At 38.8% G+C, this 60,948-nt stretch overlaps 1 protein-coding gene across 3 annotated transcripts; it reads left to right on the forward strand.

Annotated features, from left to right (window-relative positions):
• Positions 1-15,388: 15,388 nt before the first annotated feature.
• Positions 15,389-60,629, forward strand: ESRP2 (epithelial splicing regulatory protein 2). 3 transcript variants are annotated; one of them, XM_059824937.1, is made up of 15 exons: positions 15,389-15,523; positions 16,451-16,579; positions 35,674-35,787; positions 37,679-37,793; positions 38,601-38,699; positions 38,822-38,876; positions 39,706-39,816; positions 40,636-40,768; positions 40,967-41,009; positions 41,535-41,836; positions 43,929-44,150; positions 45,454-45,652; positions 46,881-47,073; positions 48,111-48,288; positions 60,471-60,629. In XM_059824937.1, the coding sequence occupies exons 1-15, from the start codon at positions 15,389-15,391 to the stop codon at positions 60,627-60,629; spliced, it is 2,187 nt and encodes a 728-aa protein (XP_059680920.1). The 3 variants fall into 3 exon arrangements, with proteins under 3 accessions (XP_059680920.1, XP_059680921.1, XP_059680922.1); XM_059824938.1 differs by lacking the exon at positions 60,471-60,629 and adding an exon at positions 57,379-57,468; XM_059824939.1 differs by lacking the exon at positions 60,471-60,629 and adding an exon at positions 57,379-57,468 and having other exon boundaries at positions 45,454-45,640.
• The last annotated feature ends 319 nt before the right edge of the window (positions 60,630-60,948 follow it).

Below are 60,948 nucleotides of genomic sequence, written 5' to 3' on the forward strand. Positions count from 1 at the left end.
TCAAGCAGAGAATGACGTATTATTCAGCTGTAAGGGTTAATGTAGTAATGATGAAAGCTAAACTGAATGGACATCTACCATACATGATGTATGTTAACAAAACACTGCTACTGCTGAATGTTCCTATGGACTGTAAATTTTCCTCTCAGTTTTTCGGAGCCACAATTCATGACAAAAGACACTTTTTTTTTTTCCCGAACAAGTTGAAATACTCCTTTTCTCCTCCTGCCTTATTGAGACAAACTGTACAGCAGTGCAACTGCAACAACAGTATGTTTGTCCTCTTGCCTTGGGTGTATTGCACATTCACTGCCTAAGAACACTTTCAAAGGTGACCTAATTCTGGGTGGGCTATAAAAAAAAAAGCCTGTTTAAAAAGGGAAAGGGAAAGAATATCCATGGACTCTTCAAGGCTTCTGTCTATCACCTCTATATTATGAAAGTCTCATATCTGATTCCCACATGTCATTATTACATGTCTATAAACATATATATTTTTTATTTAAAATTGGACGTGTCTATTATCCTGTGGTTTTCTTTGTAGTGCATATGAAGTGTGAGACTTATTACTGTTTGAACATGCCTCCTATATTTTTTAGATACATCTACTTGTTTTGATATTCTTCTTCAAGGTAAAAAATTCAAATTGGTTCAGAGAATGCACAAACCTGGGGGAAAAGTCTAATCATTGGGTAGAATTTGACTGTCATCTTCCCAAGACATTAAGGAGAATTATTAGAATTAAGTTGAAGGAAGCGAAGAGAAAGAGAAGGCAAAAGATGTTGTGCAACTGTTGAGCAGAGATTTCTTCTGTAATGCTTTGTAAAACAAACAAAAGCAAGAGTCTTTTCATGTGAAGTTAGTAATTTAAGAGTGACTTTGCAAATCTGAATGGTGTTTGATCAGCACAGTGGTCCAACTATAGAAGCAGTCTAGGTACAGCCTAATGTTACATCCTTCTAGTTCCTGAACAACATACAAAATAGTATGGATTATTATCTGAATGAGTCCATAGGAGAAAACCCATAATGAGATGTTGGTTCTGTTGACAGCACTTACCATTTGATTGGAAGGTAAGACAGTAACTGCAGAGCACTGGTATGAAATACTGTGCCACTACCATCTTCCAAAGCATTTCTTATAAGAGGTTCATAGTTTCATGACAAAATACAAATGCATCATGGTATTATGTTTGCTTAAAGGCTCCCACACTAATTCCAGCTTTTTAGAGCATACTTCACTGCATGCCTAAGCCAGTGTGTGGTCTTGCAGAGCTTAAGTGACAGTTATATTCCATTAATATAATTCTGCCCTTTAGCCATGGGCAAAGGACACAGTTCTGGAATTTTCAAAATGAAAATGAAGGCAAGAATTACAACTAACCTTAAAACCTGCATTCACTGCAGATCTTTCCATGGAGGAATAAAATGCATCCAAATAGTGCAAAGGAGTAGGTACATCAAGCGTGACTCTGGCAATGCATTCTTTATTCACAATGGATCCAGAGTCCAAGAAGTATAATATAACTAATTTATATAAGAAATAATGGCAATAAAGCTTTTCCTTTCTTTAACTTTCAACAGGAGTTCACCCATGTACCATTCAGGACTAGTGAATCTTTGCAAGGCCCACGGGGGTCTTTTATCTGCTGACTTCTATTGACTCTGCTTAGCAGGAAGCAATAGTGGAACTTCAATGCAACAAGTTAACTCAGTGCTGAATGTTGCCTTCACAACTGACATCTGTCATGTCACAGTGAAACTTCTTGAAACTGCACAAATGGTAAGAAATACGAGATCTTTTGCAGGAATGTGTTTTACATCACATTTGGGATCTTTGCACAATCTGGGAAAAGCTCGGTCATGATCCAGCTTTGGACTAAAGCCTGCCATTGGAGTTGACTTGATATACACAGGGTTCTTTTCTACATTCTTAATCAATGGAAGCATATCTTCATCCCCTTCCGAAGGCCCTGTCAGGCAGATGACTTTTGAATTGTGGCTAAAATATAATTTCATGCTATTTCTAAGTAGGAGCAGATATCCTGAGTTTCTGAATCATCACAGAGAATTCTGCCAGTCACACCTTTTGTTATATCAAGGATATCAAATTGAGGCACATGGACTGCAACTGTGGCCATGTGTTTGCATGTATGTACACAGAGGAAGGAGTAATGAGAGCAAAAAAGATAAAGAGATTATACACCCATTCTGTGTAGTACTTGTAGTTCATAATCAACATATGAAAAAAAAATTGCTTTGAGTCAAGCAGTTCAGAAGTAGTCCTTACTGTACTGGCATGAACTTCACTTTATTAGGTTTTTAAGGTGCAGCCTTATGCAGAGTACATGACAACAGCATAATCCAGATGGAGAGCAATTAAGGGCTATACAAGGAGCAACTGTTGCATAGGTATAGTAGCTTCAGACTAAAGCTGCTTAAACATGAAGGCATTGCTGGGAGGGGTGACGGAAAGGTATCATAAAGAAGCATTTATGTGGAAGGAGCATGTCTCTCCTGGGCAGTCGTTCTAAAAAAGGGTCCTATGTACTACTGCTAGAAAAGTGAGAAAGTCACCTTCAAATCAAATGTAAAAATATTAACTGTATAATGGCATTATAGCAGGTGTGAATTTCACCCTATATAAGGCAGGTTTTTTTTTTAAGAGTCACTTCCTTTCATTGGGGGGAAGCGGGAGACAGTAATGACTCTGTCCTGAATGATGCGTTAAATAATATGTATTCAATTTATACTTGTAATACTGTTGTGGGAAACTTGTGATCTCTACAGACATTTGATCATTCTGTGTTGCTATATACTTAGCTAATATTCTGCATTTTCAGATACTCGTGAGAAAGTGTAGAAAAATATAAACTAAAGAAAGATTATAGGAAGCCAGAAATGCTAAAAGATCAAGTGGCTGCCTTTGGCCCAAACTTGAAAACTCTGAGGGAGCACAAAGGTGAGGAATGAAAATGAATATATAACAAAGGATCTATGTATAAGTGCATGTAGATGTACATACATATTTGTCTATAATATGGGATCATGTATTTTGGTGAGCTTGCTATCCAAACATTAATGTTACTCTGGTTGAAATAAGATGTAGTTTGATTGAGGAAATAGATTAGGAAACTGAACTGTTATATTTTGATTCTTTGAAATTTGATGTTGAAGTCATTGGAGTGTTTCAAACAGTATGTAAATTAGCTTTGTATATGTCTTTATCCTCTAAAGGGCTAAAGAAATTAAACTAATAGATCCCCGAACTCTGATTTTTCTTTGTGTATAAACAATGCTCTTGAAATTACTGGATTTTGTCTCACTTAAAGACAGTGGATCAAATAAACTCCTCAGTGTTTCACCCCCATACTAATCTTTCTTGATACATGCTGAAGTTTTTGTTTCACATTAAAAATGAAGGCAGCAACTAAGGCTTTAAGCTTGAGAGCATTCCAATACACATTCTTAGCCTCAGTATTCCTCATCCGTTGCGCAAACCATCATGCCCAATGCCAAGCCAAGTTCCCTGTTGAAATGTGACAAATTTTTTTTGTCATCTAGCCTTGATTGCATTGTGGAAAGACAAACGAATACTGAAGAGCAAATTTTATATTCATTGTCAAGTGCTGCTGGTTAATATTTGTGGCCCAAGAACCAGGAACTGTGGGCCTGATTTGCAGAACTGTTGGCTTAATCAACCCTTTTCCTGAAACAGACTTAACCCTTTTTGTCAGTGATCACATAATTTTTTTTTTTTTGGCTGAGACTGTATAATCCTGCCTGCTTAACCCATGTATTACCAGTCCCTTGGGATTCTTCTAAAAAAGGGATATTTTCTTTTCTACATGAAAGGAAAAAAAGTATCTTTTGGAGCATATTGTCCATACAACAATGAAGTTGTTACTCTATGACTCTGAGTGTGAGTATATAGTGGTTTTGTAAATCCCTTTGAGCCCAGTCTTGAGAAAGGCAAGTAATCCCAGTAAAAGGGTATTGCTTCATATGAAATCTTTGCAGAGCTGTGGAATGCATTCCTCCACCCCAGTTGCCCAGGCTGTTTGCATACTATAGATAAACTGCGCAAATAAATGAAACTAGCTGTTATTTTACACTGACTAGTTTTGTTTTATTATGTACATGCTCACAACCTCCTTCTCCCCTCCTGCCCAATAGTATATTGCGACTACCTATTATGGAGACTGCTGTTCCTTTGAAGCGATGAAGATGCATCCTCAAATGCATTGTCTGTCTCCTCTACTGCTTTTAGGCCTGTGCCAACCAAGTTGTAATTCTTAAAGCATGAATTCTTTCCCATTGCCTCTGAGCCTACATCATCCTAATGTGTACTGCAGGTTTCATTGTCAGAAGAGCAAAAATAACAATAAAGCAACTGATTCCCAATTTTTAATTTTCTGTAGTTATCTGCCTGTAAATATTTTCCTCTTTAATGAAATACTGAAGGAAACTTGCATTAAAATGCTGTTGATTCTTCTGTCTTTTCATTGTTGTGATTAAAAAATACTTTCATGCCCATGAGCTGGAGGATTCTGATTAATTTCCCACAGAATACAATTACTCACACCTACTCCACCTTACTGCTGTGCTAGTAACTGTGTCTTATTAATCATCATTACTATCCAGCCAAGCCTTAAAAGCTACTATAATTTGTAACATGTCACAAAAACTGTAAGAAATACCTAGTGGTAGCCTGAAGTCCTGGTCTTCTATATTACATTAACTTTTCTTTGCTGTTGCACAAACTCTACTACTAGCCCATTTGCAGTATGCAGTGGCAATAAAACAAAAGATGGTTTTATATCCTGAGTCAGAGGGAAAGGTAAAGGGGAAAATCTGTGAAACTTCGGTAATGATTCATCAGTAAGAAGGTTTCTAATATGAATGTTCCATGTGCTTTAGACATTTTTAGGCAGCTTAAGTTTCAGCAGTGAGTTCTGTGCTTTGATTTTTTTATAGTAATGAATGAGTGTGTTTTAAAATTGTTGAAGTATACTATGTTTAAACAAACAAACAACAAACACAACTTCCTGAGATTCATATAAATACTGAGCATGGACAGGACTGACAAATATTTTTATATAATAATTTAAATTACAGGTGAACCAGAAAAAGGAGGATGCAAGTGATCTAGTGATTATGCCATGATGCTGCCTCGGAGCACTGAGAGGGTACTTTACATATAATGAACCCTTATCCTGTCTGCTGGAACTGCCAGTCAGCCTACCATTACTCTAACACAGTGTATATATCAGCCCAGAGGGATTTGAGAGGAACCCACAAATTCATTTTCTTCTAGGCACAAAGCAGCCACCAAGGGAAGAGCTGGATTCAAACTGATGAAAGGGTAGAAAACATATTATCAGTATCCTAAGCATCGAATACTTTTGTAAAATACATCTCATGGTAAACGCTTCCCCAAAACCTTGTGTGAACTATTTAACAAGAGCACAAAGACAGGTGACATGCACTGGCTTTGCCAGCCAGCCAAGATCTTAAGATCTAGCTGTTTATGTTTTTACCTCCAATTATCTCTCTGGCATATAGGAGACTGCTCTTAAGGCTGCGCTGTGGAGGACGTGCTAAGTATGTTCATAAAGGTGTGGCTTAGCTCCCTAGCAATTCCATGGTAACAGGGGCGTAGTAAACTTGCCTTAAGTAAAACAAACAGGCTTTGTGGAAATCAAAAGTTGAGAATGCACGCTGTTCACATCTCTTTGATTAAAGCAGCTAATCTGTGATTGAGGGTGGTGGGCTCCACTTTGTTCCCCTACACCCAAGAGGTTCACAAGGGTTGTGCTTTCAATACCAATGCAAAGGAATGGGTTTTAGTCGTTTTTGCAATATGTGTCGTCAGAAAGAGAGATTAACTTTGCATGTTACTTTGTCACAAACATAATGTTAAATAAGGGGAAAAGCCCTGTATCATCTATTAAAATTCCCATCACCCTGTACAGAATGCCTCCTTTTACACTGAGAGGTACAGAGCAGAGCCCATAATACTGGAAAAAGTCTCCACCCTTTGTTACTGAGTCCTTTTGCCTTGTCTTCCCCAAGGGAAATGATGTGTTCTTACCAGGAGTTGACCAGCACAGGTTCAACTCTTACACAAGGCAAAACAGATTGCTGGTACTTTCATCTGGCCAGTGAGAATTGAATTTATACACAGTGTTCCCTTCTCCAGGAAGCTACATGGCAAAAGCACACTTTTTTCCTACTGTAGGTACCCCCTCAGACAGGGATTCCTGCATAGATAGAAAGTAATCCAGAGATGTGAAGAGACAAGAAGACCTGATCTTTACAGTCTTACAACTTACACAAAGTAGGTGTAAAATGCTACCCAAGATGACTCATCTGTAACAGTGATAGCCAACGTGGCTGCCTTTGGTGACAGCTGCAGGTGTTTAGTGGTAGCTGGCCATAGAAAAGCGTGATGTGCCCTGAAGCCATGGATTCTTGATACTATAAGGCAGCAGTACCCCTCTTGTTTTCCTGTTCCCATGAGTCACTGTCTTGTTTTTGCCAGGATAACTGTTTGCGCCACCAACCTCTGAACCAAATGAGGGAATGGATCCATCTTAAGGAATGCTCTACCACAATGAGGTGATGCGGTGTTCTGTTTGGTTTTAACTGAATCAGATCCAGCTTTCTGAAACTGGATTCGTATTTCAAAGCTGATTCACAGTGTAGCCCCACAAATAGTAGTGCTGAAGAATCAGAGGGGACAATAAGCCAAGGGTGGGATGAGAATGAATAGCTGAGGCTGGATGAACAAGGTATGCCTGAAATTTATGTTTATGTCAAACATATTTTATTATGAAACCTGCAGCTTAAGAGCACAGTTTGTCATATGTGGCAGGCCCAACCAACTCCTAACTATTCCCATTTCTTCAGTGGGGGTATGTTTGTTTATAGTGCATACTAGGATTTAATCTATCTGAAAAATAATGAAGGAGTAGATTGGACTTCTCTGCATCCCTGCTCACGCAAAGCAAAGCGCTAGAGAATGGAAAGGAGTGGTTGAAAGATGGTAAGTTAAAGTTATGTCCTAAAGATCTACTTCACCCAGAGCGTTATAGGTACATTCACTCTACTCACTGTGTAGCCACTCCCAGGATGTGCCAGGCAACTTTCTCTTAGGTATGCCCCAGGGCTCTTTTCCTTTTCCTCATCACCATATGTTTCAGTGTAGAAAAGGCAAAATCTTAACGTACGTTAACTGTGTCACGCTATGATTGAAATAGTTGAGAAAACCAAGGAATGACTGAACACAAGGTGACATTTCCCGTCAAACAAGGGTGTGCCACATTAGCAGAGGGCTGTGGAAAGGAGGTGTGGTAGTACTGGCACTTATAAAACGGCTCTGTCACGGTACGTTATCACAACTCCAACTTATTGGGAAGGGAAAGGGCAGAACTCATTGCACCTGCTTGCCATGTGCTCAGTTATTATCTGTGTTTATAAAGCAATTCTGTGGCTATTAAGTGATAAAATGCACTGAATTGCATCATATGGCATCTTAAATTTAAAATTTCTGCAGTATGCCAAAGGGAAGAACCTGGGTAGAGCTGTCCTCTTTTTTTCTACTTTTTTTTACTTGAATACATTTACTGACTGTACAATGTGTTTCTTTGAGGATGTTTCTTCTCAGGTATTCATATCACTCTCCAGTATCAGCCAGATATATCAGTAAGGACACTACTTCTATCTTAATTCCACTGTATTCCACAGCATATAAAATCCACCATCAGGCCAAAGGAAAAAGGATATTTGCTCGACCATGATCAGAGGTTAAAGTGAAGAGAGGGTTTGTTGAATAGAAACAATGGAATTTATTTGAGTGAGAACCTGATGATTCTACTGACATAACTGTAACTATATAATACGGTTCAGTGTAAACTAGAGTCTGCCATGCAAGCAATTGCATCTAGAGGTGCTGTAGAAACAATGAGATATCTTTGCAAAAACTGTAGTTGTCTTATCAAGTTGCAAATGGCAGAGTAGAAAATAAACTCATCTAATCATCCTAAAATTGGAATGTTAGTTCTGCTAGAGTCTGGTAGCAACAAGTCAGACAAGACTTAAATTTTAAAGACCATGTACTTTCAAGACAAAGACAGTAAAAATAAAAATACAGACGTTGTATCAGAGGCCTGATTCTCTGAGGAAATTGTTCCATCATTGTAATAGGATAGAATAGGATATAGAGCATGTTTGAAATCCCCCTGTCAGATCCTAAGTATGTAATAATTGGTGGTGGAACGGAAGTGGAGCAAAATAAACATAATAAAGATGAAAGAAGAAGAAACCATTGAATGATAGGTCTCCTATCATGTCTATTTTGGATGCACATAATTGCCTTCATCAGTTTATTATACAAAATACTTCGATGAAGTGTTTTTAAAACCTAAGTACTTTGACAGGTGGTTAAGTTTTGCTTAAGTTTTGCATTTATATTTTACTTCTGTTTATACTGTGGTGAGAAAAAGATGTGTATTAGCATATCTGTATGTGGAATAAGTTTAATTAAATTATAATGAAGAAACAGGTTAAATATCAGAGCAGCTAAATCAAATGGGAATGAAATATTATAGGAACACACCCTCATTTTTTATCAGGTTTTTTAAGTCAGCTAAGAGCTTGTGGTACAATCTGAATGAAAAACCAGAGCTTAGCAATCTCTGCCAAGATACTCTCATGAGGCCAGTATCAGCCAGTTGTCAGTAAAGCTTGAGAAAATGTTACTTGCATAAATTCATCATTAATTGTGTAATTCGTACAGTTGTTTTTTATTGAGCAATTTGGACTTCCAGTATACAGTCTTTTGTATTAACTTGGTGATCAGTTCTTTCATTGCTGCAATATTGCAGAATTGATTATCAACTCTCAGTAAGTGAGAGTAGCGTATAGCATGCAGATCTTTTGATGTAGATAGCAGCATTTACATTTTTTACGTTGTCTAATTGGTTTTTACGTTTGCATGCAAGGTGACTGGAGTTGGATATCCAAAGTTCCAGATGGCTTTGGCTGTCTCACTTTGAAATATCAGTGATTTTTTGTTTCAACGAACTTCTGAGGACTTTCTAGATCTAAAGTGTGAATGCATTTATGTGTGGGAATACAGTGGGCTAAATATCATCAATTCATTGCAGGAGTGAATGCAAAAATTGTTTTGTAAATGTTAAAGGACTACTGGATTTCCTCTCTTGCTATTCCTATGACTTGAAGTCTCTGAGTTGGTCTGTTAAATATAAAGTATAAAATGGCCCAAACTAAATGCTTCATGTAGACGTCAGGTCATTCTCATTTTCTGTTATGAGGAGTTAACCACTTGATCTTTTCACAGGAGGATATAAAGTTTGTCTTGTTGAATTTTAAACATGCGAAGTAATTTTAAATTTTGTTGTTTATAAATTAGTACAATTATTCTATTTAATTGCATTTAAATAGTAGTGAATGAAAGCCAGCATTTTGGCTTTTAGCTATTGCAGTGAATTGTGTTATCAATTTATGTATTTACTCTTTTCACTAAAGTGTGGTAGTCATGGTAGCAAGGATGGTGGTAGTGGGTTTTTTTCTTTTAAAGGTGATGTAAGAAACAAGTCATTATATTAAACCTCATCATTAAAAAGCAGGTTTTTTGCTGTTGGGTATGCAGTCACACTGACAGACTTGTAAACTGCTATATACTTTCAATGGACAAAGAGAGGATGGGTTAGTAATAGAAGTGTTTTAATCTAAGGCTGAACATCAATTTGCTTAAAAACTTGCCACAGAAATATTTTACATTGAATTTCCCTTTTCATATTATACCTGAGACTAGTAACAAAGTGACCAATTGCAATGAATATTTATTTAGGCAGATTCCAGGGGCAATAAAGCTTCACACAAAGTGAATTTTCAATCACAGGTATGGTAGATTGGAAGGTTCAGGAAGTACTTGCGTATTCATCTCATTAGGTAACAGAAATCGTATCACATGGCTTGTCTAACTTACCGCAGCTTAAAGATCCTGTCTCAACTAGTTGCAGTGAATTATTTAAAAATTTAGCTGTGAGATCAGATTGGCCAGTCGGAAAAAGTTTCTCATCAGCAGTGTAGTGCAGCATTGGAACAGGTCATCCTTGGGGGTTTGGAATCTCTGCCCTTGGAGGTTGTCGAGACGCAGCTAGACAAAGCATTGGCTAGTTCAATCTAGTGTTGGCAGTAGTCCAGCTGTGGGAACAATGTTGGACAAGAGGACTTCCAGAGGTCCCCGCCAGCGAACATTTCAATTATTCTAATTCCAGAAAACTTTGGTAAACTAGTTGAAGGAAAGCATTATTTCCGATGAGAGAAAAATCTAAAGTCACTGTGTATTTGTTGTAAACTGTTCACTCTAATGTAAATCTATAATAATATTAATGAAAGACACTACCATGCATGCATGTTTGATCTGTCCATAAATTTGATAGAAAAGTAAATGCTTAGATCTTCAAAAGCCTGATACCTGTAATCTGGAGAAATTTGGCTAAACAGCATACACCTATACTCCAGTGGGAGCTGAGCATGTCTAAAACCTTTGTAGGATTAAGAGACTGGATTGATTATCATCCCATAAAGGAGAGAAGCTACGTAAAATAATAGGGAAAGTAATTTCATTTTTATTTATCTAGCCTAGTCACCAATTTTATGTTTTAATTTACCTTCGAGTCAATAGAAATTAAATTCCAACTTATACAGGATTCTAAGTGAATGCTTTCAGTATGGCTTGATGGGTCTAGTATCTGTAGGGTAACAATCCATTGGAAACCACCTTTCTGAAGCACTTTTGCATATTGTCGAGCTTTTGTGATTATCCCAATGGAAATTATTTCAAGGCTTCTACCTTGCATTGTAATCATGACAGACCTACCTGGCAGACCAAAAAATCAGATCTCTCCAAACATCTGGACAGCAATCAAAGAACACTGTTAAGAAGTTGTTCCCATGCCCTTTCCCACCCATTTGCTCTTAAAGAAAGGATGCCAGAAAATTCTTTACATATGGGTTTATGTTTCAGGAGTTACCATAAGCTCCTCCTTCAGAATATACAGTTGCTTATAATCCCATCCAGGAGCCAAGGACTGAATGAGTATGGAATCTAAATGTCTTTTCACATTTACCTATAGATCACTTGCAGATCTTTTACTTCCTGTGCCAGTTCAATTTGGAGATGCAGAGGCACACAGAGAATTTACTACTATCCCTGTTGTGCAGATAAACGCCAAGGCTCCATACTTATTTAATTTAGCATTTCTGTTTCACAGAACCACAGAGTAATTTTGTCTAGAAGAGACTCTGGAGCTCATTTGGTCCAATCTGCCTGCCCCACCAGCATGGCCGATTTTGAAGTTAGACCCAACTTCAAAGTTAGTTCACTTTTCTCAGGGCATTTCAAACCGTTTTACAAGGTTAAACATCATCATCATTGTCTTCCTTTTAACTGATAAGTAAAGTATTCATAAGGAAGACAAATAACTTTTCAATATCATACAAGTTTGGAATGGAAGATTGACTTTTAGCTTCCCTGAAAGGTAACTGAAGTATTGCTGTAGATTTGACTGTGGCCAGGATATTACTCCAGATCTCATGTTGCCAAGTTTCATACTCCTTTTATTAGGCTATAACAAAAGAACTTCAGTGATCAGGACGTTCAGTCCACAGGGTTTTTTAATAATAATATAGTAAAGGTAAAAGGGGGGGGTGGTGTTTTCTTTTCTTTTTTTTTTTTGTCTTTGTTTTCTTGATTCATGAAACTGGATAGTGTGTTCAGTAAGAATGAAATTGTCACTACAGATTTGTCCATTGCAAGCACAATGCATTTAATGAGCTGCTTCAGTGTTCTCACGTGATCTAACTGTAAAACCGTTCTATTTTCCAGTTTTGTTTGTTTGATTAAAAAAAGAAACAAACAAAATTAACACAATACTGAACTTGCATAACAATGAATGTCCATCTTTAAAACTTTTGTTCTTCTCCCAGTTACATTTATGAGACATTATCCTTGTATGGAGCCTACAAACAAGAACCTCTATAAATATGCCTGCCAGGATTAAAGCTAAAGGTGAGCAATAACTCTTTATTTCAGCAAGTTCTTGGTTACAAATTAACTTTGCTAATGCTCAGTGTACAAGGGCTTGTCCCACATGTTGTTTCAGGAAGTGGATCCTGTTGCTGTTCTGTGGAAACATGCAGTGTCATTCCTTTAAATTTTTTAGATCAATAACATTGCAGAGACTGATATAATTAAGGATTGCATGCAGTGAGATGGAGGGTTGTGGATAGAAGGTGAATGGGAAAACAGTTGCATAATCTGATATTTGAAAATGTCTGAAATCCCAGGAAGGCCGGTGTTTATTTAAATTTTTCTTTTAAACATTTTAGAATATGTCTGAAGTCAATTTAGCTAGAATAGTTTAGATACGTTAGTAACAGTAGGAGTATCTGAGTCAAGATAGTCTAACAGTAGAAACCAGATGGGTTTTCTAGGAAGAGATATGACATTATATTGGATGAGCTAATATAATTGCGAAAAGCAGACAAGCTTTTGGGCTCACTAGCCTTTGATACCATGCATAGATTTCAAAGAAGTTTTCAAAGGTCTTTGCACTGGTATGAGTAGGACTTCTTTAATTTGACATGTTGCTGTAGGTGAATTACGATACCTTTTTCTTTCACGTTAGATCCTAAAAGACAATTACATAGGTATTAGCATTCTCTGTGCCAATTCACTGAAGCCTGTGAGCGTATATGTCAAGCCGGCCAAGAATATATCATATGTATGATCTTCTATAGAAATCTGCTAATTATAATCCCATTTTGTATGAAATAGTTACATATTAGGCCTATGAAATGGCACCCTCACGAAGGCAGCTAAATTGTAGCAGACCGGTACTTTTTTTCTCTGCAGGTAGCTACAGGTAAAATCCGTGTTTACATTTATGTGTACAGACACTGCCTCCCCCTAAACACCCCGATGATATATGTGTGTTTGGGAGGGGAGGAATTGGTTGGGATAAGAGAAACAGTTCTCACACTTCATGTATTTTTATGGCTCTTATTACAGACTTAAGGGATAAGAATCATCCCATACACAATGAACAGGCTGTTATGCTGCTTCGTTACCACTATATCCAAAGGATATAACTAATCAAAAGGAATATGAATGGAATTTTATTCTACCAAGGACTTCTAGACATGTATTGACAGAGGAAAATATATCTGTTGCATAAATTCAGCAATGCCAGAAAATATAGTCCTGAAAACATTTTGAATATGTAAATATATATAAGTTACAGACTGAAGTTTTCATCCCTGAGTGTTTGGGAATTTGCCCTTTCTCTAACGATGATCTATCTTCAGGACTGTTTTTCAGGCAGCTGCAGGTGTGAGCAGCAGGGGCAGCAGCTGAGAGGCATTTAACAACTGTCTTGTGATGTTCAGTGAGATACACCTGTGCACCGCGAAGTTCTCTGCACGGCCTCTGCGGGGTAAGCACTTGCAGTACGTGAATTCTAAGATAATTCACGTGAGACAGCATCCTTGAAGGGTAGTTCGCTTTCATTGAAATAAATGGAAATAGTCTTGGTAACGGTGTTAGCGACTGAATCGGTGTTTGCCGAAGGAGGTCCATAATAACTGCTATAATTAACCAATTATAAAATTAGCATGTTAAAAGAAAAGAAAATGTGATGTTAATATTTAAACCCATCAGATAATCACAGTTAAATGTCCAGCTCTGCATTTTCCTGTGATAAACATCAGTAGCTAAATAGCAGCACTGTTTTTCATTCAGTGAAAACTGTATTTCAACACACTAATGTTGAAGTACAAACTGAATACTTAATTAAACAAAAGAAAAATTATGACTAGTCTAACCTGCAGCATTTGGCCTTTAAAAATCATTAGTAACTCATTGGTGGTGGCAATAGGAAAAATAGTAACATAGTCAAAACAGTTTAAAGGCTTTTTGATTTTCATTTTTGCTTTAAAATAAGTTTGAGTTTGACAATGTCTCCAAAAATTGTCTCAGTCCCCGATGTTACAAATATTACTACTGCTCCCATCGAGCAGAAATGCTTAAAGGAGTATTTTCATAGTAGCTAAAGTAGGTGATGTTTTCCCATTGTAGAGTCCTACCTGTGAAACAGAAAAGAGGTATAGAGAAAAACTGCCCCTCTTGGACTGCGGTTAATGCCCAGGAGACAGTTCTTTACTGAGCAGTTAGAGGGTAGAAAATACAGGCCTTGACGTTTCTATTTTGCAAAACACCCTAGATACGCCAAATTACTTTACTAGGACCCACCTTTGCAGACCATATGCAGAATAGGGCCTAAAATGCAAAGTACTTTCTGCCTGTAATATCCCTTAAAAATTCCCGTGTAATACTACACTTTTATTATACATTAACATTGGCATCGGTAGCTCAATCCATACGCAGCAACGCGCTCAAAAGGCAATTAATTAGAAGCAGGTGAAGACTTTTGTTTTGTGCCTTTCCGAGCTAAGTCACAGATCGTGTTTTAGCAACCGTACGTGTGTATTCTTCAGATTTCCAAAAAAACCCGGGACCCGGTCTGAGTGCGCAGACCCCCAAATCCCCCCATACGCCGGGCGAGGGGCCGCGGGCGGCCGCGCCTCTCCGCGGGTGCGCAGCCGGAGCGCGCACCGCCCGCGCCCAGCGCCGGACGGGATCCCGCAAAACTGAAAGCAGGTAGAGGCACTTCCTGCAGGCAGAATTAAAGGGAGAGAAAGGGAGTTTTCCTCTGATCTCCCTCAAAAACCAATCAGGCCAGATCAGCCGGGCGTTGATTCTCCCTCCGTCCCTCCTACACCTTTCCCAAAGGCCCAATGGCTTTGGCCCTCTGGGAGATTGACTAGAGTCACATGAGCTGCACCAAGGGCAGGTAACTCAGGAGAGGGGAAGGGGAAGGGGGAAGGAAAAGGAAAAAAAAAAAAAGAAAGAGAAAAAAAAAAAGCCCAAGCCCAGGCTGGGCTTCTGCCATGATGTCAGAGGGAAAGAAACCCACAGCTTGCTAATTTCACCTCCCAATCAGCCCCGGGAAGAAGGAGATCACCGGGAACAGGTAGAGATGCAAGCTTTCTCCATTTTTTTTTTTGTCTCAAACACCCTCACCTCCTAAAGAGCTCTTTCTCTCCTCTTGATATTGTGACTCCTCGTTCGCTCCTTTCCCCTTTGATCACTTGGAGGTAGGGGGTGAGCCTTGTGGGATTTTTTTTTTTTTTGTTCTTTTTTTTGTTTGTTTGTGTGTCTTTCTTTTTTTTTCCCTTTTTTTTTTCTCTCTTTTTTTGACCTCTGCTTTTGATTGTAGTTGTTTCCCCCTGTGGTCATGACGGCTTCGCACAGTGACTCTTTGGTGGTGTTGTTTGGGGCAACAGCTGGTGCATATGGGGCTAAACTGGGTTCGGATGAGAGGGAACTAATTCTCTTGGTGTGGCAAGTTGTGGATCTACCCAGCAAGAAGGTATGGCTTCGACACCCGGTCCGAGGGCGCGTTGCCCGGGCGCAGGGCGAGCAGGCTCGCCCGGCCGCTCGCCGCCTCCCCGGAGCCGTTTGTTCATTTCACAAATGCACCGAGGGGAGGGGAGGGGAGGGAGCGGGGCCCCGCGCCCGGGGTCAGTCACTCCCCGGGTTAGGCACTCAAGGAGGTCCTTTTTGTGCCGTTTGGAGGGAAGAAGTCACTTTCTTTAGAAAGTTTGGCCGCTTCCACCCCCCTGCCCCGGCCCCCTTAAAACCTCTGTAGCTTCAAATTCGAAGATGTCTACGGACTTTTGAAGCTTTCGAACAAAAAGCTGCCCTTGGTAGGCTCCAAACGTGCATGCTTTCATGGGAGCTGTCTCAGGGAAACGTTGGACCCTTTGCGGCCTGCTGCGGGAGGCTTTTTTTTTTTTTTAACCAAAGTTTGGGTAACCTTTAAGAGAATATTGACTTCCTTTTAATTTTTAGGCTAATCTGAAAATATGCTCTGATTTTTTTTTTTTTTTTCTAAAAGCCCTATCATAAACAAGAACCCCCTAGAGATGAAGGGCTTTGATAAAACAAACATGACGATCAATTTCATGAATAGCTTCAGGAAACTGCCTTAACATTATGTGATCTTCCCTTTGCAATTAACAACTCCTGCAAAAATGGGTGCTAACTGCAAAAGGCGTCCCATGAAAACCGGCTCCGATTCACCGAAGCAGGGAGCGTGGCTCTCCTGGGTGGGAGGGAAAGAAACCGAGGCAAAAGGTTTCGATTTGTGAAATCGACAAATGCTTTTTCTCATTGCGGTTGTTACCGGGAACGTGATACTGCACCTTTCTGATTTTGCTGCGGTCTGAACGCCTCGTTAAAAAGAGCTAATTCGATTGTTCCTCACTTCTGCCCCTCATTTCTTAACTGTTTTTAGGTAGGGACACTACACAAATCCCTGGTGAAAGCAGACAATTTGGACTTAAGTGACCAGTGTCGTGAAGCGAGTGGCTTAACGCCAGAGGGATTGGGCAAAGCTGAGCCACTGGACCGGGTTCTTCAACAGGTGAGGTGCTGCTCTCGGGAGCAGGGGCTCCTCAGGGTGAAGCCTGGGGACAAGATTCAATTGATTTGGTAAAAGAAATAGACTTTAATTTTGCCTTTCACTTTGAAATCGCTAGCAAGTTTTTGTGCTTATTTTAAAGCTAGCCCAAAAGAGACCTGAGCCATTTGACATGGGAACCCTGTAATTCTGAAACAGTTATGTACGATACTAGCGTATTGGAACTGATGCTCTAGTCCTTGCAAGATCTGGCTTATGATTATTTTGATGGGTCTACTTTTATTCCAAATCTCTCAAGCCTTGAAAGAGTAGGCTGCTAAGAGCACTTCTTCATTTAGCAGTGCTAATTAAACTTTCAAAATTTAGGTGGTACCTTTTAATCTACAGGTTCACTGCTATAATGTGTGTTAAAAAATTTGACCTTTTCTCACTTGTTGTTCTTAAAGTTTGTTAAAATCTTCAAAACTATACTTTCATAAAACATCAGCTGTGCTTGTTTATCATTCTTTTCCAGATGAGCCTAATTAGTTTAGTGGATTATGAAGTGATTGGGTTTTTTCTACGATTTCTGTATTTTGCTCTTTGGCTCACTTAGTATCACACTAAGACAGTAAATCTGTAAATTTGTATGATACTTGCTGTTTAAGAGGCCCTAAGTTACCTAAAAAATTTTAATGCAAGTACTGTACACATACGTGGTTCCTGAAAGTTTACTTGATTTCATTGTCTTTTCTACATACGAAATGTGCTTGAATGGAAAAATACAATAGTGCATTTTTGTGTAACATATAAAACTGGCTTTCCACACCTTGTCTGAATCATTCGTGGGTGTGTTTCAGCAAGAAACTTGCTTAGGCAGTAGAACAGGTTCATGTTGCTGTAACTTCTGGTGACACAAATAACTTGGCAGACAAGGTCCTAACCCTCTTTGATACTGCGTGGTTAACACTTCACTCTGGAGTGAGTATCTTTGAAAATAGAAATGTGTAACTTTTATGTGTCTTAAGATCTGTCAACATTAGCTGCAGATGGCATTTATTCTATTTGCACTGGTTTTGCCAGAATCCAAGACCATGAGGTGATATATTTTTTTATTTTTTTTTTAAGCTTCAAAATAACCCCTGAGAAAATGTGCAGCTGCAGGTTTGATCTTGTCCCAGATCTTGCACTAAAGACATCTGGAACAGCTTAGCCTAGTACACTCTGTTTACCTTTATAACAGACACACTTTAATTATACTCAATACTTTATGAGAGATTGTATCTTATTGCCGTAAATTGCACTGTAGGTGGGTCTGCTTTAGCAAATAAAAGGAAATACTACCTTTGTGTGTAGGTGGGTAGAGACTCTTGAAAAACAACAATTTTTTTCCTTTTTGTTTGGCGTATCTGTGCAACTAAATAATGATTTTGCTGTGAATTGTTGAATGCCAGTTATGATGTGGCCAGTTCTGTCATAGGGCTTCTGGAACACACTTTACCTAAGCTCACCTCCCTTCCCCTCCCCTCCATGTGTCCTGACTCAATGGGAGTTAGGAGAGAATTAATTCATCCTCCCACTTGCAATGGTGGCGAAAAGCAAAATTCCATATTCTTTAATAGTAGATCCTTTTCGGCATTTTTTTAAGATAAGTCCATTAAATATTTTAATTGCATCTCGTATTTTAAGGATGGGTCAGGTATTTGTCAACACATACAGATTTTTTTTTTTCTCAGTTAAGTGTTTTGATTAGCAAAAGCATAGGTGGGTGAAACGGTTATTTGAAAAGGAGGAGGAAAAGGAAGTAGACTTGTACCTTGATTTGAGATAATGTTATAGAGTACGTGAAATTAGCTTTCCACACCCTGCTTGGATTGTGGTAGAAAATTTGATGATGCAGCTGGAAAGTGCTCACTTTAGCACACATCTCAATCATGTAAATGAATGTTTCAGTGCCTGCTTCTGGCTTTTGCCTTGGGTTCCCAGTCTCTACATGTAGAGGGAAGTGAGAATCACTAAGCACAAATCCATTGTAACTTTTACCTGTGCTTCAGAGGTTTCTCCCAACCTCAACCGTTCCGTGATTCTGATTCTGTGATTCATAACTGGTAAACAGTAGATCAGCTACTGTGGGTCTGGAGTTTTTCCACTGCCCACAGAAGACCTCCTTCTATTACTGTTTAGTTCACTTTTCAGCAATGATAGGGTCTACCAAAAGCCTGTAATCTGTGGTTAAGTCTTTGCTTGTAACAAAGCACTTCAACAAATAATGCATCATTTCAGTCTTACTTCGTATTCTTACAGTGTTACATCTCACATGACTTACAACTTGGGTTTGTCTTAAGAAATATTCTAAAATAGGCTTCCCCCGATACGTTTTTGCTGTGTGATTTTACAAAGTGAGGTTCTGAAGCACAGTGCCCCCAAATAACCGAGCTGCTTGCTGCAGTGTGTTCTGTACGTTTTGCTGAAAGTTTTTAAATACTGTGCTTGTCCAGGGTAACAAGCATTTGATTCCACAGATGCTAGTGTGTTTGTGGGATCCAACTATATTTTCTGATAGGTGATGTGCAATGTTTTGATAGCTGTGTTTTGAGTGGGGAAGGGAGATCCTGGTAATGTACAAGTATTAGGGAAGTAGTTACCTGAAGTCATAAAACGTGTGCCCTTTGGAAGCAGTCTGCCTCATGTATTTAGTTCAAAATGGCAGTAATAACTTAACTCTGTTGTTGGACCAATAATGGTGAACTTACAGCTGCTGACGGAGACGTGGTGTTGTAGTTGCAGAATGCTACTAAGTAGAAAAACGTGAGGACTTTTTTTAACAAAGTAAGTAGGAGATCTCTAGTTCAAGTGTGTGTTTAGAACTGCCTTGAGCCTGTGATGTAAGCCTCTAAACAGGCATTACCTGCACTACTTAGTAAAGGGAAGAGCATCCTACATTTCTTCCTGCATTGCTAGGGCATTCTTGCTAGGTTTCATTGTTCAGATCCTCAAATCACAGGACTGGCTTAATTAGCATGTTATTTCTATTTAGAAAAATAACTGCTGGAGCTTTATGGTTTCCCAGTTTCTAGGCTTTTAAGGGAGAAAATTGTTTTCTGGTTGCTCTCTGAAACCTTGTAGGAATGGAAGCTTTTTAAAGAGCAAAACCAAAATGAACTTTGCCTTTCTCTCAGCCCCATTAGTCTGTCATCAAAAGGCTGACATCTTCATGTGCTTCTCTGATTCTAGCCATGGGGGTTCTAAGTTAAAGATCGAACACCGAGTTGAAAGTGTTGCGGATTTCTTAATCCTTCCCATACAGAAAACCTGGCTGAATCAGTATGACTTGCCTTAAGACATGTTACTTTCCTTTTGCAAGGCAATATTTGCATGTCTCCCTGACAAAGGATAAGTCTAAGAAGAGCTAATAATTTTGGAGAGCTGTCTGCAGTATTTAGCTGTAATTACCATCTTACTTTGAACGATATACATAAAAAGGGAGAGGTTCTCATGAGAGCTGGGTCTGCTTTTGGACCTATTGAAAGCATCCAAATTTCATCTACGGATTGACATTTAAGTGTTAAGGAGTTGTTTGAAAGACTGTCCTAGTCTTGCTGATCTTTCATCGCATTGTACATCGAATCCAATACATCAATGATAGATTCAATTCATGTTCTTAAGCAGAAAGACAAAGCTGGGCCTTATTTCGCCCACTCTCCTAAACTATGCACAAATTGAAAATACTGAGGGGTTGCCGCTTCATCAGGTGGTAGCAAATTACCAGTTCTGTAAAGCGTGTTTGGATGCCTATTGATTCCAGCTGAGCTGCAGGTGCAATTTATTTTCTCACATATCAACAAATTCACCAAGAAACAAGCTGGTTAGATGAGCATTTGGAAACAAATGGGATGGGGGGAGAGGCGGAAGAACCAGTGAATTCCTCTAACCTGATAAACCGGTTACAACTTTTTTTTTTAAGAGAAACTTGTTCTGCAGCCTCCTCTTCACAAAGTGCTAGCAGAAAGTTTTCTTGGCTTGCTTGCCAGCTGTCACACCTTCATTTTGGATAAATGATTTTGTTTTATACACCTTTGAGCCTTCAGACTGCAGAAAAAAGCCTGAAAATGCAGGGTGAATTTTTTTTTTTTTTTGGAGCCTCATGGTTGGTCTTCCAACTTCACATTATTTGGTGACTGCATCACCTCAATCAAACTCCTAACAGAGTCTGTATTTTGGAATATTTGCTGGGTCTGAGTTCTGAAGTTTTGGAGCAGGTGTTTGGCAAACCTTTGGCAAGTGTTACTAAGCAGGCTGTTCTCTCCACAGCAAATACTTAGGGCGTAGTTTCACAAGATTTGGCTTCAGCAGTGAAGCCAGCTTCTTTCTTGCCCCTGCACCATGCTTTGCCATCTTTTTGTTGTGTCAGTAAAACTCTTTGTGAAGCTGTGCTGTAAACAGGATCACTGAAATGAGCAGGTAGGGTGGGAACTTCTAAGCTGCTTTGCTGTCCAAGCTCACGTCCCGTGAAACTACACCCTTTGGTTGTATTTTCATGATCCAACATGTTTGATGGCGATACCGGCTTCAGATATTTCTGCCCCCACGTCATGTTCTCAAGCTGCAGCTGTACAAAAACTTTTTAGTTGCACTTTTCACTTAGGTAGGTGCTGCTACTTGGACCTCTCTCACCTGCGTTCTGTCAATACAAAAGTTTTTGGGGCTGCGTATTAAATTGGAGCAGAGCGCTGTTCTGTGTTAAAAACAGTTGTGGTTTGGAGCGGTTCTGTCTGGTGTACAGTGTGGCAGGTGAGGTAGTTCTTCTGAGGGCAGCCATAGCACCGAGGTGTGGGCAAGCAGTGTGGGTGAAAGGAGAGAAACGTTTTAAGACAGGTTGGCCACCAAGCAGTTTGTGTTGTGAAACTGTGGCCTTGGTTTGGTATCAGCAGTGAGTGACGAGGATTTCCTGACAGACACACAAGGCGGCCTTCAGGTTGTCAGGGCAGCTAAGCGATAAACTCCTGCTCTTACAGGAGGGCTGAGTGTACTGTGTGCATGTAGCCTTATGCGGGATTCTTACTATATATTAGCATCTAATAGCTCCCTGATTCCATTGATAAACTTAGATGAGCATTGGTTAAATTATGTTTGGTACCTAATATTGGAATATTGTCAGTCTTTATTGTGGGGAAGTGAGGGTGTGCTAATGCTCCCTGTAGCTGCAGGCTGTTACAGCGTGGAATTTTTTTTCTTTAGCGATAAAAATGGATGGCTAACTCTTATTTCAGAACAGTAGTTGTAATTCTGTTGTTGATGGTACAGGTAAACTATTTTTCCTTTTACAAATCCTCTGTGCTACCCAGCTCCCACTACGTTATTATTGAAACACTCAAATCTGTTCTCTCAAAAACAGAAGTGTTAATAGCAGGAACAGTTACTCTGTTACATATATAATATATATACACGTATGCATGAATATACATATGTAGGTCATGTGAATGCATATGTTATTGGCAGCATTTATATTCTGTTAGGTTTTGTGGAAAAGCAATAACCTTAGCTTCTCTGAAGGCTGCAATACTTTGCTCTGAATTCCTTGAGTATTCTCTTAAGCCTTGCTTTGTTCCTATATTTAGGTGCATTTCACTTCAGACTGAGCAGAGAATTAGATAAAGGAATTTGTCTAAAGCTGCATGTTCATTTCCTTGCAAGCATAAAAATGTGGTAGTCTTGGCTAGCTGCACTATCTTCTTCTAATGAATATTGGCACTTCTAATTTTAGAAGTGAATGATTTGGCCCAGTGGTTTGAGGACGAGTAGACTTTTTATGATAGCGGATGCTGCTGCTTGTTCTGGTGAAGTTAAACAGTAACATAAATCTCTCACCAAGTCTGGGTGGATTAGCATATATAGAAAAACAAACTTTACTATGACCTGTCCAGAATAGCTTGAATTGCCTGTCTTCACACAGTGGGATATTGTGCAGTGTTTGAAAACTCTGTCACTAGCTGCGAGTACATCCAAGTGTGCTATAATATTGTAACTGAATACTTGAATTTCTCTTGAAATTGTACTTGCAGCTTTTTTTCAAGTCATTGGAAGACAGTAAAATACAGGGTAGAAGCCTTTTAATACAAAGATTACTGGATTACGTGATCCTCAAAGGCTTTGAACTTATTTCCTCTAACTTGCTGTAAGTAGCTACTCAAAAAGTCACTGGAAATGTGTTAATGAACTATTGTCAGGGTTTTCAAAAGTGGCTGAGGAAAAAAAAATGTGGAATAAAGGATTTGTATTCTACCATTTTGACAATAAGTGTACATGCGGTGCTTCTACCAGTTCTTAAATGTTAACATGGAAGCAGCTTAGAAAACTTTGTGTGGATACTCTGGATTGTCTGCAAACCCCCACTGTTTTCCTCTGGTAGCATTTTATCTGGTTCTTGTCGCAGGTTTTGAAAGGATTGCACAGTTCTTGCATCTGTGTATTGGTTTACTTGGAATTTTTTTTTCCTTTCTAAAAACAACACCACCCTTAAGTTACATGCAGAAGGTCTTGGGTAGTTAAGTGCTGCCAAATGAGGGCAACATCTCTGTCAACATGTTGCAGCACTTCTTTGCTGAACAGTTCGGTTTAAGAGTGACGCATAGATGCTGAAATTGATACTGCTAGCAAAGCAGTGTTGTGGCCAAAACTAAAAATGCTGATTGGAGATTATTTTTTTTTCTAGCAACATAATATCAGCCCTGTTTTATTTTATAATTTCTATGGTTAAAATTGGAACTTTTTATTAGAAACATAAACAGTAATTCTCCCTCTTCCTCACATTCATGTCTTTGCCATCTCCTGTCTGCTCTGGAAAAGCCTTTTTTTCTTGATAGTAGTTGCTGCTTTGCCTAAAAACTGCAGAGATACCATGTTGTTGTTTTCTTTCGTGATCAATTTCTGTTAGCTACAACCTTATTTCAAGAAAGGAGGAAAATATTGATACTCTGAAAGGCAACTTCACGTGTGTGTCCTAAGAAGGTACTGAACCAGAACTCATGTTTGCTCTACAAACCATTTTTTTGTGCTTTTCTCTGGTAAATCAGTGTTGATGTTCTTTAAACTGTTCAGAACGTACTCCGGTATACTTCTATACAATAGTGTCTGTTCTTGCTTTGTTTATAAACAGCTGCTTTACTAATCTGTCCCTCATTCATTAAATCCACATGCTGTGAAGGTAGGTGTGAGTTATGAGATGAATATTATGCAAAAGGTATTGGGAATTGAAATTTAAATGGTCACCACTTGCGACTGGTGACAACACAAAAAAACCCCTAAAACAACCCTGCCACTTCTCCCAAACTTCCATTTAAAAATATCTTAATTTTTCTACACACCGCCCCCCCCACCCACCCCCCTTTCTTTGTAGAGCTGCAGTGGGCAGAGAGGGGCAAAAAGCATTGAGAAATGGATATTGTGTTAGCACTAAAATATTGGAAAGAAGCTGAATTTTAAGATTAAGAAACAGTTGTATTCTCTTTTGCAAAAGCTTGGCTCCTGTGATGATTTCGGATACCTGTTAGTTTAAAAGATTCTATTACTAGAGTTCTAGGGCAGTCTCTGAATTGTGATTTCAATTCAGTAAGAGTGATAACAAAACATAATTAGTGGTGTTTCCATTCTCTGGCTCTAATTCTACAGAAATTTAAGCATGTGCTTTAACATTATAATGGATTGTGTAGACGTTGGCAGTGTGTGAAATTGAATGTCTTTACAGAAATTATGGCAGAATTACTTTCCTGATAAGTAATTCTGTTGCAGTGAATTACACTAAGAGTAAAGTAGAGCTATAGTATGCAACTTTGAAAATAAAAGTGCAAACACCAAAGGTTTTGCTTTGTAAGTAAATCTTAATTGTAGCTGTGTACCTGAAAGCTAATTTAGGAGTCCTTTGCAGCTGAAGAGAGACACAAAGCAGTGTATAACACGTCAAACCTCTTGAAACCAGTAACTGTTGGTTTGTTGGGGGGGATGCATGAGATTGAGAAAATACATAGCAGTCATAAGAATATGACTATGACAGAGTTTTGGGGTTTGCTTGATTGATTACTCGACTGTATTAGCCAATGTTATTTCTTACAGCAGAACTAAACTGTTACAGGATGAATTTTTGCTTATTGTAAAGCAAGTGAAATGGCACCATGTAAATACGAAGTGCAGGAGAAGAAAGCTGCTGCTTTTATGGTATGCTTAAAGAAACAAAAGAACATAGAAATCAACCCCCTCTTCCTCTAAGCTTCAGACACTGAGAATTAATCACAAGAAGCTGTGTGACTTGCTTTGTATTCCAGACAACTCATATCAAGTCTTTTCAGTCATAATGAACTCACTTTGGAAACAAGAAGCTACCTGAAAGAGAGGATGTAGTTCTAGAAGAGGAAGCAACATCTAAGTAATGTCACCATTATAATGTCACCATTATTGCCCTTGTTCTGTATTGGGCAAGTCTGAATCCCTTGGAATGCAAGTGTAAATTCTGGTCTTATTCAGTTATGAACTGCTGAAATCTTAGAGGTAATGATTTCTTACTCTTATTTTTCCTTCTATCAAACGTAATCAATCTCTGATGCGTGGGATTGCTACCCTAATCTGTGACTTTAAAATTTCAGGCATTAAAGGCAAGCTGACTTAGGGATCTACTTCCAGTTCTCCTTTACGTTTTTGTGAAAGCATGTTGAACAAGAAAGGGAAAACTCCACGTTTCTGAAGCAGAGTAGAGCCAGTTTATAAAAGTTGGACTTTTTTGGTGATATTTGTAAGGGTTTGAGCAAGAATCACTTGAATTAATGTAAGCAAAGATACTTTATGGATCTCAAGGCTGTTATTCAGGAAAGTCCATGCCTATGATATTCTTGCAGTATAAGTTTAACAGAGAGGCAGGAGTATGAGAGAATCTTGAAGGAAACTGAATTGTGGATAATAGGTATGTCTTCTTTATTTTTATGTCTCATCTTCTTTTTACTTTCCCTGGATATTACTACAAAAACAACCTGAAAAATGACCCAATAGAAAAAAATGCTTTAATTTTGCACGTATTGGCTTTTCTCCTACAACTGGTTAAGCTTGCACTACAAACAATGAGGTAGTGTTGAGTAAATAGAGCAGTACCATGCATTACAGTCAATAGAGCCAGTGCTAAAGATCACATTGCTAATGAAAGTTTGTCCTTGAAACAGAGGTAAGTGGGAGTGGGGGAGGTATAGAACACTGTGAGAGACAGCTTGTGCTTAAGTCAAGACTTTAGGAAATATCGCAGTCACGGCATTAATTAAAACGTAGAGTTTGGAAAGTATGTTCAACCTTGTCTTTCAGGCTGTAATGGCTCGCTCTGAGTTGAGCTGATAGCAAGCACCCTGTGAGGAGTGTGAGGCACCATTGTAATCCTGCTTGAAATGTAGGTAAAAGGTTGACAGACTATGGATTTTTTTACATTACTGATATTCAGAGTTTCCTTTTGCTTAAAGACAGACTCGGGAATAATCTATGCGAACAAATGCTAAGGTGTTCTGCAAGATATACATCTTTTTTGCATTATTTTGTTGTTTTTGATAGCTAGTGGCCTCTTTCATACAGGTTAATTTAAAGGTGAAAACTTATTTTATGTCAGTAAGTGTTTCCTTATTTAGCAGTTTCCTCAGACATAATATAGTAGTAAAGTAAGTCCAGAAACTGTGAAATTCTTATGTTGCTGGACTGGGGTGCTTTATCTTGCACAAGACTAACTTCACGTAGCTTATTTGTGGAGTACTCTGCCTATTTCAACACTCTCTTATTAAAGCAGATTGTGCTTTTGAAGATAAAAGCTGTGACCTGACTGCTGTGACATTTAGATGGCCTGAACCATGGTCTTGCCTTTTATGCTTAATGCATTACCTGAATTAGATGCTGTAGATACCATAGCTGGAAAGCATGCAAATAATCTGGTGTTGCAAACTTCCATCTAAGAAATAATTAAGCAAAAATGGTCATAAAATGCTCAAATGGCATGGCTTGGACAGATCTTTGTCTTGGCAGAGGGTTAGATTTTTGCATTCTTTCCTAAGGAGAATTAAAACTTTTAGTTAGCTGTTGTTTACTTTGTCGCACAAAGACCTAGGACCAATTAAAATGAGCCAAAGAAAGAAATAATGTGGAAGTTTCACCCTTAAGACAGTTTATCACAGTCCTGAGTCACAATGGTCTGTTTTCTGTGCTCTACAAACCTGTCACTGCACAGACAAAGCATGACAACTCTTGCTCTGTTTCTGTATTTCGTATTCTACCTGTTGCTGAACTGTGCTAAACAAACCTATTTTTATGCAGAAAATTAGCTATAGGCTACCCTCACCTAAGCTTAGAGTTTCCAGTCTCTCTATGTAATTCTGAAGGAGTATGATGAATTTTAAAGTACTTTTTGATGTTTTCTTGAATGGGAGGATGTGATAAACTTGAAGAATACCTTCCATTTTTCTCCCTTGAACTCTTGCAGTCATTATAAGAGGTATATATAGGCTGTGTGCCTTCCTGACTTGAGAACTCTGACCTATGTGATGACAATGAGGAGGAGGACAGGAACTTCAGCTTCCCAACAAAGTAAAAGATAAAAGTGGGTATCTTAAATAGCTTTAAAAATATAATTCTGTATTTTTTAACTACTTCTTCTTCTGAAGATTTGTGACTAGAATTTTATGGCAGAACCCCAAGCATAGGACAGTTGAGACCTTAACCCTGTTACCTTTGTTAGCTCATGCCTTGGGTGGAAAAGAATTAGTTTCTTTCCGTGAGAAAGGCAAAAATATGCGTTTATGTCTATACAGACACCCAGTGTAGATGAAACTGTTTTGGAACAGCAGCAGAAGCGGCAGGATGTGTGGTACCTGGTTTGCTGTTGTTGGACCGCTATTCAGGAAAGAATACAAAATGACAACAAGATTAGTAGGTAGTAAGAAGCAACATCATAGACTTGAGGAGAAGACAGTCTGCAGTGCTTGAAGCTCAGTGCTGCATCCTGCATCTCCTTGAGACTGAGGAGAGAGCAAACCTGCTCTTAAACTTGCAAATTCCAAAGGTGGATGAAAACTCTGACTGGTTTTGGGTAATACGTACATTTCTCTCTCTCTCTCTGTCTTGTACATTTATGGTGGCCATTGTGACTGATTACTCATTCAGTTATTTAATACAATTTATAGTGCCTCAAGAGGCATAAGGTGATACGTAACTTGACTGGTCATATTGAGCGCAGTTATATTGTCTGTGGCATGCTGGAAATGAAAACCATGCTTTTTTCCAGGCTAGTCTTCAGTCACTAAATAATGTTGGGCATTAGTGTTCAGTAGAGCAAAAAATTGCTTTCCTCTTAATAGGAGAAATCAAACTGGCAAAATTGGTTTTGAACATTTCTAGTGAGTGGACCTGGGCTGCCTCTGTCATTTTCTGCAAGTTTCCCCTGCAAAAAAAACAACTAAGGGGCAATTTCTTTTTCATGTTTGTGTCTGAATAATACCTAAATACAGTAATTTTTCCTATCTTGCTCCAAGGGAAAAAAAGTTAGCTGCAGCTTGTGGTTGCACTGTGGCTTACACTTCTTTTTTTCCTTTTTTTCCATATAGCAATTTCAGTACAAGGTCACCACGTATCCATTATCAACCATGTGGAATAGCAGTTAACAGATGAACAAAGGCAAGGGCTTACTATAGGATTCTCTGTTTAAAAAGTTACCTAGCACAATAAAGGGTTATCATACTTGTAAATACTGCTGAAATGCAGTCTGTGCACCTCCCAGTATATTGGCATGCTTTAAATTCCTCCATTGCATGGATAAGGCTGACATTATCACCAGGGTTTGAAGAGTGAAGGAGCAGAAGACTGCCCATGGAGAGTATTGTAAATACATGTGAAACCCTCACAGGAGTAGGGTCTGAGGCACAAAGTCCAAGTGAAAATGCCTCTCAACATTGACATGTCATGGTGGGGGGGGGTGTGGGGTGTGTGTGTGTTTGTGTTTGTTTTCAAGCTTTGTATACCAAACCCATGGTTTGTTACCCTGGAGATTTCTCACGCTTTATTAGAGCCTTTAAGTCTTAAGGGAGACTTCAGGGCTGCTGGATGTTTGTTTTTCGGTGGTGCTCCAATCTTCTTATGTTTTGGTGGCAGAAAAGTTCTGTTAATCGAATTTGGCTGCATCTCACCTCTTGATTTCCTCCCCTTCCCTACCACCCCAGACAACACATCCTTCCCCAAACACACCCACCCACTCATACACTCCATGGTGGCATTGAAGTAATGATCTTTAGTGCAACTGCAGAGTAGGCAAAACAGAGAGGCTCCAAAGAGATCAGAGAATCTCACAATAGCTGTGGTTGGAAGGGGACCTGTAGATGTCATCTAGTCCCACCCCTGAAAGCAGGGTCAGCTAGAGCAGGCTGCCAAGGACAATGTTCGGTTGGGTCTTGAATATCTCCAAGGATAGAGACTTTGTAACTTCTCTGGGCAGCCTGTTTCAGTGTTCAGCCACTGGAGATGTCCTTTCAGGAACTGCACCTGCAACTACATAATTGTTTTTGGGTGTTCTCTGGCCGTAAGTTGTAGAGGACTTCCTGTAAAATCAGGGTTTGAGGCGAGAACTGCGATATCTTTGCCTATTGAAGCAGAACTTGGAGTAGAGAATCTTCAGAGACACCTTTTTGAAGATTGTCATTTGTTTTCCATGCTGCTCTTATCTGAAAGATGTCAGATCATTGTTGTATGCTATAAGCAAAGAACGACCCACACCAAAGGCCTAAAAGACAGTCTAAAACTCTAATGTAGTGACTTACAGTAATGTCTAATAAGCAATGATTTTTTTTTTAACACAAGTAAGACTGAATATCATACATGGTTATAAACAGTATGGCTTTAGTCAAAGCATGTGATGTTCGTTTCAAAGTGGTAGTATATATGATGTTAATATGTGAAGTATGTGGTCTCATTGCTAGGAGAGCTGCAGTTAGAGAAGTTTAGCATCTCTTTTTCAGTTGACAATTCACATATGGCAAAGTGTGAGGCTATGCATGAGAGTGAACTCTGATATTTCTGGATTGAAAAAGTGCTTTATGTGGTTGCTACTTAAGTTGTTTCTACAACATAAAACACTGCTATATATAAATCACTGCTATATATGTGCGAGTCTATATAGATCTTGTAGTATTACTGATTTGTTTTGGTAAATTCTATTTGATAATCTGACTGATAGATTATGAGCTGTAGTTCTTAAACTTCATTATGCTAATAAAATGTAACAAATTTCAGGACTTAAAGAAAATGTTCAGAAATACAGTGAATTGAAATTTAGAAATAATTTTATAAATTTTAAAAGTCTGAATTGTTAGACGTGCAAACAGGAAAGTTCAGCTGATCTGATGAGACTTTTAATATTATAATTTGTGTCACTGTATTTATAATTCTATACATAAACATATGCATGTGTACACAGAGCTACATATATCTGTATATTAGAGGTGCCTGCCTGTAACGGTTTCTGTGCCGCCCTCCACCTTTTTTTTCTAATAATTTATTACTGGAGGAAGTCTCTGATGTAGGTAAAATAATTTGCGAAAGAGATCTAAAATAGATCTCTAGCTTCTGCTTCGCATGGTCAGAGTGGAAATTTATTCTTGATTTGTTAAAATGAATATGGAAAAAACCCCACACATAGCTCATTTTTCAGGTTAGAGCAAAAGAGGTGTAAGCAGTTCATGTTTATGTGCCTCAGATAAAAATTTTTTTTGCCTCAAACAGTGTCTTTTACAGGTCTGTGGAATATATTTTCACTTTCTCTAGGGCAGTTGCATATTAGTAATGTGAGTTCTTTAAGCTCAAGGGAATATATCGGAATATATGAACCTAGGTGAGCCAAAATAACTTTTCTTCTAAGTTATTCCTGAAAGTTTTCCTTTTAATAATGACCAAAAGATGTCACTCCTGAATAAGTTTTTTTTGCAAAAGACTGATCTGGAATGCTAAGCCTGTTCAAATTATTTTGACAGGCTTTATCCCGAATCAAGTATCATCTGTGTGTCTTAATTTTTGGCTGGACCAGGTGTGATTTGTCCTCCCACCTAAGCCTGAAGATGTCATAGAAGTCCAAATGAGCACTATGCTAACTTGGCACAAACTTGATCATGTGTAATCACCAAATTGTTACGTCTGGGCAATTTAGTAACATGCCTGTTGATACTGCTGATTTGAAACTAGGTCCCCACACTGTGAGGACCATCCTTTGTGCAAATACTTGGGAATAGATGCATGTCTACCTTAAGTGTGGACTACAAACTAAGCTTCTTTCTGGGTTTTTATGTTATGCTTTAGCATAACATTCCAGTCCTGGTTAAATTGCAAGGATGCATTTAATTCTGAAGCTTTGTGAATAATTTTGTGTCTTGTCTGGTGCTGCTAGCTGTGATGGGTCAGTAGGGCTAAAAGAAGCAAAACTTTGTGCATTGCTAAAGGAAAGGATCCTGTTTTGAAGATACAGTAGGAGCTGCTGGAGGTCTGCAGAGTAAGAAGCAGCCAAATTTTCTGTTATTGCTCAGAGTTGAATTAAAGAGAGCATCTTGGTGTTTTAGAAATGGTTCAGTTGACAGCATGGATGCATTCTGCAACTGAATTATCTCAGTATTTCATTACCATGCCGGGCACAGATACAGCACAGATGCAGTGGCCTTTCTCAAGGATGAGAGCTATTTTTAGTTAGGGAAATGGGAATATCCAAATAGCCAGAGGTTTATTTTAGTGCTTTGTGCATCATAACTATAGAAAGAGCTTAATGAGGAATCTTCTTGTTTCTCTAAGATCCGCAGCTTTGTTCAGTTATAGTTAAGGCAACATGAAGGGGGCTGTGTCGTTTCAGCCACTTGGGATTCATTTGCAGAAAACACAGCAGCTTGTGCTGGCTTTCATCCAGCTTTGCTGCTGGCGGAACATGGCTCTTCCCTCTCTTTGTACTCTCAGCTACATGACCAAAATCCTGTTTAGCCAGTTTTTCAAACTGGTGCTCAAACGCTGTCCTTCCTTCTCACCGCCTTTTCTCTAAGAACTGTTTTAGGTTTCGTGGAGGTAAATGTACAGGGCAGCTTGTTTGATTCTTCCTCTTCTCTCTGTTCAGTTTTTAATCTAAGTATTGAATTATTGAACATGTTCCTTTAAATATGGAGTGATTCATCAGAGGTCTACTAGAGAGATAGATTTGGTGGAATAAGCAATAAAGGGTGGAGGGTGATACCAATGCGCTGCGGCTCTTGCAGTCGAAATGAGGGCTGGTTGCAAGATGCAAACAGTGGTAATTAACACTCTGTGTAACTCTTGCTATGAAATGAGTAGACTAACAGGGGAGACACAGGGTGTGTGAGCTTGGTGGAGGAAGTCTTAAGGTGGGGCAGCTTTGCATGGTAAAGTGGGGGAGTGCTATGGAGGGCAGCATGTAGATGAGTGACAGCAGGTAAATAGCTGAGATGGTTTTTATTAGTGGAGTGAAGGAGATGTGGATGGAATTTACGAAATGACAGACTTGTGGACAGGTTGTTCAACATGTGAGACAGAAAAATGTAATGTAAATCTGGCACTGGCCTTAACTTGTCCTTAGCTTGCTACATTTGGGTGTATGCCGGTTTGAGGTGGTTTTTTGAGATGCTGCCTGAAATCCGTAGTGCAAAAAAAGAGGCTGAAGATGGCTTTTCCGCAGGAACTCTGAATTGTTTAACTTAGGTTTCAATGTGGCTTTATAAACACATCTGCACTGGTTGCTTTAACTCCTCCTGATACACATGATAGACTGTATCTACTGCCTGAAAGACTTTAGGGTCCAGTATAATCTGTAGTAAAGAAAGCTGATCCACAGCTATACTTTTCATACTTAACCTTTCCAGAATTTGAATACATCTCATGTAGATGAAAGAAGCCAGTTCAGGCTAATCTCAAATATCTGTCGTTCCTCTGTGGCGGTGTTAGGCTTGCTATTTTGTGCCGTGCTTTTCTCCTACGTGAATCTTCCCATTCGCACTCTGCTACCCCATACCTCTCCCCAGTTAACCCGTGCTTTAGCTGGGCTGTTTTGGATAGGAAGGATTGCTTATGTCTCCTGACTATTCTTCCCACACTCCTTTTGCCCTCTTCTGGAGCAGTACACCCCAAGGTTTGAAAAAGGCTGTTTTTAAAATAGAAGTTTCTAAATAAGCACTCAGCAAGGCCTGCCAACCTCGTGGCATTTTATCTAAGGCACTTTAAGCTGCTAGCCTCTAGTAAGAAAAGTAGAGAATTGTTTTGACATGTCGATTATCCCATTGGAAAGGAGTTTGCAATGTTGAATGTTATCACTGACATTTAATAAATATGCAGTGCAAATACTTAGGCTCAGTTAAAAATAAAAACAAATGTTGCCTCTTATGCCTTCTTTAAACCTTAGTACACTTGGAGTATTGGGCTTATCGGTGTCCTTATGCAATATTTCACTCTTGATGTCTTCGCACCAGGTGCTTCTGAAAATAGTTGTGTTGTCTATCTGTCTTTTCAGCTGTATATTGTGTGGGAAACACCATCTGAAAAAAAAGTGAATATTTCAGTGCAACAGTCTTGATTTTTACCAACTTGACTTGTACCATTCCTGAGCATTTCCTCCCTTGTGCAAACATTTTTCTCCTTTTGTTTTCCAACTTGGTGAAGACTTTTTGAACTACAGTTCTTACGTTTTATTTGTAAAGCAGGAGGCTGCATACATTTGCTGCTTCCCTTAAATTGTGTGTGTTGGATTTCTTCTTGTACCTGATCAAAATAGCTCCTTAATTGCACTCTTTATATGGGCTCTTGAGCATCTTCAGAAGCACAGGGTACAAAGTTGAAGGTTTGGGGAGTGTTTTATTACTGTTCATCAGTAAGACTCTGCTTCCTTTTGGCGAGAATCCCCGTACACCTTCTGGAGGCTAATTCCTATCACCATTTCCAATCCCTTTTTACAAATATTTGCTCTTTACTGTGCCCAGAAGTTAAAACAGAAAGTAATAAGGTGCTGCATTTAGTAAGAAGGCAATTCTCCTCATATCTGTTATTGTGGTGAGAAGATTTGTTGCTGGCCTGTGACTGTCGCAGTCCCCAGAACTGCATTTCTGAAGTGGTTCCTTTTGAGTACTCTGGAATTTTCTTCTTTTTCTGGTGTTTACACATCAGCTGAGGTATTTTGAGCACTCTCAGATCTCAGTTTTCTGACTTTAAATCATCCTTAAACAATGATTTGCTTTATAGCCTCAGGTTCTTCAAGACTTCAACTTGTGGTAGGAATACAACCTGAACTAGCAATCAGGAGGAAACTGGCTTTCTGAATTGGCAAGAGTTTGGGATGTTTGTTTGATTCTTTTCTTTTTTTTTTTTCTTTTCTTTTCGGGGGGGATGTGTGGTTTTTGTTTTTGTGTGTTTTGGTAGTGTGCAAAGAACTGCATTGCAAAGGGGGTTTTTTTGGGGGGGTGATATTTCACCCTCAAAGTTTCAAATAGCTTCTGTTTGATATTAAATAACTTCATTTTATAGATATATTTATATCTATATCTGTATATATATCTGCAAATTAAGCAACTTACGCAAGATGCTGATGTAAGTGCCTCTCCTTACCCAGCTCTGCCCCTCAGTTCTCTGTCTTGGTATGTAGTAGCCACTACTACAGCATTTCTGAACTCAAACTGGTAGTGGAAGACTGGTCAGTTAGCTGTCCAAGCCTAGAAAAGGGCCTGAACTGGATTTGAGCAATTATTTTGAAATAAAGCCTGGGTAACCACATCTCTGCTCCTACTAAATCTTGTTCAATACATGATTTCTCCCTTGTGGAGCCTTACCTTTGAGTCGCAGATGCTGCAACATTTATTCACATAGTGAATACCGTGTAGCTGTGGGATCAGATCATTAGGACATGGTCTTTCCTGAGCAGAGACTGTAACTATGTAAAGTGTCACCTGTGTTGGTGATAAAACAAACCAACACTCTTTTCCTTCCATACACAGGTTAAAAGACAGCATAAAGATATTGTCTGAGTTTCAAGTCAACTTGTAATTTGCTTTTGGGGGTGGTTGTTTTGGAGTTGTAAGCTATTGCTGAGAGCAGTGGGTGGCTACCGCATCATGATGTTAATTATTGCTTTGTTTGTGATGTGATGCTTTCCTGGGAGGGAGTAGCATCAAGAGGAAAGCTTAGAATAATTATAGTTGTCCCCTTGAAAGTTAGCTGACAAGCTATTATTTACTGATCTGATACATGTAGGTGCTATAGTACCTACATATGCAACTAATATGCATTAGTTGACTACTACGAGCAAGGAATTTAACACTGGTATGGAGTAATAAAAGGCTAGAAACTGTTGTATAAGGATGGAAAATAACATTGAACAAGACACAGATGGAGCCCTTTCCTCCTGAGAGTTAACCTATTGGGGGTTATCCATCCTACAGGTAGGGAATAATTTTGTTTTATTTAGTGTTTGTAACACTGTACCTCTACCAAGCACTTTCATTGGCTTGGATCCGACTTGATTGTAATTTCACTTTTGAAGGTATTAGACCACAATTTGTTGGCTTTTCTTAGCATATAACTTTCGAAACATTAGTAAATCCTGGTGAGCAACTTTTTTCTTTTTGAAGTTCAAATAAAAAAGGAATTATTAAGGACATAACTGAAGTCAAAAGTACCATAGATGAAGAAAGACTATTGCAAAGTCAGTATTGTGATTGGTCTTGAAAGGGTTTTTTTCTTTCAAATATTTCACAGCTTTTATTATAATTACTTCAGATTTTGAATGTTACAATTATAATACCATGACCTTTCATATGAATTCATAATTCTGCCATACTGTCCTAATTGTTCTTTTCACAATACTGCTGGTGTTCTTATTTTCTATTCTGAAAATGCATACAGTTTCTTTGCCTACCTTTATCAGGAGCCCACATCTGTTCTCCATCACGTTTTTTCAAAAGCTGTTACAAAGTGCTGAATTATTTTACCTTCTTTAAAAAAAAAAGTGTTTTAATAATGGTAACTGCTTGGTTTATGGATTTATCTATATCAGTCAGTACAATGAAATTTATCACTTTGATTTTCAGTTTAGTCAGCTGGTATCCAGTGATTTGAAAGGACTTGGAAGGAGCTCTTACACACTCTGCAGTGATGGCCAGTTACTCATTCGACAAGTCCTCCACCCAGAAACATCTAAGAAGGTATGAGATCAGAACTGATGCAGAAGGGCAGTACTGTGTTTTAAGGACATCAAAGAAAATAGTTCATGTGAGTTTGAGATGAGGAACATAATTCAACCTTGGGAACTATAGCGTTCCAAGAATATTTAAGATGATCCCATCCCTGTCTCAACCCTGTGTAGCAGAGAAGTAGTTCTTGGCACTTGCTCTTGGAAGTCAGCTACAGTACTTGAGGACTCCCAGATGAGCGTAATGAAGAGGAAAACTAGGAAGGGCAGGACAGAGACAGGAACAATGCAAGTACTTTGAATTCTGTGTCTTAAGAAATGGAAGCAAAGGTACGGGTCTAACCTCAGCAGAGGTGATGGAGAACTACTGCTTTGTTTAGGCTTGAGTTAAACCACAGGTTCTGTGCGGAGCCATGGGTTTCTACCAAGATCTGAAATTGGCAGGAGCCATGTGTCAATGTCCTGTCGAGAGTAAACACACAGGTAGTGACTTGCCCTGGAGAATGGCAGTGGTTCCCCATCTGCATTTATTCAGTGGGAAGTAGTGCTACACCTTACTTGTTATCCCACACAAACCAGCAGTTTCCACCCCAAGTTCCTGCAAGGGCTTAGAGCAGGCTGTCTTGCACAGGGAGAAGAATCTTGCCTTTGTGCAGGGTGGTGGCTCTTGAGTTAGCCTGCTTGGCAGGGTCTGCAGGAACCCCACAGGAATGGGAGCTGCTGACATGGAAGGAGTTGACTGATCAGTTGTATTTTTTTTCTCTATATAAGGGTATTGGCTCATGCTGGCTTTCTACAAATATTCGTTTGGCATTTGTGTTATATTAAAACATAACACTGTGACTTTTTATGAAAAGCGTGTGTTTGTGTAGGGATGAAGCAAGTAAGGAAATGATATTTAACGTTCAAACATGATAGTGCTCTTTTTTTTTAAACTTCATGCCATCCTGCAGTATGGATTGTGGGTAATTCTTTCTACTTCCCGCTTGAAACAAATGGACTAAAACAAACCAGACACTGTAATGTTGTGGCAGAAATAATTGTCCATACGAGATCAAGGAATGGATCTGATCAAGTTTTGAGTCTGTTAATACTGCATTTCTTCCTCTTTTTTCTTTTTTTTCTCCTTTAATACTTTTTTTCATTTGCGAAAGTTTATTTCTCCCTGCACATAAAATGTTAGTAAGCCTTAGACCTTAGCTCTTACTATTCCTACCATTCTAAGAAGCATTACCTTGGGACTTTTCTTAGTTCTTTATTTACAAAGGTGGGTGCTGTTTGGTAAGACCCAAGCCAAACTTTTATATAGTGAAACAGTTGGAGGGTATGAGAGAGAAAATAGTGAATTAGACTAGAACTATTTGGTTTATTCCTTGAAAAAATAAGCTAATGTCTGAGTGAAGGGCTGCTTAAACATTTGTTTAATAATGTTATATAACTGAAATTCTTATCCAATAGACAACAGTAATGAATAAATGTCTTTTAAGTTGATGAAAGGTATTTTGTACACTGTAACAATATTTATTTAAACTTTGTTACCATGTTTTGGTATAATATTGCTTTTCAGTGTAGCCACAAAAGAGAAAATACACTATCCTAAATGGGAGTATTTATGAAACAGCAAAACCTAGATTTTTTTTTTTTTTTCCTTCCCCAGCTGTCTTCTCTAGCTGTTTTGCACAGGTCTGCCTCTCAGAAGCTATTTGGGTTTGCTCATCTAGAGATCTAATTCTGTAAGGCTATGGAATTTGAACTGTGTTACAAAGGAATTAAAGTGGTCTATCCTAGACAAGCTGATGACGAGCAACTATGTGATTTCTCAGACTGCCTCATTCAGTCCAAAAATATTAATCGGAATTTAAAGGAGTGGTGTGTACAAAACAAACTTTTTGCCTTCCTTGTAGAACTTCCTGCTGTCAGACTGCTTCTATTCCTTTTATGATCTGCGCAAAGAATTTCACACTTGCTATCCTAGTTCAGCCGCCGTGAAAGATCAGACTATCAAGACCATGGCAGAATGTATCCTTTTGCTGCAGCTTTTACACCAGAAACAATTATGCTTCTTTAGGTTTTATCTCTGTGATTGTTACAGGTTTTATTCTTCTAAACTAAGATGTGGGTTTTAAAAACTCGCAGGTAAAATAGAAGGAATGTTTGCTTAAGTGTGTGTTGGGGGGCGGCTCTGCTTGTAACAATTCCTCCCACCCCCCCCCACCACCACCACCCCCCCCCCAGTTTGAGTCTAACAATGAGTTCTAAACCATATTTAGTAAATCCACTGAAGAAAAACAGCACTTGCACTGATACTTGGTCTTAAAGGAAAGGCTTAGCTATCAGTAGGCCTTTTCAGCAGCAGCTGGCCTGCAAGCTTCTACTGTTTGCAGATAGTAATAGTTCCCTTGTATGATCCTGACTGAACTGAGTTTAAAAATTATTTAAAAACTAATTAAAAAAACCCAAACAACAACAAAAAAACCCCAAAAATAACCCAACCAACATCCTACATCTACATTTTAGGAGGACTTTTGTGGCCCAGCTGAATGTGGTTAAAGTTCAGTTACGTTTGAAGTGATAGGAGCTTATTCCACTTTTCTTTTTTAACCTGTTAACACTGAAATGATGTAAGCTATCAATAGTTTTCAGACTGTTGACCGTTAAAGTGAATATTAACCAGTTTAGGAGCAGAGTAACAAATGTCTGATGGTCATGTGTCTCCACCAAGACCGGTAAATTTGATTACCAGTTCTGTGTTAATATCGGGAAAGCCTTATGACTTGTTTACAAATGATTGTGCAAGTCTGTTATTTTCTATAATCGTCTGTTTAGATCTAGGTTTAGGGACAGATGAAACAGAGGAGGACTTTGGCGTGTGGCAAGTGAAAACCATGGTGGCTATCATTTTCAGCATGCTCTCTGAAAGTTGTAGTAAGTGACCTATTTATACAGAATGCTGAAATCTTTCTTTTTCTGTAAGAATTGGCAGTGGTACTGTCATTCTTAAGTAATCTCTGACCCTGGTTATATTTAAACTTCCTGTTTTGTTGCAGGTCACATATTTACTGAGCCTGAAACTGTGAAATACAAGTATGAAACAGGTCCTTGGTAAGTGCCCTTGTCACAGTTGTTTACAACCGAATATGAATCTTGTCTAGAGCAAGGAAAGCTTGTGAATATTTCCCCAGAGTCACTGTTGAAAGTAGATTCGTTCCTGGGAACAGTAACAGTGTATTCAGTAGTCTAGTGCAGACGGACTATAGCTGGTATGCTGAATGCTGTACTTTAGTCCGTCTCTTTAAAGTCACTGCAGGTTAAACGCTCTTTGTTCTCTAGCTTCTGTTTTGCATGGCAGCGAGGCTGACTTATCTTACCCAGTGGTGAAGAAATATTTGTGAACTTTCCCTAAGTCAACAGGGATAATGCCTAGTGCACCCTATATGCAGCTGAACTACATGATGCTTCTGAAGAGTGGTCTAATATGCTGTATTGCATATCAGGTTTAGGGAGAGAAGAAACAGAACAGTTCTTTGTTTGCAAATACATTGCAGTAACTGGAGAGTGAAACATCTTAAGCATAAGTAATACGTATTTATATTTAGGACTGCCTTGTAACCATTTATGTTGGACTGTTAGATCTTTCAAATAAAATCAATTCGGTTCCTTATTAGTTTACTTTGAGACAATCTTTTTTTTTTTTTTAAGGAACTGCAATGTAGTGACAACATAGTGCATCTTAGGCATTATATAGATAAAAGAATTATCCCAGTTATCTTTCCTTTCTTTATTGAAATGAGTAATGGAATTAGAAGGGTCTCAACAGCAAATATACTCCTGATTTACAAGTTAAATCAGTTGCAAACTGAAATTTGGTAAGATAGTGGAAAAAATAGATTAAAGCTTACTTTTGCTTCTTTTTTTTCCCCTTTCTGTGCAGTAGTAAATCTGAAACAGTGGACAGTGAGACAGTAATACGTGCCAGAGGTTTGCCATGGCAGTCTTCAGACCAAGATATTGCTCGATTTTTCAAAGGACTCAACATTGCCAAGTAAGATAATAAGAATTTGTCTTGCTTTATCACTTTGTCTTTAATAGCAAGTTCTTTTTAATATTTGTTTAACACACATCTCCCACCCCACCCCAAGTCCTCACTTCCGTCTTTCTCCACTCAGGCCCCTTCCCACCCCATGGTCACAATAACTGAACAGGTTTACCAGCCTTAGGTGTGTAAGAAAGAGTTTTGAAATGTGGGAAGAAGAAAAGAGACTTATCAATTGAAAACCAACATATGTTCATTTGTTGCTAGTACCTAAAGGGAGAAACTCCTACTGCATTAATCAAGGCAGAGTCCAAGATACAATAGAAGCTTTCATTTTGTGCCAACTCTTCAGTATTCTGCTATACCTCCTAAACAGAAACCTCCAAGTGCTGTTTGGAAGAAATTTTCATATGACTGATGTGTGTACACCTCTGCATATATATGTGTATTATATAGAGTGTGAGTTAAATTTAGCATACCTGTCACTTAATATTCCAGATTCTCAACACTGAGACAGTATTTTTTTTTATTTAGAGGTATGAGGAAATTCAAATTGGTGTCTCTGAGATGATAGGAAGGGCTTGCAAATTTACGTCTGCATGGAAGTTGAGAAAGTGGTGAACAACATGAGATCCAAGATCTCGCTGAAGTGGATTCTGCAGTATAACTGTGTTACATGAAAAATGAAATTAAGTTGTGGATAGTAGCAATTTCTTTTTCAGTCTGTGAACTCTGTGATAAACCCTGATTTCTCTACTATTCTTACACAATTGTTTATTAAATGTAAATTAATAAACTAAGTTTATTTTTCTTGGGTTTACCTTCCAGAGGAGGTGTGGCTCTTTGTCTGAATGCTCAAGGAAGAAGAAATGGGGAGGCATTAGTTCGGTTTGTCAATTCTGAACAGAGAGATCTTGCACTGGAAAGACATAAGCATCACATGGGTAGCAGATACATTGAGGTAAAAAGTAGTGACTTGAAACAAATCTTTGGAGAGCAACCTGAATATTTTAGACTACAGTTTTAAATGAGAACAAACTGCAGTTCTGTTTTGCTCAAAGTAGCAAAATACGATTCTCTCGCATGTGGAAGAGCGCATGTGTTTTAGAGTTGAATATTGTAATTTTCAAGTGTGGCTTTTCTTCTTTTTCTCTTTAAGGTTTACAAAGCAACTGGGGAAGAATTCTTAAAAATTGCAGGAGGTAAGCGATGCTGGAGTTCAATGTAATTTCTGAAGTTCATAGGAGTGTTGTTCTAGTTCTGATTTTCCCCCCCACCACCACCCCTTGGCTGAGGACACAAATGGATAATGAAGTAGCTTTTCCTGTTTTGCCTTCCAAGAATACTTGACCCTGTCAAGTTCTGGTTTCATGTGATTTAATTTGAGCTGTGAGCATTTGGGCTGTGATGTTCACAGACAGGTCTTGCTGTCTGGGAGGAAGATGAGCCTTTGCAGTGGAAGCATCTGTGTACCTTGTATAAGTTCACACTAATCTCATCTTTGTTCCAATTTCATTAGAATATGAAACACTTTCAGAGTAAAGGAGTTTCACTTCAAAATAGATTACCGGGAGTTAGTAGTGTCTCGGGTCTTCTGTGGGTTTGTTGCTAGCTACTTACCTCCTATATTGCCCCTTAATGCTTTGCCGCTCCTGCCTCCTATGGAATTGACTGACCAGCACGACCATACGTTGTTGGCTGATCATGTGTTGTTATCTTTCTACCAGGCACCTCCAATGAAGTGGCCCAGTTCTTATCTAAGGAGAATCAAGTTATCATCCGGATGAGAGGCCTTCCATTCACTGCTACTCAGGAGGACGTCTTGGGGTTCCTGGGGCCAGAGTGCCCAGTCACAGGAGGGAAAGAGGGACTTCTCTTTGTCAAGTACCCAGATGGCAGGCCCACAGGAGATGCATTTGTGTTATTTTCCTGTGAAGAATATGCACAGAATGCACTTAAAAAGCACAAAGAAATACTTGGGAAACGTTACATTGAACTCTTCAGGAGCACAGCAGCAGAAGTCCAACAGGTTGTAACTATTGCCTGTGAGACTTAAAGCTCAACAGTTGAAACATTTCTTCTAACACTTGCATGCAAACACATTGTAGACAACCATGAAAGTCTATTATATTAAAGATGGCAAGTTCTGGGAAGGGCAATATGTGCTTCCTGATTGGCATGGAAAATTGCGCAGCATTCATTTTTGGTTTTTACTGCAGCTATTTTTTTTTTAACATCCCTCAGATTGTAAAGTAAAAATCACTGGATAATTTTCCTCCACTTAAAGGTTGCCTGAAATCGCAAAAATAATTTTAAAAATATACTAGACTGATAGTATTGTAGTAATGTGTCTTGAAAATCTGCAGTATTGTGTTTAAATTATGGTCTCCATGTGCAGAATTTCTAACATAAAATCCAAATCTGGATGCATTAAAACAGTTTTTCTTGCAACTGCTTTGTTGGAAACTAAGAATTACCAGGATGTATCTGATTTTTGGTGGAATGAAGTGAAATACTTGTTTTCCTAAGATAATATATTTCACTTTGTTTCCCTATCCTTCACCAGTTCCTATTATCACCTTCTTAAACTGGTAAACCATTTTATTTTGGCATCAGCAACTCAAACCCGTGAAAAACATCGCATATTGCATTTTTCTGCCTGACACAAAATATTTCTGGACTGATGATGCCAAAGGGAACCGTTAGAAGATTTAACCTGGTCTTTGCATAACCACTGACTATAAAAACTTAATACAGTTACTGTTTCAACCTCTGTGATGTGAGAAGTCTTTTCCATAGAAGTGATGGGGCACGGGAAGGAATATCCACACTTGTAGACCTGCCATTTACCCTTAGTACTGTGATACGGAGATTAGAACAGCCAAGGCTCTGATCACGTGTGTTGTGAAGCTAAGTGAAATGGCATGGTGGGATATTTTTTTTTTTTTGTCTTTTTCCCCTTCTTCCTCAGTTCTACTCCTTAGAGAGAATGAAGCTAAGTCCTCTAAGGAACAAAACCACTCTGTCACAGTGACCAAGTCTTTGCTCTCATTTTTGTTAGGGAGACCCGGATAAAATTTGTATAACTTATATTCCATCAGTATGTTGTTACTTCTTCCTCTGTGACAGCTGTCTAGGGTGACACACTAATTTTTTTGCTGCTTGAGCATGAGATGATTTTTTTTTTTAGGGAATTACAGGCTCCTTGTTTGAGTAATTACAAGAGGTAAAGCCAGCTCTCATCTACTTAGTGTTGAGACAAAGTAATTGCAATATCCTATACACAACTGAGGGAGAAGGTTTCTGACCTGCAGGGTGCTACAAGTAGATTCTTGAAGAAAGGCTTCTGTTGAGACAGACTCCCTAGGCTGAATCATTATTGACATAACTAAAGCTTTGTAACCTCTTTTTTGGTACCTCTTTTAGTGGAATGTGTTTCTTTATTTAGCAATGATTATCAGAAATATGTTTTTCAGCAGTAGACCCCAACAGCAAGTTATGTTCCCTTTGTCATTTCAGAATGAGTCAAGAGAAAATAAAACACTGAGGTCAAGGTCTCCTATAGTTCTTAACCTTTTTCCTTTTTTCTTTTTTTTTTCTTCCAGAAATCCTGTACTTTGAGATGAGCACTCAGATTAAAAACCAAACACCCTCACTTAACCGATCAGATTTTATGAAGGAATTAGAGCTAGTGTTTTCACTTATTAGTTATTTCAGGTCTCAGTTCTTTTAAAATGACTGTCATTAATTTACCCCAATTTAAGTAAGAACTGTATGTGACAATACTGGTTTATTAGCACAAATGTGGTTTTCAGATGATCCTTTTTGGGATATTCTAAAATGAATTGTAATCTGCTTTTGACTTTTTTTTGAGATGAGAAAGGTCTGTTATTAGGGTCTAGCAAATTAAATTTGTAAGACTTCCTCTCTCCCCTTCTGAGTTTGAAACTTTCAAATGCCCAACAGGAATCTATCTGCAATAATTTGGTTTAAGAAGGTTTTTTTCTCTGGTGTTGGAATTGGATTTATTTAAATGTGCAAATAGTATTGTGAGGATTGATCTGTGCTCAACCCGATGATGTGTAAATATCTCTCAATGTGCTTTTTTTTTTTGCCAACAGGTACTTAACCGATATATGTCAACACCTCTTATTCCCACTCTCCCAACTCCCATCATTCCCGTCATACCCCCACCATATACCATTGCCACGGGTAGTATACGTGACTGTGTCCGGCTCAGAGGCCTTCCTTACACTGCTGGCATTGATGACATCCTGGAATTTATGGGAGACGCCACAGCTGATATCAAGCCCCATGGAGTTCACATGGTCCTTAATCAACAGGTAACAGTGTTTTGCATGGGAGGGCTAAATTTCCAGTTATTGAACAGGGTTAGAAGTCAGGGTAGCTTACCTGCTCTTGGCTGTGCTTTAGGTCTTCCATAACCTTGAGAAAATACTGTGTTCTGTTTGCCTGTCTTTCCTTCCTTCTCCTCATTTCTCCTCCCCTCTTACACACACATTTGCTTTTCCTTCTATATGTGTATGCATACGACGGGGGAGGATGAAGCTTGTTCTTTTAATGATAGCTTTATCCTGGAGGCTGTCTTAAATAGTCCCTTGTGTTTCAGTCAAGTGCTGGAAATACACAAGACGGAAATGTTTCATGTTAGATGGCATAGGGTTTCAGGGTTTCTGCTCAATGGAAGCTGCGTTGTTTGAGTCGTATTTGTGGAAAAAAAATTAGGTTTTCCTAACTTCTAACCTGATTAGAGACTGCTCAGGCTTTGAAGGAAATTGATAATTAAGAATTGTGTTTTGGATATATCTTAATGACGTAATCATAGGGATATCTTTTCCTTGTTGTCTTGTGTTTAAAAATAAACTCTATTAGCCACAGAAATATTGAGGTATTAAAGGAAACAAATGAGAGAGATTCTGCTATGTTTGTTCTGCTTTTTTGTTAAGAAAGTTTTTAGAATTTTATACATACAGCAATGTCTGTCAGGTTGCAGAAAATCAGACCTGGAAATTAATTTCTAATGTAGCTCTGGACTTTACTAAAGCATGTCTGGAGCTTTATGGTGTTGTATTACTACCTAAAAAGTAGTTATGGGGAAGGCAAAGCCAGACTCTTCCTAGAGCTTCCCAGCAAAAGAATAAGAGACAATGTTGTTAAACTGCATAAAGGAAAATTTCCAACTGGGTGGAAAAAAAAAAAAAAAAAATCACAGTAAGAAATCAGTTAAACACCCAGACAGGTTCCCAGAGGTGCTGTGGAATCTCCACCCCTGGAGATGCTCGGAATTCAGGTGGAGAAGGCCATGAATGGCCTTACGTAACTTGCAAGTTAGCCCTGCTTTGAACAGTGTTTGGATTAGAGGCCTCCAAACTTGGTTTCCATGCTAAATTATTCTCTATTGTCTTTCTGCAGAAGATGGTAGTGGTGTTGTGTTAACAGGGCGCTGGCTACGAGTCTTACCTTTCTGCTCCTAAAAATAATTGTTGAGTTATTAGTCATTGGTACCAGATGCGGAAGAACAACAGAGACTTTCAGTAGACGTGTGATCTCAGTGCTTTCTACATTTCTTGTGCTCTGGGTGTTTTAATAACAGATTGACTTATGATTGTTTCCCCCCTCCCCCAGGGACGACCATCAGGTGATGCTTTTATCCAAATGAAATCTGCTGACAAAGCCTTTATGGTGGCTCAAAAATGTCATAAAAAAATGATGAAGGACCGTTATGTGGAAGTATTCCAGTGTTCAGGAGAGGAGATGAACTTTGTTTTAATGGGTGGCACTTTAAATCGTAGTGGCTTATCCCCACCGCCATGTAAGTTACCATGTAAGTCTGCAATTCTTCTGCTCTCTGCTGCTAAAGGCTGATATGTGGTAGGTGCTGAAGCTTTGTGGCCTTTCACCTTTTGACTTGGGTTTTGCCATGATCAATAATCATCCATCTGTATACATGCCGAGATTGGAATTGTTCCCTTTGGGCAATAATGGGACTGATCGGAGGCATTTTTATTGTATTTTCGGTGATGAGTAGAGGGCAGCAAGGCCTTGCCAGTGAAATTTTTGCACACTTTGCTTTTTATGGGTGTACTGTTCTTCCGAGCTCTGCAGTAGACTTGCCTGTAGTGAAACCTACTTGGAATTAGAGGGATTTTTAAAAGGGGGAGAAATTCTATATTCCAGCTGCCGATGAGTGCTCTTTGCTATCTTGCCTTTGAGCATTGAGAAGGTACTCTTTGGGCTTATTTTTGAAGGAGAACACCCACTGGGATGATATGCTAACAGACCATAGAGTGGTGAAGTTGGATGGATTTTTATAATTTTATTTTATTTAAGATTACAGTGAACCTTATTGTGGAACTATAATGGAACTTTACTGTATCATTCTAATCAGTCTTACTACCAAATCACTAAGCAGATACTGATGTGTATTTGCAAAATAGTAAAAAGCTGCCAAATATAGTGTTTAAAAACAGTTTGACTGCACACCAAGCCAAGCTTTCTGTTCCTATACAAATCAGATGTTTGTTCATCAAAATGCATCTGACTAGTGACCTAGTGAGGTTTTCTTCTTTTCACTTGCTATATCCTAAAAATATTTTTTTGAAGTTGCAGGAGGCTTATACATGAAGACTTGTTGTCAGTAGTTGTGGATGCCCATGTGTAGCTAATATTATGGTACTTTTGTCCCACAGAGTACAACTTCTGTTAGAAAGAACAGGGGGTGTGTTGGTGTGCACGCCTGCTTTCTCTATGCACATGGCTTTATGCTTTCTTTGAATAACTCTGAAGTTCCCTACTTTCCATTTGCATATGGACAAGGCTGCTCAGCTCTAGGAGTTGTGAACTCTTAGGACTTGCTCAATTCGAACGCCCCAGTTGTCATTCATGGTGATGTAGCAGGGGTCTCCAGGGGACAAGCTAGAGAGCAGTCTTTGCACAAGTGTTCGTTAATCACTCCCGGGGGTATTAATCACATTGGGATAAATAATTCCTCTCCTATAGCAGAGATCTCCATTCTGATGGGGTTTTGTTGCTGTGTCCTGGTTTGTTTTTAGGTCTTTCTCCACCAGCTTATGCTGCTTTCCAGACAGCAGCTGTGATCCCAGCAGAGGCAGCGCTTTACCAGCCACAAGCCCTCTTGCCAACCACCAGGACTCCCCAGGCCTCCGCGGCTGCTCCTCCAACTGTTACCTACTACCCAGCTCAGGCTGCTCAGCTTTATATGAATTACACAGCTTACTATCCCAGGTAACACCTAGACTTAGCTGCTTCTCTTGATGTGTCATCTCAGTGGAGCAGGCAACTGTGTGGTCACCTGTGAACAGCTCTTAAATTTGTACTTCTGGTGTAGATAATCCTGGGAACTTGATGTTCATCAGCAGAGGCAATAGCCATTTTAACTGATTCTCGGTGGCCTTGTAATGAAGTTTGGCTTTTCTGTGGGTTCTGTTTGAATCTCATGACAATGTTGGTCTAATATTTAACAGTGTTTTTGGCACTGGGGCAATGTTATCAAGGCAGTTCTATTTCTTGGCCAAACAAGAAGCTGTGTCAATACATATGCCTCTACCTTCATCACTTAGTTTGTTCTTGTACTTACGATACTGTTTCTGTACTGAAAGACCCATCCTAGGTGTGTACTAGGTTTGATTTCTTGTATCAGTGAGACCAAAGAACACTTTACATGCGTAAGCAAAGCAGATGATCTCCACCTTTTCCCTTCCTACAGGTGGTATCAACATGGCTCACTGAAGTCTGCTACTTGGGGCCGTGGGGAAATAGCTTGTTCATTGATAGCTCCTAGGCTTGTGACACTTACTAGCCTGAGTAAATTGCTAGACAGGCCCTGGCCAGAGATGCTACTTTACTCACTGTTTTGTGGCTCAGAAGTACCAGATTTGGGCCCTTGCCTGCTTCTCATACTATGATTCCCCCCACCGCCTCCCCGGCCCTCTTTTTCTTTATGGTTTTATTAACAATCTTAGAACAAGTCGTCTGCAGCTGCTATTTTTCTCGTCCCCTGTGAAATAACAAGTGCCACTCTTTATGTCTTCAACTACAAACATTAGCTATTTTCCTTTTCCCTCCCTTCTCTAAAAATAAATTATTAGATGCTGAAGAGAAATGAAAGAAGTCCACAAAGCAGTCCACATCAGGGCTGCTTGTTTTTCTGTGCTTTTTGGGCTTATTCTCAAATGTAAATTTTCAGTTTCATCTTTGCCTATTCCGAGTATTAAAACCAGTTATTGGTTTTCATAACAATTTTGTCCCTCTTTCTCTTTCAGTCCTCCAGTTTCCCCTACCACAGTGGGGTATATTGCAGCTCCTCCAGGAGCTGTAGCCGCTGCTGCCACTGCCACCCACACTCCGATTCTGCCCCAGCCTGGAGCATTAGTCCGTATGCAGGGCTTGCCATATAACACAGGAATGAAGGAGATACTCAGTTTCTTCCAGGGGTATCAGGTTAGTATGCAGTCCCTCTCCTTGATACTATATTTGGACCTCTGAGTAATGATCAGTGGGGATCAAACTGAGCGAGTCAGTGCTTTCGGAAATTGCTGAACAAGTGTGCAAGCTCGAGGTTGTATATTTAACTGGCAGACTGAAGAGTAATATACAATTTGCCTTATTTCTTATATAATAAACATATCCTAATTTGAAAGCAATGATTTCGTGTCTAAGCTTAGGGTTTGAGTCTGGAGAGGGAGAAAGTGCAGAGCCCCAGTGTGAGTGGGGCTGCGAAGGTGCTGCCAGAGGAAGGTGAGGGCTGCCAAAAGATTTCAGTTATGGCCACTTTTTGGTGGGAGCCCTAGGGAGTGTCAGTGTTTGACCTTCAAGGCTTAAGTGTTAAAGTCTGCTGAGAGCAAATTTCTAGTATAAAAGGCTGTGAACTAGACGTGGTGACTTGCGTGCAAAAGGAGCGACACAGACACCTCTGTCAGACACTCTTTCAAGGGCTCATTATTTTTGTTACAGGCAGGAACATTTTTCTATTAAAACTGCATTAGATTGCAACCTAAAGGAAAACTGTATTCTCTAAACCCTTTTGTACTAATAGCAAATATTCTACGTGCTATAGGTAACTTCAGTCAGCAGGTACTGATTCAATGCTCTATCAGTGAGCAAACACACAGAAACTTATCTTCTTGAGGAACACTAGAAAAAAGCACCATGTACAAATGTTTTTTTCCAGCAGCACTTATTTGAATTCATGCAATGGGTCTTTCCATGTCTTCTGCCTTTCATCTCAGAGGATATTGTGTCTATATCCATGTTTTATCACTACGTTTGCTAAAAGGAAAGGTAATTGAATATGGTATATTCTGGTGAGTATTTAACTTCTGTGGACAACAGCACTTGCACAAATAGCAAATCTGCCCTTTTGGTACTACTCAGAAGCCCTGGCTTAAAATCCTCTTGGTGGGTCCCAAACCAGTGTTCGAGTGATATGTGTGAAAAGACAATTTTTGCATGAAAACCCTGTAAGTTGGATAACAATGATATTGCTAAAGGGTAAGATGCAGATGGATTCTTTCCAATGCAGAGCAGCAGTTAATACGAAACATTCAGGCATGATATGGTTTTTTGTTGGTTTTTTTTTCTTTAAGATTCTTAAAAGACAATGGGCTTTAATTTGTAGAGCTGGATGTCTGCTATGTAAATGAATGTAGACTGAGAACAGATGCTTAAATGTATATGTTCCATGTTTTGAGTATTTGGAAGATACAGTGCTCTACCTGTTGTAGCTTCTTTTCAAGTCTTACATTTATGTTTGAAAATAGTTTCGCATACTTGGTGTTTCAGTGGAAAAATCTGAAGGTTAGCTTATAAAAAGTGTGATGAATTTTGACAAACATTAAAAAGAAACTAAATGTCACTGTATTTTAGGGCTTTTTTTTTCAACAGATATTTCCAGAGTTCAAACCAAATCCAATTACTTGTGGCTTTCATGATTTCCAGATTTCCAGTAGTAATCATTTATCTGTTGCTTAGCCATTGATATTTTACCTTTGGTTTTTTCAACTGACTGGGGCTTTTGGTGGATGGATGGTGAGTGTATTAAGACCGTAAGTGGGGAAGCCTATTTTCTAAATTGAAATTCAGCTAGAAGTGTAAGTGCACCATTGAAAAATGTGGTCTGAACCTGTCTCTGCATGGAACAGGTCAGTGACAATGTCTAATAGCTCTGTCTTCCACTAAATCTTCAGTTTAGTGAATCTGGACTTTGGGTCTGGTGCTGAATTTGCCCTTTTCCTTGTTTCTGCATTTGAAGAGCAGTTCATAGTGTTTGTATTACACAATTAAATGTTTCAAATGAACGGAAATTTTGCCACAAGGTGAAAACTATATTCTTCTGCTGCAACCTCCTGTCATCATCAGTTACTGTTATTACATTGGTCACCTCTTTGATTTCTTTAGAAGATGTTGTCCAAATGAGATCGGGTTCAATATCTTATAAAGGAGCCAAGGAATTATTTTGAATTGTTCTTGGAATCCCGCATGTGGTAATGCTAGTTTTATACTTGCTCATTCCTTTAGGGGAAAAAAGAGGTGGTGACTTACTGTATTGGGACAATATTATGTCTCTGGAGCAATAACTAATCTTTTTCTTTTTCCCTCCCTTTTCCTCTCTCCTTATGTTATTTTTTTCATTTTTCTGCTGCTGCCCAAGGATTTATTGCACGATGCTTCTGCTCGTTCATAAAGTGAGCCCCTAATAATCATCAGTGGTTCGGGCATGGTTTTAATCTCTGTATAACTAATTGATGTTGGTATTCTGGGAACCAAATTGGAGATGCTGAGATTGAAGGGTGATTTTTGTCTTTGTATGTCCTTGTCTGAAAGGAACAGGTTTTACATTTTAGTTCTTGCTTTATTCTCTTCTGTTTTCTTCCTTCAGTCTTCATGGGCTCTGTATATTGCATGTATGCACATGTTGCTACTTAAGTGAAAGCACTTTTCATACCAGACCTGCCTCTTAAGAGATAGACTTTGCTTATCATGGGCTTCAACAAGCTGGTCTCAACATCAGTACATGCTTCTAATAACAAATAGTGTAAAAATCTGCAGATCAGCATTTTAGTTTTCAATTATCGGCACTAGCTTCTTGTTTAGTGGTTCAGCAGCTTGGTTTCTTCATGTAGTTCTGCTTTTTTGCTTTTATTGTTGAAAATTCCTTCCAGCTTGCATGAGTTTAATGTATCTTGTATTAAGCAATCTTGAAAAATCTGCGAAGAATTTTAATAGTAAGTCTTGGAGATGGTAATTTTCCCCATCACCTTTCGGTATAACATGGTTGTGTAATGTAATCTTCAAAAGAGCTAATATTACTACTTTGATGCAGTAAGCAATTAATGTTTAACTGCTTTTTAGTTCTACTGCAATGCAACAGGGCTATTGATTTGACTCCAATCATATACTGGCTATATAGCTAAAGGATAATTAAAAAACCAAAACAACCAAAACCACAACAACAAAAAACCCCACCATACAATTCAGGTAGGACAGTGGGATGACAGTAGGTGCTCTGACAGGCGCTAAAACACCAGCTGCTCTGCGGATGCTGGTCTTTGGGCATTATGTTCACGTAAGGGATCTATGGATGTTTACAGGAAACTTCCCTTATAATTTGAAAAATATGTGAATGTGAAGAGACCCTTCTAGAATTAAGAAAAATATTTCGTATTTCAGATCCTATAAGGAAAAATTTGAGGAAGAAGTGGTGCAAAAATAGTAACTGCATGCAACAGACTTTTCAGTGTTACTTTAGGCTATCACTGTGCAGTTGTAGAAGCAGTGAGAGAAATAAAGTAAATAAGGAAGGAACAGATGTAGTAGTTGGGTGATGGATTTACGTGGAGTTGTTTGTGCATATCAGAACAAAATTTTTCACTAAAAAGTATTTTTCTTTATTTACTGGCTAAATCCTCAATGGATTTCACTCTCTAGCCACTAAATGAATCAGTGAGAAGTATTTCTAGTCTCCAAATAATAACCTAATTTTTTTTTTTTTGCTTCTTAGGAGAATGCAGGTTTATTGCTAACATTGACAGAGCTGCTATTCTGACAAGAACTGTTAGGTTAATGTACAAGTAGATGCAATTTAACTGTGCCCATGATCTTAGCTAACCAAAAGCTAGTTCACAACTGTTGTCTTAGCTAGGATTCAGCATGCATTTAGTAGTAGTTCCCCAGATTCTTGGAGGTCGGTATGAATGTAAAGTGAACTCATATCTGCCTGAAAAAGACTGTGTGGCTTAGTTCTTAGAAAGCAGACTTGTTATTTAGGTAAGTTGTGTATAAGTCTAGTAGTATGTTTCATTCAGAACGAGTAAAAAAATAAACTGGGAGAAGACTAAGATTTAGGGGCCACAGTCACCATCTGAGCTTTATTTAAAGCCCACTGAATTTGCTGAAAAAGGCTAGGATGGAAATGTAGGGACTTCTTTGTGTACATGTTTTTATGTAGGAGAAGCTTAAAATAAGTACTGTTCTTTAAACCTGTACTGGGCTTAGGTGCTTTTTATCTGCAGCTAAAAAGAGCTTTTGCAGTATATTAATCCTCCAAGTCTTCAGAGACCCAGAATTCAAGGCTCATTGTTGGGGGGGGGGGGGAGGGTGGCTTGTGCTTAAAACAGCAGTAAGGAAATGAAGGGAAGTGGATGGATGGCTAAATTCCAAGGGCATTAATACCATTTCTCTCTTGTATCAGGACAGCGGGCTTCATTGTTACTGACTTTTTAGGGATTAGGTTTTTTCTCTGAAATGCATTCTTGAACAAAGAAGTATTCTCTATTTCCTATGGGTTCCTTTTGAAATCTGATGCTTTGTATCCTGAGAGGGATACCCCATCGTCTGTGTGCCAATTCTAGGCATAGCACCCTCTGACAAGGGAAGGGAAAGAGGCTGTTGTAGAGGAAGAATTCCCACTTACTAGTATTTGAAGCCATCTGGCAATATAGACATTATTATATGCTCACCCCATGCGCTTGGAATACGGTATGCTCTTTGTTTTGCTTTATTCCTAAATTTATCTTCCACCTGGAAATGTTGCCTGTGTGGAGAAAGCATCTGTGAGACTGGGTCTAGTACATTAGTGGTTACTGCTTCTGTCTGTTGCCTCCCGGGCTTGAAGCAAGAGACTAAAGGGTATCTTCAAGCTGTTTTTTTGGGAACAGGCATGACATATTTTGCTATCTGTTCCACAGAACATTCAGGTGGTTGCCAGTGCTTGTATCTGCGCTTTTAAGGTACAATTGATATACTTGATTGGCAAGGCCGGTTTAGGGTATTTCTCCTGACTCTTGTGGCAGAGGTTACAGTTACCTAGTCATTAAATCAGATTCTACCGTCCAGACTTACTATAGCTAGACTTTTTTTCCAAAGTCTGAGAGGTGGATTTCTTCCCTTTGGGAACTGTTCTGTGAGAGAGTTTATTGGTAGTTTAGGCTAGAATTGCAGCTGCAATCCTAAAGAGGCCATTTTGCCTATGATGTTTTCCTTTCCAGGTGGGAACTATTTTTAGCTTTCATTTCCCCTTGTTTTTTTCCCAGTTGGGGCATGTCTAAATATACTATCCAATTTTAATTTTGTTTTTAGCAATGGATTTTTTTTTTCCCTAGATTGCTTTGCATATGCTGTTTTAGACTGATTTTTGAACGTCCACTGTCAGAACTGCAAAAATTAAATGGAAATCAATGTCTCGCTGGTCAGTGACCTGGTTAAATCTGTGCACAGCCTGTGAGGGGACGAGGAGAGTCCCATATTCCTCTCAACATAGGAGGTATTCCTGAAAGAAATAAAAAAGCTTGAAGGAAAAATAAAACAAAACCATGTACGAGGAGAGGGTGTGGTATACTACCTCTTTATTAACCAGTCTGTCTCTGATTCCTATCACCTTAAAAAGCTTTGCACTGCTGTAAGCATAGCAGATCGTCTGTCTGGGAGATGGTACCATGCTGGAGGTAATTGTTGGTCAGAAATGGTCATCTCCTTCAGGAGAGAGGAGTCAGTGTTATTTAATATACATCTGTCTTCTTTTTTTATTTATTATATAGTCTATTGTAATGTGTTATTTAATATTATTACAAGTGTTATTTAATATACATGAGTTGAAATATCTCTGCCATTTCAAATGTTAATACCTAGAAAGGTATTTACCTTACGCTTGTAAGGTAAACTACTGATTCTGTAAAGAAGCAACATGTCCTTCAGGAAACATCATTTTACCATTATTAACAGACATGTCTTAAGCTATAGAAGTCCCCACTGTCATAGGGGAGATAACAAGAAGAATGAGGGAACAGGAAATGCCATTCATCACTATTCAATGCAATCTCTGTTCCAATCAGCTGTTGGTTTTTTGTTCAGTATATATGCATATTCTTCCTGCCATCTTGCAGCCTGCCGTAGAGCTAATCGTTGACCCCAGAATCTTATTTAGTAATCACTTGCAAAGGTTCTGTTTTACTTCCTTCTCCTAGGTTAGGTTCTAAATGCAAACCTTATCCCATAGCTTCCATATTTAGTTTCCATCTTTCTTGATCCTAGCTCCCACTGGAAGAAGTCACTATAGCACCAGAACGTATGCTGAGAACCGTATCTTCATGTCCTTAATTCTGAGGCTGACTTTTCTAATGGAGCTCTTCATTTAACAATGGTATTCTGTGCAATCTTCCTTACTAGAGTAAGCTAGACTTCTTGATGGCTGCATCAAGGGGAAAAGAGAAATTGCTTTATTGTCTGTCTGAATTTACTTCTGCATTCTCCTTCAGTCATTCTAGGCAATAGGTCTCCCCGTTCATCATCTATGAGCATGTCAGAGTATCCAATTTAATAGGATGAGATGAAGGAAAACTTTGATAGAGATTGTATTTCATAGATTAAATAATGGCTTAAAATGCAAGATTTGTTACTGTGCCCTTCCAGTAGACCCCTATATTTTAATGCTACTGTTGACTTAGTGAGAGTAAGTGGAAACCCCTGGTTGAGAAAGAACCACAGAATCTTTTTGGTTGGAAGGGAATTCCAACGCCCCAAGAGCTGTGAGCTCAAAGGGAGGAGGGGGGAAGGCAGCAGCTCTGAGGACAGAGGCTGTGTTTCAGTTCAGAGAAGCAAGGAAGGTGGGAATGAGATGGTAGTGGGATAAGAGGAGGGTAGTGGAGGCACTAACAGTGAGGTCTGCTTTTAATTTTGTTTCACTTCGATTTACGGGGAATTATCGCAGTATTTGGTAACTTCTTCCCAGTTACTTGTGTGTTAAGGATAGGATTTGAAAATAAAACCTGAAGTTTCATATTGTCTGTGTATTGTCATGCTGTCTCAGGTCTCAAAAGCACAGGAAACAAACTGCTAGAGTCTAGCTCAGTGAACTTGCAACTGGTTATACTGGGGGTTTAAATCACTATTTTTCAAATCTAAATGGAAGCAGAATTTGTCCTACTGTGTTGCAGGTGAAGCTAGCAAAACTGTATTTCCATTTTGAGCAATGAGTTCATAGGTTCACCCTTGGCTTTACACTGGTTATCCTGCGTGATTGGATGGTTTTGGTTTGTTCTTGTGGGTTTCTGAAATGCAGACAGAATCGGAAGTATTCATGACCACGTACTTCCTCAGGCAATTTAAGGGTCGTTTCCATTTAATTTCACAGGGAATAAGAATTCCCCCACTTTATTTCCTAGCTTGGTTTGCAGTATTGCTTTTTGAAATCTGTAAGTTTGAAGAATTTACTCTTCCACAACTTCTGTTTTAATTAACTGCAGTCTCTTACCTATCTTCCTTGTGATTAGAAGTTGCTTCTATTGCTAGGTATTTTGATTTTTTTCTTTCTTTTTTTTCTTTCTTTTTTTTCCTCTTTCTTTCTCTAGGCCTAAGCTCTGACAACTTAGACATTTCTGTGCAGGGTAGTTTTCCCACTTTCATGTTTTCTTCATTGTTTATGCATTTCAAGGGTAACCTTTTAAACACTGTCCCTCACAAGAGACTATAGACCTTTCCCTACTGTACATCTACTGATAATCTAAAGTATGTACTATCTTGAGACATTCCTTCCAAAGAGTAAACTTACATTTGGTAGATTTGTTTCAAGGGCAGGTCTGGGAGCTGATAAATCTAATATTTGCACGGTCTGGTTGCCCTGGCAGGGACTATCTAGAAAATACTTCCTATATTTGTCTTTACTTAATGGCATGGGTCTAGATGTGAAGGTGGCTAGAATTCAGTAGTAAAAATTTTGGTAGGTTCTTTTCTTTTACATTCTCTGGGCTCTTGGTTATTGTCCTCTGTGGAAGGTGTATACTGTGATGGTTGGGTTTTTTTTTTCTTTTCAACTTCACTTTGGATGGATACAATGTGTCCTGTATGCCCAAATATAATACCTTTTTCTCCCTAAGCTGGCAGGAGACTTTTTGTATTATAGGAATATCCAAGGAAGGCAGCATAGTATGTCTACATTGTGTGCATTTGGCAATCCTCTAAAATGTTAGTGCAAAACAGCCATTTTGGGGGAGACAGGAAACTCTTCTTGCCACTGAAAAGATATTCTGTAATTTGGGTTATGCCAAACATTTTGTCTTCTGGATTAGAGCAGCCACTCCAGTAGTCTTTGTAGCATGTGCAAGTAGGCTCAGTCCCTTTCCAGGATATGTAATTTTGGGAAGATTGACTCAGATACAAAACAATGTTTCATATTCCCCAAGATCTATTTACTAACTACAGATTTCGTATTTGTACCCGGCCCTCCAATAGTATGCACGATTACTGTTCAGATTCAGCATCTCAAGTATTTCTTAGATCTGATCCACATGTGGGGTTTTTTGTTTTAATTTATTGGTGTGACTGTACTGTACAGTCACTATTTTGATTTTAATATTCTTCTACTACAAACCCATAATGATGCAGTTACGTTGTATAGTTTATTTCTTTTTCCTATATGGAAATATATTAGTATAAATGCTATTTTATCTTCTAAGTGCATTCATGCTGGGACATTGTTTTTCTTCAGCTACGCAGGTGTAGTCTATGTAAGTCTATTATATGCAGCTGAAGTGTTTATCACTCAACCCTAGAGAAGCTGCAGTTTATCTCGACACCATAAAAGATCTGAATGAGATCCGTACACATCTTCTAATCCCCCACTTCAGTACACATGCTGGAAGATGCTCATCTGTCCCAGTGAGAGTCATTCCTGGAAGCACGGTTATGCAAACTTAAGAGTTTTGTTACTTGATGCTGCCGACTCATGAGTAGAAGGAAAAAAGGAGCACTTAATGGTCTAAACTATTTCCCTTCCTTGATAAGGAACAGTTCAAATGCACAGTTTACAATATTCCCCACATGCATTTACTTTGAATCTCTTTCTACAACCAGTAGTTCAGTTGATGTGTATTTTTTTTTTTATCTTGCATAAAAATAGTATCTGTCAAATTCACGGTCTCCTGCCAGTTGTTATAGCTGATGGTCTTAATTATGGTTGCAAATGATCGTCTGTGTGGCTTGCTGTACCAGAACTGTTCCTTCTCTTGCTGATTATCATATATCACACTTGTACTGTAGTATGCACCTGATGACTACAATGGCCTTATTCAGCTGAGCGATCAAGCAAGGAGTGTGTTACAAGCACCGAAAGAGTGGGTCTGTTTGTAACTCTTTGTAACTTCTGAAGAAGGTAAGATGCGACTGGCAGAAACTGGGTCTGCAGTGGTGAATGGGAAGGGAAAGAAGGGCTTGGTGATACGGAGTTTTTTGCTTATGGCTTTTTCCCATTCTTAGCTTGCGTTGGGATCCTTGCTTTAACCTTTCTGCCTTTGTCCTAATAAAAAAAAATCAACTAACCTAAAGAAATAGGCCAATTGTGATCTGTAGTTGATGGGGTAGCAGTGGTGGAGGTAGTGTGATTGCCTGGTTCTGCTCGGATGGTGTGTTAAACTTCCAGAAGTGTTTATTAGTGTTTGTTTCTCATGTGAAGCTTTCAGTCCAGTATTTTATTTTTGGCATAGCAGTAGAAGATTATTTTTTTTCTTGATATGGCCACAAAGTGCACATGAATCTGTGTGCAAAACCCCCCAAACTTCTAGCTTTCTCTTTCCTGTATCACATAGCTGCCTAGAGATTAATTCTCTGTTTATTGATCTCCCTAATGCAATGTGAACTATTAACTTTTTTTTTAGAAGTTTCTTTGGTATAGTGGCTTTCTAATGCATCTAACTAAATTTGCTGTTGGTAAACTTCCCTGCATTTTTGGCACTAACATGTAATTCTTAAAGAAATTTTGTTTTGACCTATGTGGAGTTCGTGACTTCCCAATACTATTGCATTCCATTCAAAATGCTACTGATTAGTTACTAAGTTTTTTTTTCTCCTTAAAAAACCCACACAAAACTTCCAATACAAAACCTGACGATCAAATACTGTGCCTTGATAGAAGTACATTCATAGATAAAGCTACCTTCACATAATCACCACCAACTCGGTTGTTTTCAAATTAGTTGGTTTCTCATGATACTGTTAGATCTGCTAAGGAGAAGATGGATTAGGGGGCTGCATGGTCTGCTGGCGTACAGAAGAACACCCATTATTATTCTGAACATTTCCATATTTATGTGACCTTGGACAATCTGGCTCTCTTGTTTTACCCCAATTAACTGGAAAACCAGATCAGCAATAGGGTTCTACTACGTATGAGATGGAAACAGTCTTTGACTAAAAAATAATTCATGGAGTAGCTCATCCTGAATTCTAAGCAGTCCAAAGTAGTATCATACAGATACCACTCTTTTTAGAACAAAACATCCAGAAAAAAAGATTTGTATGGATTTGAATCTATATTTAAAAATATATATGTACATAAAGAAAATCTGTTTCTATCTATAAATCTAGATAAATAAGAACCTAAAACTAGTGTGTCTTAAAATGAAACTGAAGGGTTTATTTAACCCTTTTAATTATGTTGCTTGCAGAGTGTGTAGACTTCTCTGCTAACTTTCTAGGCATCTCTTAGAACATGAATTTCCAGATCCTTACCCTGGTATTATACCAAGGCTACTATTTAAACTACTTTTTTAAAGCTCTCCTCTGTGTTCAGAGGTCTAACTCTGCTCCATGTGTGTTTTTAGCTGACTCTGAACTGCAATATTAAACTTGCATTCAGGACGGATGTGCTAAATGACTTGGATCCCATATGGATCAACAGCAAAGAGCTGGTTTAGAGCAGACCATCTTTTAGCTCAGACTTGCGGCTCAACCCAAACTGTGTACAACTTTCTCTTTGAGCACAGTGTTTTTCTGAAATAAACCAAGATTAATTCCAAACCTGAACTGGGCTTCAGACATGATGTTTTATTTGTCTTTTGAATTTCTTTCTGCATGCTATTTCTTGACTAACTTTAGTTCTGTCAGAAGAAATGATATGAAGGCTGCACTAACTGTCTTACACGTGCTTTTAGTTTCTAAAGTGTACTGTTGCTTATATCTTAAGAATACTTTTACTGCCTGCTAAGTGTTTGGGTGAGTGAAGGTCTGGCATGTACCTGCTTTATTTTCATATGTTTGCATGTAAAGCTGATCAGAAACTGCTGTTGGTAATAACTGAGAAGTCTGATGTTCCTTGCAGTATACCAGGGACTCGTAAATTCTACCAAAAAGTGGAACTCTTCAATACTTTAACCTTTTATAAAATCATGAGGATGTATGTCACATGAACTTAACTTGAACTGAGTTAATACTCATAAAACTGGTTGGTTTTCCAGCATAGACCGTATGTTTTGTCTGGCACTGATTTCTCCAACAAACTAATTTTGTATGCTGAGCTTTCGATCCTTCAACCTTTGGTTTTGAAACTTCACTGAGATCCATTTCTATCCAACAAATAGGGCTTCAAAACTTAGCTTGGAAGGACTTCCAGCATGTTGTGAGAAATGGCTGGGGTACCATAGGGCAGACAGAGATGTCTGCTTTAAACTCGGCACTTTGAAACTGCCTTTTAAGAATTCACGAGGACAAATGCACTCCAAAGTACATCAACTCCAACAACTAAATAATTTCATTTGCTATCATGCTTTTTTCTTAGCCTTGGTAAAATTACAATAAAGGTGTCTTTAATTAAGTTGGACTGCACCAAATTTTACTTTGTTTTACTGAACAATCTTTCTTGCACTGTATACCTGTGTTAAGCTCAGCTCATTCTCCCAACACAGAACTCTCATACAGCTCTATAATTTTTAAATTTTTTTTACATTTTTGTGTGCGAGTATTCACATGCCTTATAGCCTTTGTCACTTGGCCAGTAGTCCACATAGTACAAGAATTATTCACTGGATGCCTGGACTTTCTTGCTCCATTTACCCTTTATTATCATCTAAGTCTTTCTTTTCCTGTCAACCTCTAATCTGAAAAATCTTTGCATGGAATTATGCCTACATCATTCTGTTCAGCACAACAGCAGGATAAGAGCTACTGCTGTTCTCCAAGCCAAGCTTTTAATCTTTGTTCCCTTCTCCTCCTTCCTATTCTCACATCCAGAATCTTTTTGCCACAGACACAGGAGTGGAGAGAACCAGATGCACAGCATTAAAAACTGCATTTCCAGGTGTGGTCTCTGGTCTTAATAGTTTGCTTTTTTTTTCTTTTGTTTTCTTGTACCATTGCAGCTCCACGCAGATTCCATCCTCGTGCTTTACAACTTTAGTGGCCAGCCCAGTGGAGAGGCGTTGGTGACTTTTCCAAGCCTGGATCTAGCTAAGAAAGCAGTGGCTGAGAAAAACGGACAGCTCCTGGGAAGCCGCTATGTAGAACTGTACCTGGTCTAACTAAACACTCTTTGGGGGATGGGGAAAGAACGTCGCACTAAACACCGTGCCTTTTGCAAAATACAAAGTCTTCCCTTGCCACCCAGGCAGCAGCAAATGTGCCTTTTCAGCATAATATGTTGGAATGTAGAGTGGTACAAGTCCTGTATTTAATTTGAAAAATGGCGTATCCTATGCCAAAGATAGTGAAACCAAAAATGATGCAGTTAATTTACTTAATTTCTAATGTACTTTCTTTAAAAAAAGCAAACCTGCTCCTGGCATCTAGTTAATTCTGAAGACAATCTAATAGCACTTAAGCTATCGCAGCCATGGGAGA

The sequence above is a fragment of the Gavia stellata genome, chromosome 15 (assembly GCF_030936135.1).
Source record: "Gavia stellata isolate bGavSte3 chromosome 15, bGavSte3.hap2, whole genome shotgun sequence".
In the NCBI taxonomy this organism is placed as follows: Eukaryota; Metazoa; Chordata; class Aves; order Gaviiformes; family Gaviidae; genus Gavia; species Gavia stellata.

What these genes read in the sequence shown, in the direction of transcription:
- ESRP2 (XM_059824937.1), top strand. Translation starts at nt 15,389, where the DNA reads ATGACGGCTTCGCACAGTGACTCTTTGGTGGTGTTGTTTGGGGCAACA. An exon ending in TATCAAGACCATGGCAGAAT is followed by an intron (nt 37,794 to 38,600) that starts GTATCCTTTTGC and finishes TCGTCTGTTTAG; the next exon opens with ATCTAGGTTTAGGGACAGAT. An exon ending in AAAGGACTCAACATTGCCAA is followed by an intron (nt 39,817 to 40,635) that starts GTAAGATAATAA and finishes TTTACCTTCCAG; the next exon opens with AGGAGGTGTGGCTCTTTGTC.